The following is a 72089-nucleotide window of genomic DNA, read 5'->3' on the forward strand; positions in this document are numbered from 1 at the left end:
GCACAAAACCCCCACAAATTACCCCATTTTGCATAGAAGACACCCCAAGGCATTTGTTAAGTGGCATGGTGAGTATTTTGCAGATCTCATTTATTTTTGAAAATGAAGAAAGAAAATTGCCTCTCAGCAATTTCCTTGGGGTGTCTACTTTCCAAAATGGGGTCATTTGGGGGGGTTTGTACTGCCCTGCCATTTTAGCACGTCAAGAAATGAGATAGGCAGTCATAAACTAAAAGCTACGTGAATTCCAGAAAATGTACCCTAGATTGTAGATGCTATAACTTTTGCGCAAACCAATAAATATACGCTTATTGACTTTTTTTTACCAAAGACATGTGGTTGAATACATTTTGCCCTAAATGTATGACTAAAATTGAGTTTATTTAATTATTTTTATAACAAAAAGTAGAAAATATCTTTTTTTTTTCAAAATGTTTGGTCTTTTTCTGTTTATATCGCACAAAATAAAAATCGCAGTGGCAATCAAATAACATCAAAAGAAAGCTCTATTTGTGGGAATAAAAGGAAGCAAATTTTGTTTGGGTACAGCATTGCAAGACCGCACAATTACCAGTTAAAGCACCGCATTGCCAAATTGTAAAAAGTGCTCTGGTCATTGAGCATCCAAATCCTCCGGGGCTGAAGTGGTTAAAGATCGAGAGTTCCCCATATTTTTTTACTCCTCTCATTATATTTGGCAATGTTATCCTTGGTTTAGTTACATACCATAAAATATCATCTGCATATGCCTCCACCTTATGTTCCTCCTCTCCTACTCTTGTCCCTCCTATATCAACAGTATTTCGCAAAGTTGCCAAGAGTGGTTCTAATGACAGTACATACAGGAGTGGCGAGAGCGGGCACCCCGTCTTGTTCAGTTGAACATTTCAAAAGGCGGCGACATACTTTCATTAACCCTTACCATCTCAATAGGGCGGCTGTATAAGTTTTTGATCCAATGCATAATTTTTGGTCCCAGTCCTAGATGTTGGAGCGTGTCTGTCATGAATCCCCAGTCTACCCTATCAAACGCTTTCTCAGCATCAATTGACAGGTGTAGCGCTGGGGATCCCGTTTTTTCCCATTTGCAGCATTAACATTGTTCTTATACTATTATCCCTGCCCTCTCTACCAGGTATAAACCCTGTTTGGTCTGTGTTTACCAATTTTGTCATCAATTTTTTTAGTCTCGATGCCAGAATTTTTGCATATAGCTTTGTATCGGCGTTCAGCAACGATATGGGCCTATAGTTAGAACAGATAGTTTTATCCTTTCCCTCTTTGGGTACTATTGTAATGTGGGCTAGTAATGACTCTCTTATTATTTCTTCATTTTCCCCTATTTTATTCAGGTAGTGAATATGGTTCCAGTAATCCATGTCCTTAGTCTGCTTGTCTGGGCAAACTGTTTGCGGGCTTTTTTGTGTATCATCGTTAGAAGAGACTTCCTTCTGGGACAGCAGCCATGCAGACCAATTTGATTCAGTGTGCGGCATATGGTCTGAGCTCTGTCAGGCTGACCCCCAATCCCTTCAACCTCTGCAACAATGCTGGCAGCACTCATACGTCTATTTCCCAACGACAACCTCTGGATATGATGCTGAGCATGTGCACTCAACTTCTGTGGTCGACCATGGCGAGGCCTGTTCTGAGTGGAACCTGTCCTGTTAAATCCCTGTATGGTCTTGGTCACCGTGCTGCAGCTCAGTTTCAGGGTCTTGGCAATCCTCTCATAGCCTAGACCATCTTTATGTAGAGCAACAATTCTTTTTTTCAGATCCTCAGAGAGTTCTTTGCCATGAGGTGCCATGTTGAAATTCCAGTGACCAGTATGAGAGAGTGAGAGCGATAACACCAAATTTAACACGCCTGCTCCCCATTCACACCTGAGACCTTGTAACACTAATGAGTCACATGACACACCTGGGAGGAAAAATGGCTAATTGGGCCCAATTTGGACATTTTCACTTAGGGGTGTACTCACTTTTGTTGCCAGCAGTTTAGCCATTAATGGCTGTATGTTGAGTTATTTTGGGGGGACAGCAAATTTACACTGTAGTACGAGCTGTACACTCACTACTTTACATTGTAGCAAAGTCTAATTTCCTTAGTGTTGTCACATGAAAGATATAATAAAATATTTACAAAAATGTGAGGGGTGTATTCACTTTTGTGAGATACTGTATATGCATAAATTGATGGCTCTATACCTGTAAGAAATAAGTTATAGGAAATAGGCACATGTAGTGGCATCCATATTTAGCTTTGTAATAACAGTTATTTCCATATGAATTATGTATAGTGAAAACTCTGACTACCTTTCCATAATCAAGGTAAAAAGAGTGGGAAACCTAGAGGTTAGCAGGCATGATCATTTGTTTATCGTAAGGGACAATCAACTCCTCTAGTTTCAGAGGATTTTATACTTTCAACAGGATAGCATTCTTAATAGTAAAGTGGATGTAAACCCTCACATATACCTAGTGAAGTGAACAGCCTCAGATGATACACATGGATGAAAAAAATCCTCCTACATAAGTTTTACATAAGTTTAAATATATCTGCTGTCTTTATCTTCATATACTGTTTAGAAAGTCCACGTCCTGTTAGAATTTTCTCTTCCTGATTCACCTGTGGGTGTGGATTCTTACCATACACTGTGAGACAGCTGATTGGGGCAAAGGCACACACCCCCAATCCACATAGGCAAAGACTTGCAGAGCTGTGTTGTGAATAGACCAGCTCTCCGCTAATCTATTTATAGCACCCACCCTGACACAAAATTCAGGCTGGTTTTATTACAGTTGACAGAGAACTTGTCAGAAGTTATCATACTGATAACAGAAGAACAGAGCAGGAGAAAGGGCTTTGAAGAGAGATAAGAAAACACTACAGATATAATCCCATAACTAAACACTTCTTATCTCTCTGGGATAAACTAAAAACCAAATATCAGTTACAATCTCCACACAATCCTCTCCTTTCTTTTATCAGAAATCCGGCCTTTTATCCGGCATGGATCTACCCAAATTCTTTTAAAGCTTGGACAACATCAGGCATTCAGACACTAAATGACTTCATAACATCTAAATCATTCCTTTCATTCCCATCGCTTAGAGAAAAATATGATCTACCAAACTCTGAGATATTTAGATATCTCCAAATCAAAAATTTCTATACACCATTCCTAAAGGGGGATACACCATTATCCCAATTATCCATTTTTGAATCAATCTGTACAAAAGATCCATTTGCTAAAGGTACAATTTCATCACTTTATAATCAATTATATGGAGTAGCAAATCTTAATAGACCCTCTTACGTTCAGAGGTGGGAGGAAGACCTGGGACGAACTTTAGAAGACACGGACTGGTCTAACATATGGCTCACATCTAAGTCATCTTCACCCAACATCTTAGCACTGGAGACAAATTATAAAGTCCTAACTCGCTGGTACCTTGTACCCGCTAGAGTGGCAAAATATTCACCTAATACCTCAGCTCTTTGTTTTCGAGGATGCCCAGAAATAGGCACATATTTACACATATGGTGGACGTGCCCAGTAATCCAACCCTTCTGGAAGGAAGTCTTCGTGATTGCATCTAAAATATTTAAAAAAATAATACAACCAGATCCATATTTAACTTTACTTAATCTAAAACCGGAATGGTTAACACTCTCTCAATTCAAACTTATGATCCAACTAATAACGGCTGCAAAACAAACAGTGGCCAAGGCATGGAAATCTCCTACATTGGTACTAGCAGAAACAATTCACAGAATGAATAATACAATGTCCCATGCTAAGATGGTAGCCATCGATCAAAATCAAATTCCAAAATTTGAAAAACTTTGGCATCCTTGGATAAAACAACAGTTCCTTTCAAACTTCAATGACTCTGTCCTGTTGCCATGGTAACAGATTAAATGACTTACAGAGACACCCATTCTAAGGCTTCAAAGAGAACTAAAAAGAATAATAAACTGACGAGCGGGACAACCTTGTGGACCATACCTCTACCTTTCAACCCTTTTTCTTCTTTTTCTTTCTATTTCTCCACCTTACGATTAAAGCTCATTATCAGAATTTATTTGACCTATATACACTCTACTTGTAAACAATATGTATAGTAGGTATAAATCATTTAAATACCTACAAAAGTAACTAAGGAAATGATATATATCTTTAATTTAGGTTTACGTGAACCCAATGTTTAATATTTGAAATTTCATGATATTTACCTATATAAACCCTACTATAAAACAATGAGCTTACTTTATAGATCCTTGTAAACTTACTTTATGTATCTTTATAACATTGTATACTCAATAAACTTCTTTTGACAAGGAAAACACTACAGATAGATGTGCCCACTGCCCAGCTCAAATTTAATGAATTGGGTTTACATTCACTTTAAATCAATGTTTCTAGTTAAGAATTTTCCAGCTGCATCTTCCCTAGTGTTGTGTTTTAATGGATAGAATGAACGGACAGAGTAACCATCTTGCCAGAAGCAGATACATCTTTTAATCTCTTTGCACTTCTCTACCTTCAAATGAATATTCACATACATATAATTTTTTACATGTATTATTACCATTACAGCTAAACATTTATCATTATTTAGGACCTAGCACCTATTGCTTATTCAACACTCTTCTCTCAAAAATGTAAAACTAATTTTGCTTTACACAGTTATACAGCAACAAACTACACAGTTAATTCCCTATTATGATGCCTTGCTTTGTTCCTTGCTATTAAGGGTTGTTATTGTTCTCTAGATACTAGCTACTTGTTATAGCTTAGGTGTCTTAGGTATTTATTATCATGATTTAGTTGGTTTATTAGTTGAATTAGGTTTTTTCTCTCTACGACTTTTTCTTTTATAACTTTAGATTTCATAGAAAACTAAATAAGCACAGCACTTAAAAGCTATATTCTACAAACAAAACAGAGCATATTAAATTTGGTGTTGAACATCATTTTCAAACCCCAGGATATAAAATAGGAACCTAGAATATGATTGAAAATGTGCAAAATGAAGCCCCAGAGTCAATATAGTTTATATTAACTATAGATCTATTTGTTATGACACCTCTGTTCCATCAAGCTTATAGCAACATTCCATTTACAGGGTAGATTCAATTAGTAGCAAACATTTGCATCTTTTTCCAAGGCTCTAATTTGCTTCTTTTTTTTCCCAAAACAATTTTTGATAATGTATAACGTATACTACTTTTACCAAAATAAACCATTGCGAAATATAAAAAAAAAACTTCCTGCAAAGGACCATTGTCTCTTGGCTAGGCACTTCTGGTGTACAACAATCACTATTAATTATTGCTTATTACTTCATGTGTCAAAGTATTCCCAATCCCTCGCATTAGAGTTTGATTTTTCTTTCTGAAAGACAATGAATGGGCTAACATGCATTGTCCCCACTGTTTTATATACACTTAACCATTCAATTCTGGCTTCTTAATTTTTGACCTCCCCTACTCTGCCCTAGCTACTTCCACTCATATCCTCTGCCCCTGCTTGCTAAGTACTTGTCTAAACACATGGATTGCAAACTAGGCCAGTTATGGTTCCTATTTCAGCTTTCAGACCCAATAATCTATGGGAATGTTAGTAACTCCATTGGTGGGACCATTTTAGATGAGCCATTTTTATCCTTTCAAGTTTTTGCCTGCAACTTTACTCTAACAGCTATGCCCAGTGCTATAGCTGAAACAAAACCTCTACCATAAGTAGCAGGCTGTAATGGTCTTTGATTGCATTGCATTCTTTATATTTTGGGCCTGACAGAAGTAGTGGAGCGAAAATGTAGTGGAAGAGAAAAAAAATGGACATGGCAAAAAGTCACAAGTGTCTACTTTAGTTAACCAGCAAAGTGTATACATGCAGCCAAGACAGGACTTAGACACCACCTGTCTGGTATTATGCATTTGCAAGAGTTTGAAATAGATTAATACATGTATGCTGCTTGTTTAAAAAAAAGTAATTTTGGACTGCAGATATTCAGGGTAACCACTTCAGCTCTCACACCTGTTTACCCCCTATGGACCAGGCCATAATTTCACATTTCATTTATGTGTCCATTCACGAGGGGCTATAACTTTGTAATTACTTATGATACAGAATTGATACACATATCATTTTTTTGGAGACAAACAGGGCTTTCTTGAGATCTTAAGGTCTTCTGGGATTTTTTAAAAAATGTATTTGCATTTTAAGGGGACAAACGAGTAAACATTTGAAAACAATTACATTTTTTGAAGTTTGATAAGCAATATTTTCAACATAAGTACCATTAGTGTGGGGAAACTTATATATTTTATTCTGCTGCTTGTTCTGTTTACTGCAGCACTACAATTAAATTTGGATAACAAGGGGTTAATAGGAAAAACCCCAAGCGAATGAGTGAGCAGGAGATTAAACTGTTATACAGGGCTTATACAGGGTGATTTACTGAAATGAATTGTTTAAATAGTAAAATGAAAGTTAAATAAGGGCATGTACAGGTTAATTAAGGGTTAACTAATTCCCTGTGCGCACAATAAACCCTTATCTGTGTTAGCTGCAGCCCTCTCATCTCACAAATCCTGTTTGTCAAGGAACTGAGATAAGACAGCTACTGTTATTTTGCTAAAGTATACAAATGTTACACGCTGAATGGTCACTGTAATTGCCCGTCACAGTGATTCTTCAATAAGAAAGGCTTCTGACTGGCTCCTGATCATAGCATCAGCAGCTCCTCTTTCTGCACACACTGGGTCTCTCGGAGCTGTGTACGTGAAGAAGCACTGAAGAAGCACAGGAGATAAGCAACAGCAGGCAGTCTCCAGGATGTACAAGACACGCCTTGAGTACAGATGAAGAGATTTATTAGGGGTTTGTAACATGCTGAAGGTAGGCAACTGGATATACTGTAAATACAACATACTGCATGCAGTGAAGGCTAAACTTGTGCATCTGTTCTTACATAATACAACATGATGTAAGAGACAAAAAACTTTGATTTTTTTGTACTCTTCAAACAAATAACCAAGATGATAATACCCCCCTGGTCCCTGTCACTTGCCGAGGCATAGCTTTCCTCCTGTATTAGTCCCTAATAGTTATCTCTGCACTTGGTATAATAATTAAGTGACAAAAGATGGGCAGTAGTATAATCGTTATCCACACAACATCTACACACACACTGTGTTGATGGTCCCTTGATGACGTCAGTTGTGATGAAATGCATTGGACTGAGCAAGCAATGTGACATTGTGATGCACACACACTGTGTGACGTGCGTGTGCTTTCATGTTTCATGCTTGTAAATCTCTATACTTGTGAATATCATTTTATAAATCAAATGGAGGAATTATTTTACAGCAAATAAAGCAGGTGCAACAGTGGAGCCATGGGGTTTTGGGAGTAAGTGGAAGCCATCTTCCGGGTGCTCAGGCTGAGGCGTCCTCTCAACGAAGAGAAAAGCCGTAAACTTCGTAAATCCTTGTATTCTTTATTGTTACAGGTCAACGAGTAAAAAACAGTGGCAGAAAAACCAAACTGGTATATTGGGATCAAGGCTTATCGTCAAAATGTGTTAGTCACTGTTTTGTACTCGCTGATATAAACAATATAAACAATATAACAATAAAGAATATAAGGATTTAGGAAGTTGCCGGCTGTTCCTTTGGTTTGACAGTTTTTACAGTATTGCACTATGTGGGGCCTTTTCATAGTCATGATATTGCAGTCAAGACATTGCAGATTCCTCAGATTTCCATATCCCATGGTTTATTACCATGTTAATTGTCCAAATGAGCTGGGGAAGTGCATTTGACCTCTTATAGTTTAGTGGTCTTGTCATTCGGTAAGAGGCTTGTGGTTTATGTTGCTGCAGAAGAGTGTCACTGTACTATTTACCATATTTCTTGATACTGCACCATATACTACTGTATATCAACTGATGCCAGTTTTGTTATGCTTCACATGAACTTTCATCTTTATGAAGTTGCAAATTTTAAGTTGTATTTATGTTTGCACTTGTCACTTTTTGCACTGGTTTTTGCACAATTGAACTTTATTTTGTAGCAATGCATTTTACAGTTTGTTTGTGATTTAGATTTTTAGAGACATTCAAGGGGCTAGGGTAACACAGTCTTTCTATTTATCAGTCACTAATAGTTATTTGCATCGACAGGATCTTTGTTTGGGCAGGTACACGTAAGTGATTTCTTTTTTAGTTTATAACTTTTTTTTTTACACTGTCCCCTTTTTAAAATTAACTTTATTGCTATCACAAGGGATGAACAACATCCCTTGAGATAGCATCGGCCATGACAGGTCCTCTTTATAGAGAAGTTATCTCTCCACTGGCCTTCAATGCAGTCAATCAAGCGGGCCAGTAAAAAAAGAACCGAAACCGAAAAAGACAAAATTGTCACATCTGGTTTCTGCCAGCACAGAGAAGGAGAAACAATGTCAGTTCCCCTCACTCTGCTCACTCCAAAGAATGCCACCATGTGGAGTGGTCCTGGGCTATAAGAGATAGCCTGGGAAAGGCGACAGCAGGGGCTGCTGCCTGTAGAAGTGATTGAGCGGCTGTATAGCCACTCAATCACTTCTGAATGAAAAAGCATTGCCGGCTGCAGATTTTGATAGTGGGATGATTAATTTAGCTGCAGGCATCCACCCAGGGGGAAGTGGTTAACTTCACTGTTTTGTGCGGAAATTGTAAAAAGGAGATCAAATTTGCATTTAAATTTACAGATCTGCACTCACTTAAGAAGGAAGAATCTTGACTGCACCAAGAAAAAAGAAAAAAAATAGCAGTGTGACTCTTTATGCCACTTGCTTGTGGAACAAGTTTAGGGAACCCTCCAGCCAGCTACCTGGACTATCAGAGACAGTCTTCCTCCTTGTGAGAGAGGCAGTGGTGGAATTACCAGGGTCGCAACAGTCGCACTTGCGACTGGGCCCTGGCATTCCGCCAGCGTGGGGGCACCAAGACCCTGCACCTCCCCCTGTACCTCCGGCTGGCATCTAAATATACAGTGGAGGGGGCGATCGGCAGCTATGTGATATCCGCGGGATGTCCCTCCAGCCAGCACAGTTCACTTCCCAAGTGTCAGTGTATACAATGGTGAGGGGAGGGACCTCTGACCCGAGCAGGCACCAGATTCAGTGCACAAGTTTGTTGCTCTGCTTGTACACTCTTGTCAATACATGCTCGGGTCAGAGGCTCCTCCCCTCTCCATTGTATACACTGACACTCAAGAATTGAACTATGCTCGCTGGAGGGAGATCCCGTGGATATCACAAGGAAGCATGTACAACAGCTGCTGCTTCTTGCATTTAGACTTGTCATGTAAAGTAAGCCTGACACTGGCCCCCACCTGTCATCTGTGACACTGGCCCCCCACCTGTGACACTGGCCCCAACCTGTGACACTGGCCCCCCACCTGTGACACTGGCCCCCCACCTGTCACCTGTGACACTGGCCCCCTACCTGTCACCTGTGACACTGGCCTCCCACCTGTGAAACTGGTCCACCACCCATAACCTGTGACACTGGCTCCCCACCTGTCACTTGTGACACTGGCCCCCCACCTGTCACCTGTGACACTGGCCCACACCTGTCACCTATGACACTGGCCCACACCTGTCACCTCTGACACTGTCCCCCCACCTGTGACACTGGCCCCCACCTGTCACCTGTGACACTGGCCCCCCACCTGTCACCTATGATACTGGCCCCCACCTGTCACCTCTGACACTGGCCCCCACCTGTGACACTGGCCCCCCACCTATCACCTGGGCACTGGCCCCCACCTGTCATCTGTGACACAGGCCCCCCACCTGTCACACTGCCCTCCCCACATGTCACACTGTCCCCTGTCACACTGCCCACTTGACACAATATCCTCCTGTCATACTGCCCCCTTCTGTAACACTGCCCCTCCATCATTCTGCCACCTCATCACACTGCCCCCTTCTGTCATATTTACCCTCCTCCTGTCACACTACCCTGTCATACTGCCCCCTTCTTGATACACAGCCCCCTCCTTTCACAGTGCTTCCTCATTACACTGCCCCCTCTTGTCAAACTTCCCAGGTATCCTTTTCCTTTCACACTGCCCCCCTCTTGTCACAATATCCCCCTGTCATACTGCCCCCTCCTGTCATCCTGCCCCCATCATACTGCCCCTTCTTGTCACACTACCCTCCTTCATTCACAGTGCCCCTGTCACGTACCTTACAGTGGAGCCCGAAATGATGAGGGTGGCCTCTTGCATGGTTCCGGTCCAAGCACCCCTGGTGGTGGGTACAAGGAGTGCGAGGGCAATGAAAGGGTGCAGGTGCCTGCAGGCAGGAGGCTGGAACTTGGAGATACAGGAACCTCTGCTGAGGAGATGTGGAAACTGATCACCAGACTTGTTCAGCGGGAGCCAGATCAGGATCAACTGCAGAATCAGGAACAGGCAGGAGTTGGCAACAGGCTGGCAGCGGCGTACCGAATCAGAAGGCAATACCATAGTCAGAAACAGGCAGAGGTTGGCAACAGTTGGGCAGCGGGGTACAGAATCAGAAGGCAGAGCCATAATCATAAGTCCAAGACAAGGTCAGTATTGCAGGTAGAGGCAGGTTCAGCAGGCAGGGGAGATCCAAAAGAATGGTTAGAAGATAGCCGGGTTTCAGGAGCAAGGTCAGTCAGGCAGAGTAACAACAGGAACACAGGAACAAGCTGAAGACAATCCAGCACTGATGCTAGGCAGACTCTCTGTTTATATAGGGTGCATTAGCACTTTGGCACTTGTGGGTGCACGTTAGCGCGCGTGCGCGTCCGCATGGAGGTGCCATTGTGCATGCCCACCCTGGATCTCATTTGTCTCTGGCTACGGTTCCGTGCATGCACATTGGCATTAGCGGAACGAGGATTGGCAGCTGCTGCACGGAGACGGGTGCTTGCTGTGTGAGTTCTATGACAGCCCCCTCTTATCACACTCCCCCCTCCGGTCACACTTTCCAGATACCCTACTTTTGTCACACTGCTCCCAGTCCTGTCAATATACCCCATCATACTGCCCTCCATCCTTTTACAATACTCCCCCATCATACGTCAGGGGCCCTTCATGGTTTCTTGCACTGGGGCCCTGATGGTTATAGTTACGCCTCTGGAGAGAGGTGTTGCCCCAAGGGAAATATAAGCAGTCAATGCACTACTGGTCTTATAGAGTTTCTAAAAGTGTCTCATGGACTTCACTTGCTGCCACCTTGTGCCCTTATTACTCCTCATCAGCTCCTGCTATTGTAATAGTTGCATTGCTTGTTATTATTTGTTCTGTGCATAATGTGCACCCCCATTACTAATTTGTTTGCATTGTCAATTTATTCTGCATTTATTAAGTAAACCTCAAGTTGACCATTGCTGTTTCTCTGATCATTTGGCTGATACTTCTAACAATACATTGCATTCACAGAAAGCATAACTCTCATTACTTCCAATGAACTTAACACAGTGGGCACAAACAACAAATGTATCTAGGATTACAGTTAGGAGTTCATTTATTTGCATACCTTTCAAATTTAGTACCTTTTTAGAGAAAATGTATAAAAGTTAATATTTAGAGAACTGCAAACTTTTGTCTTTATAAACTATGAATAGTTTTTCTGTGGATTTTTCTTTGAGAGTTTTCTGTTCTAGGTCAATGCAACCTATAGTAAAACATCTATATGAATTCAGTAAGACCAGTAGGACTTAGGCCTTATTTTTACTTCATTATATTTCTCTAGCTATTTTCTTGCCCTCCAAAAGAAAATCATGGTGTTTACTGATGATGCATTGCACGTAGGTGTAAAATGTAGTTATCATGTAATTTGCACCCATTACTACAATATTTAGTGTAAATGCAGTCTAATACTTTTTCTCTTCCGTTGGATTGTAGGCAACTGCCCTAAAACCTTTGTGAACATTAGAGCATTCGATTATTAAGTTACCATTTACAGAAAAAGAAAAAATATAGTGTTATGTATTTGAATTGAAATGCTTCCTGAAAGGAGAAAAAAGAAGCATACAGCAATTTATATGTGCAAAGATGATAGGCATGTAATTTTGACCACGGACATTGTAATAACATTGCATCTTTATTATAGCAGTAAACTGTCAACAGAAACTTTACACTAAAACCATATACCTGCAAACCAAATGCTATGAGATTTCTTCTTTTTATCAATGGAAGACCAAACCTGCCTCAAATGAATTTGAAATGTACATTTTCTACTGCAAAAATCTCTTTTGAATGTATTTGCTAGAAATATGTAAAAACAGCTGTTATAAAAAAAAAAAAGTTAAATAAAAGATCAAATAAGATTCTAATCCACCATGATAAAGGATCATAACTTGTATATATAGGGTATATATTTGTAGAAGGCAAATTTGCATTTGTTTGGTGATAAAAAGGTTGACTATATCACAACTGAACAAATCAATGGAAACTGAATCTGTGAAATTAATTTTCTTAATAGCCAAATGATTAACAACAAAAATGAAAAAAAGGATGCTGGACACTGTCCCAGGAAATATCTATTCTGCAAAAGGTACAGGGATTGGACAACTGAGGAGAAAGCAACTTCTCTCAAACATCGAAGAAATGTTATACATCATAGAGCAACAATAAAACTTGAAAGTTGCTGGGTCAGTAAATACACATACAGAATAAGAAAATAAAATGTACATACATGTGGACAGGGAAGTATAACATTTGTAATAAATCTTTGGATATTTACTTTCATCTGTGTTGTGCACATTGGCTATTATGCTGGGTAACTCACAATCATTGTTGTTGCCGCTCCATTACATAACATTTTGAAATGAATAAATTGATTTTGTCTCAGTGTTCGCTGTGGACATTGGCTAAACCTCTTTCACCTCATCTAAAGTCCAAGGGCTATTTTTCTTGTTTTTTTTTTTTCATTATACCATAGTAACATAGATCTAAAAACACTGAGGCAGCAGACTTTTTGAAAATTTATATTTGTGTAATTCTCAAAACTTTTGGCCACGACTGTAGACTAATGGTTTAATTTTCATTTTTTATTAAAACTATTTAGTTTAGTGCAAAAATGTAAAAGTGTTATTATAAAGAGTAACATGGTTTTAATGGAAAAACTTAAATGATCAGGACATGCATCCCATGTTTCCTCAGGAAAAAAGAGACTCTGCTAACCTCCCTTATTTCATAAACATTTCATGCACCAAAGGATGATATGTATAGTGTCAATGGCAGTAATATGTAATTGTAATACGGGGAACTGATAAGCTTCTGCAATGTCTAGGTTGAAAAATTCCCGTTTTTTGGAGACTCATGGTCTGGTACTACCCTAAGTTATATAAAATATTGTTGGAATAGTCTTACAATGCTAGTTATATGTAAAGGTATTATAGATTTTTTTTAAAACTGATGACATCTAGCCATGATATTTTATATTATTTCTGTGCTTCGAATGTTATTCCATTTGTTTTGCAATATTGTCTATTGTTGACAAGAAGACTTCAAATGAAATGGGAGTTTGTAAGGTTTTGACCAGTTCTGCGGGTCCGTCGGTGCGGCGGGCGTCGTGATTGATGATGGATCTGCATGGGGGGGCATTGTTTTTTAATTTTTTTAATAAAAGACTTGTCAAAAACCATCTACTGTTTTTCTTTATTTTTGACACTTTTTTATGAATGAGTAGGGGTGCAATGTACCCCATACTCGTTCACATGGGGGAGCCAGGATCTGGGGGCCCCCCTTGTCAAAGGGGGCTTCCAGAATCCGATAAGCCCCCTGCCTGCAGACCCCCACAACCACCGCCCAGAGTTGTCGGGAAGAGGCCCTGGTCCCCATCAACATGAAAGCCCCCCGTCCCAAAGCAATCACCCCCCCATGTTGAGGGCATGTGGCCTGGTATGGTTTAAGAAGGGAGGGCCCTCGCTCGTTCGTTTAATTTTGGCATGGGTTTCCTCTTAGAATCCATAGTTCAGGATTGGGAGGGGGCCCCCACGCTGTTTTTTTTCCGGAATTGTCTATTGCCAGCCCTTGTTTTGTTTACATTTCAGCTGCCAGTGGGGAAGCCCGCTGACAGCTGATGAGTTATCGGTTGTTAAGGATGCGGCGGCCTGCGTCCTGGCACAATGCTTAAAAATCAGCTATTCTTCACACAGAATTTGAATCAGTTGATCATTTTTCGACCGATCCAAATTCTACTAGTTCTGAAAATGTGGAATTCGTTAGAAAACAAATAAACAAAATGAATTTTAATAAATTTTAACTAAATTTGTTACTTTTTGTTACTATTTAATTTGGAGATTCAGATACATCCAAAAAAGCAAAAATTTGTCCGAATTTGTATTTGGACTGAAAGGAATTGCACATGTCTAGAGTCCAATGGGACTACCTCAGTGGCCAGTAAAGGTAGTTTTATTAGACATGGCTTTAGCTGTTGGAGCTTAGCTTAAGCTCCAGTAAACTTTATCAGTTGTGGGCACAGAAGGCACTTTTGTGACTAAGAAAGGCAACAGAAGGAGGTAGCTTGTGTTGTCTGTGTTGCGGCAGGAAATGTAATCTTAAAATCCTAATTTTTTTTTTATGATTCAATTAAAAAAAAAAAAAAAAAAAACATATATCAGGTATTTTTTTTAGGTAATTAATAAATGTGTAGTACAATTTTCATCCAGTTAGATTTCTAGGCTTTAGCCTAGGCTCACACTGACTGCGGGAATGAAATTGTGCAATTTCAGCTGAACTCGCACAATTTCATTCCCGCATGTCAGTCCCGACTTCGGGGGCGATTTCAGAGACATCTGTGTGGGTTTCTGCACAGATGTCAATGGAAATCACACCCCAAAATCACCAAAAGTAGTACAGAAACTACTTTTGGGAATCAGTGCGGCGTCGCACCGATTCGGACGCTGCCATTGCCAGAAATTGGTGTTGATTTGGCATGCAATTTGACATTTCAACATTTACAATCGCATCAATGTGAACCAGGGCTTAAACCTATGATTCTTTACCAGCCACATTTCACTAGACTTAAAAATCCTCCCTTTCATCCCGACCTACAGAAATAATATATACTATACTCTTGGCATAGTAACCACAACTTTCTTTAGGAAATGTATAACACTACAGTCTGCGGTTTGTTACATTCTTTTTAAAAATAAGTTCAATATAATTTACAGTGCCTTGCAAAAGTATTCATTTTTCATGTTTTGTTGCCTCACAACCTGGAATTAACATGGATTGTTTGAGGATTTGCATCATTTAATTTACAGAACATGACCACAACTTTGAAGATGATTTTTTTTTTATTGTGAAGTAAACAACAAATAGGATAAAATAATAGAAAAAGTCAATGTGCATAACTATTCACCCCCCCTAAAGTCAATATTTTGTAGTGCCATCTTTTGTAGCTATCACAGCTACAAGTCGCTTTGGATAAGTCTCTATGAGCTTGCCACATCTTACCACTGGGATTTTTGCCCATTCCTCCTTGCAAAACTGCTCCAGATCCTTCAAGTTGGATGGTTTGCGCTTGTGAACAACAATTTTTAAGTCTGACCACAGATTTTCTATTGGATTGAGGTCTGGGCTTTGACTAGGCCATTCCAACACATTTACATGTTTCCCCTTAAACCACTCAAGTGTTGCTTTAGCAGTGTGTTTGGGGTCATTGTCCTGCTGGAAGATGAACCTCCGTCCTAGCCTCAAATCACACACAGAGTGGTACAGGTTTTGCTCAAGAAAATCCCTGTATTTAGCACCATCCATCTTTCCCTCAACTCTGACCAGTTTCCCAGTCCCGACTGCTGAAAAACATCCCCACAGCATGATGCTGCCACCACCATGTTTCACTGTGGGGATGGTGTTCTTTGGGTGATGTGATGTGTTGGGTTTGAGCCAGACATAGCATTTTCTTTGATGACCAAAAAGTTCAATTTTGGTCTCATCTGACCAGAGCACCTTCCTCCATACATTTTGGGAGTCTCCCACATGGCTTTTCACAAACTGAAAACATGCCGTTTTGTTTTTTGCTGAAAGTAATGGCTTTCTTCTGGCCACTCTGCCATAAAGCCCAACTCTATGGAGCTTACGGTTTATTGTTGTCCTATGTACAGATACTCCAGTCTCTGTTGTGGAACTCTGCAGCTCCTCCAGGGTTACCTTGGATCTCTCTGCTGCCTCTCTGATTAATGCCCTCCATGCCCGGTCTGTGAGTTTTGGTGTGCGGCCGTCTCTTGGCGGGTTTGCTGTTGTGCCATGTTCTTTCCATTTGGTTATGATAGCTTTGATGGTGCTCCTAGGGATCATCAAAGATTTGGATATTTTTTTATAACCTAACCCCGACTTGTACTTCTCAACAACATTGTCCCTTACTTGTTTGGAGAGTTCCTTGGTCTTTATGGCAGTGTTTGGTTAGTGGTGCCTCTTGCTTAGGTGTTACAGCCGCTGGGGCCTTTCAAAAAGGTGTGTATATGTAATGACAGATCATGTGACACTTATATTGCACACAGATGGACATCATTTCACTAATTATGTGACTTCTGAAGGTAATTGGTTGCACCAGAGCTTTTTTTGGGCTTCATAACAAAGGGGTGAATACATACGCACATGCCAATTATCCGTTTTTTATTTCTGAAATATAGTTTTATGTATATATTTTTTTTATTTTACTTCACCAACTTAGACTATTGTGTTCTGATCCATCACATATAATTCAGATTAAAAAAAATTGAACTAAAGGCTGTAATGTAACAAAATAGGTAAAAAGCCAAGGGGGTGAATACTTTTGCAAGGCACTGTAGATCTCCAATCGTTTATGCCTGGTTATAGAAGAGCAGGTTATTTCAATAAGAGTCATACTTTATTTGAAAGAAAGACAGTGAGTCAGAGTAAAATAGCAATGTAGTTAAAAGAAGATGTGGGAAGAAAGCTGTATGTAACGAGCCCCTTGCTCGCTCGGTTCCACTCTCCCGACACTCCTCTGCAGCTATTGAATCAGATTGCAACGTCTGATGGTTCAGTCATCCAATGCTCCGGGATTAGAACTTCAGCTATGTGCCGTTCTAACCCAGTTGTGATAGCTCAGAACAAACACCAGGCAGGATGTATGTAAGTTCAAACAGGAATCTCTTTTATTGCAATATACAGGCTCTTTTATACACTAAAAGTGGAGGTGCATACCTCCGACTCATATTACTCTAACAATACAGCTGTAACCTAATTAACCTAATTAACATGAGCTAATTAACTAATCCCTGTAGACAGCCTAGATGACTCAGACATGACCTTTAGGCCAGACTGACCGTCTTGTAGTTCAGAAAATCCAATCAACATTATCACAATAGCAGAGTTAATTAAACACAAACAACAATGGGATCTAATGACTCTTAGATCCCATACTAGAGACTTATTTACAATATACATTTTAGCAGACAACAGACAGGTAGCTGGAATTGATGACATTAGCATTTAACAGTAGGAGTCCCAACGGTATGAATCAGTCACTATTCCAATATGGCAAATCCAGGGTCCCCAGAGTCTGCGTGTCCTGGGGGACCAGGACCCGAATCCACAGTAATACCACCTCAAGGGTCCCCAGGCATACAGCTCACAAAGAGCACCGTTCCCCCAAATGCCAGGGCCCACGATCGATCGGCAAGAGGCTAGCATACAGTCCCCTCCAAAAGTCTCTCTCCCGGGTAGGTCTGTCACACTGTACTACTTGAATGTAGTTATACAGGTGATACTCGAAAAATTAGAATATCATGCAAAAGTTAATTTATTTCACTAATGCAACTTAAAAGGTGAAACTAATATATGAGATAGACTCATTACATGCAAAGCAAGATAGTTCAAGCCGTGATTTGTTATAATTGTGATGATTATGGCTTACAGCTCATAAAAACCCCAAATCCACAATCTCACAAAATTAGAATATTACATGCAATCAATAAAACAAGGATTGTACATAGAACAATATCGGGCCTCTGAAAAGTATAAGCATGCATATGTACTCAGTATTTGATTTGGGTCCCTTTTGCAGAAATTACTGCCTCAATGCGGCGTGGCATGGAAGCTATCAGCCTGTGGCACTGCTGAGGTGTTATGGAAGACCAGGGTGCTTCAATAGCGGCCTTCAGCGCTTCTGCATTGTTCTATCTCATGTCTCTCATCTTTCTCTTGGCAATGCCCCATAGATTCTCTATGGGGTTCAGGTCAGGCGAGTTTGCTGGCCAATCAAGCACAGTAATCCCATGTTCATTGAACCAGGTTTTGGTGCTTTTGGCAGTGTGGGCAGGTGCCAAGTCCTGCTGGAAAATGAAGTCAGCATACCCATAGAGCTCGTCTGTGGAAGGAAGCATGAAGTGCTCCAAAATCTCCTGGTAGACGGCTGCGTTGACCCTGGACTTAATGAAGCACAGTGGACCAACAGATGACATGGCTCCCCAAATCAACACAGACTGTGGAAACTTCACACTGGACTTCAAGCATCTTGCAGTGTGCCTCTCCATTCCTCCTCCATACTCTGGGTCCTTGGTTTCCAAAAGAGATGCAAAATTTGCTCTCATCAGAAAAGAGGACTTTGGACCACTGAGCAACAGACCAGGTCTGTTTTTCTTTAGCCCAGGTAAGACGCTTCTGACGTTGTTTGTTGTTCAGGAGTGGCTTGACAAGAGGAATAAGACATTTGAAGCCCATGTCCAGGATCTGTCTGTGTGTGTGGTGGCTCTTGATGCACTGACTCCAGCCTCAGTCCACTCCTTGTGAAAGTCCCCAACACTTTTGAATGGCCTTTTCCTGACAATCCTCTCCAGGCTGCGGTCATCCCTGCTGCTTGTGCACCTTTTTCTTCCACACTTTTCTCTTCCACATAACTTTCTATTAAAGTGGAGTTCCACCCACTTTTACAACTCTTCAGCATCCCTCACTAAACTGTGCACTGTAAACGAATTGGATATTTTTAAATTTTTTTTCTCAACACCTACTGTATATCTGCTGTATTCATTTTTCACTTCCTCCTCCCTAGCCGTGGCTCATCGCATCATTTCCTGTTTGCAATGCCTTCTGGGAAGGGGCGGCAACTTCCTCTGACACTGCCGTTGCTATGGAAACCTGACCTGAAACCTATTACACTGCTTGTGCTGCATTGAGCATGTGCGATATCTGCAAGTATGAGATCCAGGAAGAAATACAGTCTGGCTTCAGATGCCCACACTTAAGATGGCCACGGCCTGCTGTAAGTTTATAAAATAACAAACTACTGCTATAAACGAAAAAGCAGACCTTAGTTTACAGACTAACTTCACTAGAATACATTAAGCTTGTGTATTATATGGGTATTTTTTATTTAAAAATTATAATTTTGGCTGGAGCACCACTTTAATGTGCTTTGATACAGCATTTTGGGAACATCCAACTTATTTTGCAATTACCTTTTGAGGCTTTCCCTCCTTATGGAGGGTGTCAATGATGGTTTTCTGCACAACTGTCAGGTCAGCAGTCTTTCCCATGATTGTGATTCCTACTGAACCAGACTGAGATACCATTTAAAGGCTCAGGAACCCTTTGCAGGTGTTATGGCTTAATTAGCTGATTAGAGTGGGATATTTTGAGCCTAGAATATTGCACCTTTTCACAATATTCTAATTTTCTGAGATTGTGGATTTGGGGTTTTCATGAGCTGTAAGCCATAATCATCAAAATTTTGACAAGTCATGGCTTGAACTGTCTTTATTGCATGTAATGAGTCTATCTCATATATTAGTTTCACCTTTTAAGTTGCATTAGTGAAATAAATGCACAATATTCTAATTTTTCGAGTATCACCTGTAATTGAGCATGATTTAACAAAAGAGTTAGGTGTCCGTTTATGAAGCAGTGAAATCTATTCACTGCTTCATTCTCCGGCATTCACAGTGAAGATCTTTCTCCTCTGTGTGCCAGTTTATGAAGCGGAGTAGATCGCTTCACCTTCTGAGGAGTGAAGAGATCTACAAACGCTTCCAACAGTGGAGAACGGCCCCTGATACTGGAATCTCATGAGACTTTACAAGATTACAGCACCAGAAATTCACCGAAACACCAAGATGTCAGTTTATTAAGCAGTGATAAATCATCACCGGCGTGGATTAATGTTAATAAAATAATGAGTCCCCCTACATTATATACATATGTATACACACACACACATTATATATACATGTATATACACACACATTATATATATATATACATATACACATTATATGTATATATGTATATATATGTATACACATAAATATGACAGGGGGACATGCTTACAGTGTTGGGGGGTCTGAACGAGGCATAGGGAAGTTAAAAATCTTCCTCCTTCCCCCTCAGATCCCCCGGGATTCTCTCTTCACTCCCTGATTCACCACCTCTGAGCTGGTGAACCTAGGAGTGTGAATTCTGACTCAGATAGCCAGTGAAGCGCTGAGATCACCGCTTCATAAACTGGCCATTACTGTGTCATTCATGAGGATTCTCCATGTGTAGAGATAATCGGCGGGAGAACAAGTTCAAACATGTTCTCCCCCGATTATCACTGTTTCATAAACTGTTTATGGACTGTGATCAGCGGCGATCCTCGGGATCACTGCTGATCACTGCTTCATAAACGGACACCACAAGGTGAAACAGAGATGCTCTTTTTTTTAATTATTTGTAGTCATTGCTTGTGAAATGTAATTTTAAGAGAAAAATCTAGTTAAAATAGTTACGCGATACCCTGTTGACATTTTGACCATCTACGTAACATTTATTTAAGAACTCAAAGGGCAAAATTATTTATTTAACTTAAGGTATTTTGTTAAGGCTCATAGGGGTCATATCACTAACGTGACTCATTTGCATAAATTATCGCATGCGGTAAATAAAGTCTAATTCACAAAAAAATAAAACAATTATGCAGTATTTACTGCAAAATGAAAAATGTTCCGGTAAATATGCTTGTAAAATAACGACTTCAATACAGGGCACTGTCCCCCCTTCCTGTCCAGGCCAATTTTCAGCTTTCAGTGCTGTTGCATTTTAAATGACAATTGCGCTGTCATGCTACACTGCACCCAAACAAAATTTTTATAATTTTGTTCCCACAAATAGAGCTTTTTGGTGGCATTTGATTACCACTGGGGTTTTTATTTTTTGCTAAACAAATAAAAAAAGCAAGAAAATTTTAAAAGTTTTTCTTTGTTTCTGTTATAAAATTTTGTAAATAAGTACATTTTCTCCTTCACTGATGGGCACTGATGAGGCAGCACTGACGGGCACTGATAAGGCAGCACTGATGGTCAAAGATTAGGTGGCACTAATGAGGTGGCACTGATGATGAGGCACTGATATGCAGCACTGATGGGCACTGATAGGTGGCACTGATGGGAACTGATAGGTGGCACTGATATGCAGCACTGATGGGTGGCACTGATGAGGAGGCAGTGATTGGCATCTTTAATGGGCACTGTTTGGCATCCCTTGTGGTCATAGGTGGGCATACCTGGTGGTCATGGGTGGGCATCCCTAGTGGGCAGGGTGGACATCCTCAGTTGGCCTGCCCTGATAACCAATCAGGGCAGACCCCCCCATCAGGAGAGCAGCCGATCGGCTCTCCTTGCACCTGTCAGTCTGATAAACGGCTCTTCCTGTTTGCACTGTGATCAGCTGTGATTGGACACAGCTGATCAGATGGTAAAGAGCCTACATCAGAGGCTCTTTACCGAGATCGGAGATGCGATGTGTCAGACTGACACAATACAGTAACGATTGCCGTGCTGCACTCCCCCACAGGCGCATGAGATAGCGGCTTATCCTGCTGGACATCATATTATGACTAATTGTTACTGGTTGCAATAATATTTTACAGCTTCATTACAGCCTGTCTGTGCATTTGTACTACAGTGATAACTGTCTACATGTGTTTTTTTTTCACAAATCACATAATAGTTGTGGCCAGCGAGTGATTTTTTTTTTCCCAGTTTGTTCATGTCCACATTAAAAACAAGCTGCATCTAATGTTATCATGGTAAAATTTATATCAGATTTTAATGGTGGGGTTTACTTAAATTATGTTTTGGTTCTTTGAATTGCAGTGCCAAGGTACATTTTCTTATGTGATACAAAAAAGACGCCACTTGCTCCCATCTATCACTGGCTATGGCAGTAAAAAACGTTAGAAGGCTAACAACAGGTACAAACAAGGTTAAGGATAAATCCAAGGGAAAAAACAAGCTTAACTTACAACCAGCTCGCAGACAACCAAATAACCTGTCTAACATTATGCATTAAAAGCAGGGGTTTAGTCTGCACACGTTTGCAAATGCATCCGTAAGCCACAGAGCCTCGTCAAGGCACCCTGGTATCTGTGGTACCTAAGGGTCGGTTCACACTGGGGCGACTTGGGATCCGACTTGTACGCCCTCAAGTCGCCCCAAGTCGCCCCAAGTCGCTTTGCATTTAGGTTAACATGGTAGGCAATGGGAGCGTCTTAATTGACACTACTGAAGTCGCTCCGACTTCAGAAAAGACTCCTGTACTACTTCTATCCGACTTGTAGGCGACTTGTACCCATTCAACTCAATGTAAGTCGCCTGCAAGTCGGATCTCTCTGTAAAGTCAAGCGACTTTGCAGAGAAAACCCCTCCCTCCCCCCCTCCCTCCCAGAGAGGTGATTGGCCACAGGCGAAGTCGCCTGTCATGGAGGCGACTTCAAGTCGCCTCGTAATTTGCCGAAGTCGCGCTGAAGTCGCGCTAAAGTCGCGCTGAAGCCGCGTTGAAGTCGCGGTACAAAGTCGCGCTAAAGTCGTGTTGCCCATGTGTGAACCGACCCTAACACTAACTTATAAGTGTCCCCACAGTGGAGGCACATGCATTCTGATGGATAAGTGAGAGCAGGTGGACTGAAGGGGAGCCACCCCTTCTTAAAGGTACAGAGGCACACTGAACACCCAGCATATAGCACAATGGCTGCAAAGGTGTCAGTGCGTTGCCTGACCAAAAAACATTTTCTTATGTGCACTAAGGCTGTGCACATACCAGTACACCCCAAATAAAGGAAAATTAAGGTCTAATATCTGTTTGTAACAAGTGACTGATATCTAGCTCAAAAACCTTACCTACTGGAGTATTTTCCTTTTTTTTGTGTTGTCTGACAGAACAAAAATAAGTACAAGAACAGTGTGCACTTAAACCACCTCAAATTATATCACTCACATTTACTACACCCCCATCCCCATAGATAAAATAAAGGTTGGGCATACAACAGTTAGCCATTATCCCTGAATAAAACTGTCCTGCTGCTGACCACTTTATACTGTTGTATCCTATGCAATATCCTAATTCTTGTAGCAAAGCCCCAGCCTTTGCTCTTTGTCTCTAGTGAACTGTCCCTAGCCTTGCCATTTAAAATTTTCCTGCTGCTGGACAATTTTAAACTGCTGTGTCACCTGCAGTCTCTTAATGTTTGCATTAAAACCCCAGCCGGTGTACTTTGTCATTAATAATTTTGGACCTAAAGTTGTTATTTAATACTGTAATGCTGCTACCTGAGTTTACATCACTGTGCCATCTGCAGTCTTATTCTTGTAGTAAAAACATCTGCCTGAATTCTTTGGCTGTAGTGCATTTGAGGCAATGCCCCCCCCCCCCCCATTAAAACGGTCCTGCTGCTGGTCATTGTTTTTTTACATTATACTTTTTAGTGTTATTAAGGCACATCCAGGCCATAGGATTTCACCCCTCTATTTGCTGCTGCATAGCATTTCCCCCCAATGTTGGTGAAGGGCAGCCAGCCTATGGTTGTGAGTTTTTCCCTGTAGTTAGGCCTCCTTGGAAATATAAATATATGTGAAAAACAAATTTTAATAAAAAAGTAAAAACAAACAAAAAAATAGTGGCTGGAAATCTTCCACTGTGGGTCAAACCAGACCAAGACATCTCTGCTAGATTATATGGGAGGGGTTGCAGCACAAGCAGACTGGACAAAGTAGGGCTCAGACTGCCAGACTTGGGGGGTGGTTATTGTGTAGCTTTTCTTGCAGCTCCAGTTGGCAGCTGATGACTGCTGTTATCTAAAGCTGTACTCTCTAGCCTCATTACAATATTTCTAGCTATTGTTTTGCAAATGATACACCCTCCCAGATAGCAAGCAATTGTGCTGCAAGTTTGAATGACTTGCTAATCTATTGCTAGACTTGCCAGGCTTCACAAGTTTGTTGCACAATTGTAGCAAGTCCACATTGCATGACTCCAGATCAACTTTCTTTGCAAACATTCTGCAAGTTTGCTGCAAAGTTTTGGTTCAGTTATGTTATGCAATAGTCAGGGCCGTTCCTGGACGGGGTGCACAGGGTGCAGTGCACCCAGGCGCCACAGAGGTGGGGGCACTGAAGCGCCAGAGTGCTCCCCTCCCTCCTCCTCTCCTTGTCCGTAGGCGGCTCTCTCCGCCGGTCACCGCCACCGCCGCCGCTGTGCCCAACCCCCTCCCTCCTCCTGTCAGAGGAGGAGAGCGAAACAGCTGGAGACCGGAGCGGCTGTCTCTGTGTGCAGAGAGAGACCAGCCGCGGCCGCGCAGTGACGTCACGGGGGGCAGTCCAAGCCCAAGCCTGAGCCTGACATGTTCCACTTCTCCTCCAGTGTGTAACTCCGAGTCCTGCCTGCTGCCCAACCTGACACGCTCTGTTCTCCAGTAGGGGGGTGATTTGTCCTGGAGGGTCTGTACTAATGTAGGGGGGGTGATTTGTCCTGGGGGGTCTAAACTAATGTAGGGGGGAGGTGATTTGTCCTGGGGGTCTGTACTAATGTGGGGGGGTGGTTTGTCCTTGGGGGTCTATACTAATGTAGGGGGGTGATTTGTCCTGGGGGGTCTAAACTAATGTGGGGGGGTGATTTGTCCTTGGGGGTCTGTACTAATGTGGGGGGCTGGTTTGTCCTGGGGCATCTATACTAATGTGGGGGGGTGATTTTCTGGGAGGTCTGTACTAATGTAGGGGGGTGATTTGTCCGGGGGGTCTGTACTAATGTAGGGGGGATGATTTGTCCTGGGGGGGTCTGTACTAATGTGGGGGGGTGATTTGTCCGGGGGGGTCTAAACTAATGTAGGGGGGGTGATTTGCCCTTGGGGGTCTGTACTAATGTAGGGGGGGTGGTTTGTCCTGGGGGGTCTAAACTAATGTGGGGAGGTGATTTGTAAACAAAAAGAGAGAGGCGCCTCTGGGTGTAGACTTAAAACAATTTATTCATAAAAGATTAGTAGCAGTCACACTCACATTTAGGAAGTCATCAAAGGGCATGTGAATGTGAGCAATCCATCATAAAAACAACATCCATCATGGGAAGTACATCAGATCAGTCTAGGACTCCTAATCGCTGGCTGGAGGCTCTGCCTGTGTGTGGAGACAGACACCGCTATGATGTAAAGCCGGCCACAGCGGTGACAGGACCCAAAACGAGGCTTGGAGCGCAGGTAGGTAACCGGCGAGGAGAAATAACGTCACTGGTCGAGCAACACGTTGCAGGGCGTACGGGCTGCGGTGACGTGACAGCCGTGCCCCTTCATCAGGCTAAGGATGGATGGGATTGGATGCTGTAAGAGTAGGATGTGAAGGGAGGGGCCAGGATGAAAGGTACAGTGATAGGTCTGAATGAGAAGGAAAAGGAGGGGTGGAGGTGGCAAACGGAACTAGGGGGAATGGCCACAACAAATAATGATCAGAAGTGTCAGCAATGGGGTATGAGGCGAGCAATAATCAGAAACACAAGCGAAATGGAAGTAGGCATGAAAAAGGTCAAAGAAACTGGTGTAGGATAAATTAAATTGGAAATAAAAAAATAAAAAGGGGTAAAAAGGATACCTAGAGATATATAATAATATGTCATTCTAATGGGAACAAAAGAGGTATAGCATGTGTCTCTACCACACGCAAAACAGGCCTCATACAAACATGATCGTACGGGAAAATTTATTAATATAATAGGAGCCATATGAACATGTGTGCATGCGTGCGCGCACACGCGCGCACACATACACATGCGTAAGCAAAATTACAGTGACATAACCCAATAAGGGACTTGTAGGTAGACATATAAATCATATATAGATAAAAATATATAGATTAGAAAAAGGGGGGGGGGAGTAATAGTTAAAAACCACTAATGTTTGAAAACAATAGCAAAAAGAGAAAAGGAATAAGGGGGGGGGGGAAGGGGGGGCAGGGAAGGGAGGGGGGGGGAGAATTGAAAGGAGAAGGAAATATATTAAGATGGTCTAAAGACATACCAGCAATCATTAAAAGAAAATACAGAATTGTAAGTGAAGGGTTAGTGCGTGGGTGTGGCGCTGTCCTAATTCATAGAAATACTTGGTAAATCGTGTGTAGCCAGATCCCATATGTAAAGTCGCATACAGAGTATAGACCAAAATTGCAAATAATTTGGCTACACACGATTTACCAGGTAATTTCTATGAATTAGGACAGCGCCACACCCACACACTAACCCTTCACTTACCTTCTGTTTTTTCCACCTTGGTGGAAATTACATCTGTGGAGGCAGCAGTCCTTTATGCGATTTCTTCCATCGTTTCCATTTTTTTCCATTTTCTCCACTTTTTTCTCCACTAGGACAACGTTACACCTACACACTCCAAAGGGGGTCACTTTTATGTTTGGTTTTATTTTCGTTTAATTTTCTATTTGCAATTTTGGTCTATACTTTATATGCGACTTTACATATGGGATTTGGCTACACACGATTTACCAAGTATTTCTATGAATTAGGACAGCGCCACACCCACACACTAACCCTTCACTTAAAATACAGAATTATTACATCTAAAACATGAAAAAACGATCAATCTGGAATAAAAGACATTTTTACAAAATAGTGGAAATCTCAATACTTTCATTAATTCCTCCTGGCGACAAGGCATCTAAAGTGTATATCCAGAAGGTTTCGGGGACTTGGGGATCTGTTCAATCACCCACACCTTGAGACCTACCGTAGAGCTCTGATGGGCCACCGTAAAGTGTCTCGGGACACTGTGCGGATCAGTACCGCCCTCAATAAGCCTTCTGTGCTCACCGAACCTCTGTCTAAGAGCCCTGATGGTACGACCTACATAGATCAGCCCACAAGGGCAACCAAGGCCATAGACAACGAAGTCCCATGAGCAGTTAAAGAAGTCCTTTAACATGTAGGATTTGCCTTTGGTGGTAAAGGACTTTTGTCCGTGATGGACAAAATGGCAAGTTTTACACAAGGCCTTACGGCACTGGTACATACCCACCAAAGGTATTAATATGGGTGCAATAGGAGAAGTTACGATGGATTTGAGCTTACTCTGGGCGATTTTACTCTTTAGATTGGGGGCCCTGCGGTACGTGACTTTCGGATGAGAAGGGAGTACAGCTGAGAGATGGGGATCCTGTTGTAAAATATCCCAATGTTTGAGCAGGATTTTTTCTATGTGCTTATATTTGTAATGAAAAGTGGTTACAAACCTACTAGGGCAGTCCTTTACAGGTTGACTATTTTTGGGAGGTTTACCATGAAGGTAATGTTCGTAAGCTTCTTTGACCAGAGATTCAGGATATTGTTTATCCAGAAATTTTCTTTTTAAATTAGCACTAAGTTCAGTGTAATCAGAGACTTTCGTGCAATTCTGTCGAAGGCGGCAGAACTGCCCTTTTGGGATGTTGGTGATCCATTTCGGAAAATGACAACTCTTATAATGCAAATACGAGTTGCCCGCTGTAGGTTTTGTGTAATTCTTAGAGGTAATAACTGGACCATCATGTCCCAACTCCAAATCCAAGAAAGCTATGGTGGCACAATCTGTAACTGATGTAAATGAGAGCCCATAGGGATTATCATTACAGTGTCTGACAAAGGAAGTGATGAGCTCAAGATCGTCATCCCAAATAATAATCAAGTCATCAATGTACCTGCCGAAAAAGACTATATTGGCTGCAAATACATACATATATATCATTAATGTGGTTCCTTCCCATACACCCATTCACCACATTCCCCAGTTTTAAAGTTTCTATATACTTTTACAGTTTCATATGTGGTGTTGTTGTTTTCTAGAGATACTTTTTTCCTCCGACTATTCATATATCATTTTGGAGGCGGGGGGGTTTTTGTTTTTGTTTTTATTGCTGTCTCCAGTTTATTGCGCCTATACTTGCATACCAGGGAGGTGATTTGTCCTGGGGGGTCTGTACTAATGTAGACGGGGTGGTTTGTCCTGGGGGTCTATACTAATGTGGGGGGGTGATTTGTCCTGGGGGGTCTATGCTAATGTAGGGGGGTGATTTGTCCTGGGGGTCTGTACTAATGTGGGGGGTGGTTTGTTCTGGGGGTCTATACTAAATGTAAGGGGGGTGATTGTCCTGGGGGTCTGTACTAATGTGGGGGGTGGTTTGTCCTGGGGGGTCTAAACTAATGTAGGGGGAGGTGATTTGTCCTGGGGGGTCTGTACTAATGTAGGGGGGTGATTTGTCCTGGGGGTCTAAACTAATATAGGGGGGGTGATTTGTCCTAGGGGGTCTGTACTAATGTAGGGGGGTGGTTTGTCCTGGGGGGTCTATACTAATGTAGGGGGGTAATTTGTCCTGGGGATCTGTACTAATGTAGGGGGGTGGTTTGTCCTGGGGGGTCTATACTAATGTAGGGGGAGGGTGATTTGTCCTGGGAGTCTGTACTAATGTGGGGGGGTGGTTTGTCCTGGGGTCTATACTAATGTAGGGGGGTGGTTTGTCCTGGGGGGTATATACTAATGTAGAGGGGGTGATTTGTCCTGGGGGGGTCTGAACTAATGGAGGGGGGTGATTTGTCCTGGGGGGGTCTAAACTAATGGAGGGGGGTGGTTTGTTCTGGGGGGTCTGTACTAATGGAGGGGGGTGGTTTGTCCTGGGGGGTCTGTACTAATGGAGGGGGTGGTTTGTCCTGGGGGGTCTGTACTAATGGAGGGGGGTGGTTTTTCCAGGGGTGTCTGTATTAATGGAGGGGGTGGTTTGTCCTGGGGGTCTGTACTAAGGGAGGGGGGTTTTGTCCTGGGGGGTCTGTACTAATGTGGGGGGGTGGTTTGTCTGGAGGGGGTATGTACTAATGGAAGGGGGCAGGTGATTTGTCGCGGGGGTCTGTACTTATGGAAGGGGGTAGGTGGTTTGTCCTGGGGGGTCTGTACTAATGGAGGGGGGTGGTTTGTTCTGGGTTGTTCTGTACTAATGGAGGGGGGTGGTTCTGTACTAATGGAGGAGGTTTGTCCTGAGGGGGGTCTGTACTAAAGGAGGGGGGGTGGTTTGTCCTGAGGGAGTCTATTCTGATAAAGGAGGGTGTTTTGTCCTGGGGGGGTCTATACTGAGGGAGGTGTTTGTACTTAGTGGGGGGTCTGTACTGATGGAGGGAGGTCTATACTTAGTGGAGGGGGGTCTGTACTGAGGGGCGACTATAGTTGGTGGAGGGGGTGATACCATGTTTTACCACACCAGGTGACACCAACCCTAGTGACGCCACTGCAGCCGCGGGCTCTTGTTTCCCCTCTCCCTCTCCTCCTCGTGCGCGCTGCTGTACTAGTGAGTGGCGCACTATGTTTCTTCCCCCACCTTCATATTGGCCAGGGAAGAAAAAAAAAGGAGCAAAGATGAGGATTGTGAGACATGTAGTCCCAAGGACTGGCAGCCCCACTGGAACACCATCAGAGAGAGAACCCCGCTGCCCTGCGCCACATGAGGGAAAGCCACACAGCCTGGCGCCATCCCTGGTGGAGAAAGGAATGGAGTCATTGCCAGAATATAGATCTGGGCTCTACCCAGTGGAGTCACCACGGGCAATTCAGAGTGAGCTGACTCCTGATCAGAGGAACCGTTGTTGCTGTATCGCTGGGTCAGGTGAGAGGGCCGATCGGCCATTATTTACTAATGTCCATAGGAACTGCAGTCTCTGACCATTTCTTGTAACATGTCTGCAGTCTCTGACCATCTCTTGTAACATGTCTGCAGTCTCTGACCATCTCTTGTATCATGTCTGCAGCCTCTGACCATCTCTTGTATCATGTCTGCAGTCTCTGACCATCTCTTGTTTCATGTCTGTAGTCTCTGACCATCTCTTGTATCATATCTGCAGTCTCTGACTATTTCCTGTAGTATGTCTGCAGTCTCTGACCATCTTCTGTACTATGTCTGCAGTCTCTGACCGTCTCCTGTAGCATGTCTGCAGTCTCTGACCGTCTCCTGTAGTATGTCTGCAGTCTCTGACCGTCTCCTGTAGTATGTCTGCAGTCTCTGACCGTCTCCTGAACTATGTCTGCAGTCTCTGACCATCTCCTGTAGTATGTCTGCAGTCTCTGACCGTCTCTATATTATATCTCCAGTCTCTGACCATCTCCTGTACTATGTCTGCAGTCTCTGACCATCTCCTGTATTATATCTTCAGTCTCTGACCATCTCCTGTAATATGTCCGCATTCTCTGTCGGCCATTATTTACTAACATCCATAGGAACTGCAGTCTCTGACCATCTCTTGTAACATGTCTGCAGTCTTTGACCATCTCTAGTATCATGTCTGCAGTCTCTGACCATCTCTTGTATCATGTCTGCAGTCTCTGACCATCTCTTGTATCATGTCTGCAGTCTCTGACCATCTCTTGTTTCATGTCTGTAGTCTCTGACCATCTCTTGTATCATGTCTGCATTCTCTGACTATCTCCTGTAGTATGTCTGCAGTCTCTGACCATCTTCTGTACTATGTCTGCAGTCTCTGACCGTCTCCTGTAGTATGTCTGCAGTCTCTGACCGTCTCTTGTTGTATGCCTGCAGTCTCTGACCGTCTCCTGTAGTATGTCTGCAGTCTCTGACCGTCTCCTATATTATATCTCCAGTCTCTGACCATCTCCTGTACTATGTCTGCAGTCTCTGACCATCTCTTGTAACATGTCTGCAGTCTCTGACCATCTCTTGTAACATGTCTGCAGTCTCTGACCATCTCTTGTAACATGTCTGCAGTCTCTGACCATCTCTTGTATCATGTCTGCAGCCTCTGACCATCTCTTGTATCATGTCTGCAGTCTCTGACCATCTCTTGTTTCATGTCTGTAGTCTCTGACCATCTCTTGTATCATATCTGCAGTCTCTGACTATCTCCTGTAGTATCTGCAGTCTCTGACCATCTTCTGTACCATGTCTGCGGTCTCTGACCATCTCCTGTAGTATGTCTGCAGTCTCTGACCATCTCCTGTAGTATGTCTGCAGTCTCTGACCGTCTCCTGAAGTATGTCTGCAGTCTCTGACCGTCTCCTGAAGTATGTCTGCAGTCTCTGACCGTCTCCTGAAGTATGTCTGCAGTCTTTGACCATCTCTTGTATCATGTCTGCAGTCTCTGACCATCTCTTGTATCATGTCTGCAGTCTCTGACCATCTCTTGTATCATGTTTGCAGTCTCTGACCATCTCTTGTTTCATGTCTGTAGTCTCTGACCATCTCTTGTATCATATCTGCAGTCTCTGACTATCTCCTGTAGTATGTCTGCAGTCTCTGACCATCTTCTGTACTATGTCTGCAGTCTCTGACCGTCTCCTGTAGTATGTCTGCAGTCTCTGACCGTCTCCTATATTATATCTCTAGTCTCTGACCATCTCCTGTACTATGTCTGCAGTCTCTGACCATCTCTTGTAACATGTCTGCAGTCTCTGACCATCTCTTGTAACATGTCTGCAGTCTCTGACCATCTCTTGTAACATGTCTGCAGTCTCTGACCATCTCTTGTATCATGTCTGCAGCCTCTGACCATCTCTTGTATCATGTCTGCAGTCTCTGACCATCTCTTGTTTCATGTCTGCAGTCTCTGACCATCTTCTGTACCATGTCTGCAGTCTCTGACCGTCTCTTGTTGTATGTCTGCAGTCTCTGACCGTCTCAGCTCACCAATCATCCCTGACTGTCCCCTGTGTACTTCTCCATGCTCCTCTGGTCCCCCTCTCTGTGCTCCTCCAGTCCTCCTTCAGTCCCCCTCTCTGTGCTCCTCCGTGCTCCTCCGGGTCCCCCTCCATGTCCACTGTGCTGCTCCAGATTCCCCTCCATGTCCTCCATGCTCCTCCTGGTCCCCCTCCATGTCCTCCGTGCTTCTCCGGGTCCCCCTCCATGTCCTCCATGCTCCTCTGGGTCCCCCTCCATGTCCTCCATGCTCCTCTGGGTCCCCTCCATGTCCTCTGTACTCCTGTAGGTCTCCCTCCGTCCTGCTCCGGGTCCCCCTCTATCCTCCGTGCTTCTCCGGGTCCCCCTCCATCCTCTGTGCTCCTCCAGTTCCCCCTCTGTTCTCCATGCTCCTCCGGGTCCCCCCTGTCCTGGATCTGTCAGGATGGAGAGCTGAGGAAGGAACCAGTAAATCTGTCATTTACCGGCTCCTTCCTTTTCTGAATGCACAGAGTCAGTGATCACTGACTGTCGTTCATAACTAAGCATAACCTGGCAGCCGGTGCCGGTGACAGTGAACTCACTCAGACGTAAGAAGCCATAGAAGGCCAGGTAGATGGCTGCTTGAATGATCAGGCTGGGTAGTAACCTGAAAGGGGAACCTGACAGGATGGTAGACATGTCTCTGAAAATGGTGCTAGTGACGGGTAGGCGCTTGTTACTTGTTTGGGGTTGTTGCCTGTGGATATCGCGTAGGATGATTTTGACTGCATGGGAGATGAAATGAAATGACATGCTGGATGCCAGCTAAGTAGAGTCTGATGGTATTGTTTGACAATGCCAGCTGGTGTGTGGCAATATGATATGAAAGCCAAGATGTGCTTGAGATCTACTGATACTACCCCAGGGTTTGAGGCTAGGAACCTGTCGTAGGACTTCCAGGCAGTACAGTCGGCCTTCAGGGTGTTGCGAGATAATGACTGATTAATAGGGCGGGTCTCATCGTGTAGGTGTTGCTTTAATCCAACATTAGCTGTGACCAAGGTGGGATAAGAGATGTGGCCAGGTCGGCTCCAGGTTCCTGCTAGAAGAATGAAAGCAAAGTTATAGCGGGATAGTGTGTCAGCTGAGGTATTGTACTTGCCCGGGATATAGATGCAGTGCACATTAGATTGGTGCTGCAGGGATAGTTGCACCAGCCTGCACAGGAAGGACATGATGGCTATCGATTTGGACCTGACTTTATTTAAGATATTAGCTATGGCCTGATTGTCTGTGGCAAACGTTACTGTTTGCCCTGCCCAGGTGTTTGCCCAGACTTGAGCTGCTGCCACAGTGGGATAGAGTTTGAATAATGAGGAGGACTGACTGAACCCGGGAATCAGGAGGATTTCTGGTGGCCATGGCCCTGCAAACCAATGATGGACAAAAATTGCCACAAAGCCTGTAGAGGCTGCGGCATCTATGCCATTCCAGTTCGTGAGAAATTCATCCCACATTGACAAATCCGCTATTGCTGCAGCGTCTAGTTTAAGAATTTGGTCAGGATCTTGCGCCTGTGAGAGGAAAACTAAGAGGCGCGAGATGAACGACCCGTCCCTGAGGGATGACAATCTTTGCCAAGCAAAGATTGTAGCTGTCTCTTGGTGCACCCTCGAGTAAGGGTAAAGGTGTGAGCGACTGACCTGAGCGACTTTACCATGCAGGTAAACTTGTCGGGAGGCAGGCTGGCTTGCATGAAGCGTGTGTCGAGCGTGACACCCAAGAAGGTGATGGACTGTGCAGGGCCTTCCACTTTCTTTTCTGCTATGGGCACATTAAGATTATTAAATACCTCTCTCAAGCTGTCTAAATCTACTGGGGGCTCACCGGGTTTTTCCATGAGCAGGAAGTCATCGAGATAGTGAACCACTTTCTGACAATGTGCGTGATGCGACAGGATCCAGGAAAGGGACTGGGCAAATGTATCGAACAGCCACGGGCTGCTTTTAGAGCCAAATGTCAACTTGGTGGTGAAATAGTACAGGCCTTTCCACTTGATTCCATGCCACCACCAGAGGTATGGCTCGATGGGCAGTAACTTGAAAGCATCTGAGATGTCCGCTTTGGACAGCCAAGCGCCTGCTCCTATTCAAATGATAGCTTGAATAGCTAGGTTGACTGACGAGTACTTAAGGGAAAACTCCTCTGAGGGTATTAGGGAGTTCAAACTTGGGATGTGAGTACAATGAGGCGCGGACAAATCATACACTACATAAAGTTTATTGGAAAACTTTCCCTTGACAAGTCCAATAGAGCTAACTCTCCAGACAGTGAAAGATGACTTGGAAAGGGGGCCGATCATGTACCTCCGGTCAAGTTCCATTTGCAACAAATTGCCGATGGCTGACTCGTCGGTGGTGGCTGAGAATAGGTTCTTGCATTCGTGGGTCGTGTGGGGAAGCGTGATGAGGCCAGTGTGGAATCCTAAGGTGAACCCCTGCACAAGGAAGGCGGCCAGGGAGGGAGTCGGGTGTGAGGATAGGTAGAACCCGAGCCACCCAACATGCACATGGCCTAGTCATGAGGAATTTAGCTGCTTGAAGCCGCACAAGACTTTGGGATGTACTTTATGGCAGGGGTCGTCAACCCCCGGCCCACCACTGGGCCGTGGCCCTTCTGCAGCCGGGCCGGTGGTGGGTGCGGGCGGCCGGCCAAAGACATGCTGGGCTGTCGGTATGAGAGCACTGGGTGGATGGAAGAAGCAAGCGGGCGGGCAAGCAGAGATGATATCATCTCTCTCCGCCCCCGCATCACCGATCTTCCGCCCTCAAAGCCAGTGCTCTGTCTCAGTGTCGGAGGTGCGGAGGGGAGCAGAGAGATGACATCATCTAATACTGCCTGCCCCGCATCACCGCTCTCCTGCGGCTCCTTGTTGTGTGAAAACTTAGATTCCTTGTTCAGCAGCGCAGATTGCTTACCCCCCACCCCTGGACAGTTAATCAGGAGTGGCAGAAGGATGGAGCCAGAGAGTGACAGCCGAAGGAGTCCCAGACCCTCCCTCTGCCAGGTGAGACTGGCTGCAGCATGAGGAGGGAGACACCCTGCAACATCCAGAGGGGCAATCCCACAGAAATGTGACGTCATCAGTGACAGGTGAGCTGTGTGTGGGAGTACAGGTGAGGTGTGCTGGGACTTGTAGTTCACCCCCTCATCTGTCTGCCTGACATACCACAAGGGGCGCTCCACTCACTCCGCATCTGGTGACAGGCAACGTGGCAGGTGGCAATCCACATCTTGTGGCAGTAAGCGTAGCAGGTGATGTGGCAAGTGACATTCTGCATCTGGTAGCAGGCGACAGTGGCAAGTGACACACTCAGGGCTCCCACTGATTCTACATTATGGTGAGTTGAACTATTTCATTGATTACTACAGTGTAATAATAGAAATAATGTGCTTCAATCACCCTGACACCATATCAAGCCATTGCCCCCGAAAAATTGTGACCCCCCTCGGTCCTCGGCACAATTTTCTTCCACACAGCCGGTCCCCGGTGCCAAAAAGCTTACAGTATAGCTGCAAGTCCTGAAAATGAAATTATTGCAGATGGATGCGCCCCCCACTGCCCGGATTGGTCATCCTAACTTGTCCACCTGGGATGGCTGTGTGAATGCTGGCAAGTTTTGAGCGGCACTAAAGGTGGAGGGATAGCTGGGGAGGCGTCTACCACCTGCCTCAGAGCACCAGTTTGCAGTATGGGTGGAAGACTGGCAGTTAGCTCAGAGTGGGGAGCGTAGGCCGGCAAAGTGATGGCAGAATAGTTCTGTCTCAGTGGTGCTCCAGTTGATAGTAATCTGGAACTGAGAGAGTCTAGCTGCTGCCTTAGCCGAGAATGACCAGTGGTAGTCATAGAATGAAACCCCCCCGTACTTGTGATCCAAATCCACTACTGCATGCAGATACAGGTCCAGTTCTTCTCTCCTGTTGGTGTTGGCCATGCAAAGAACGTCTCTGACCATCCCAAAGGCTAGCACAAACTCCATGACAGTAGGCTTGCAGTTAAGCCTAGGGTCTTTAGCCTTCAGGACGACGGAGACGTCCCCCCAGGAATATGACTTGTTGTCAGCCATGTCGTGAACTGATATTAGGATGGATGCTAGGTTAAAATCCTTGCAATTCAAAATGTCCTTCCTGATGCCAGCTGGAACGAGGTGCTCAGGGAAGACAGTCGTGCAGGCGTACCTGTAAGTAAAGGCTTAGGGATGGTGATGGTGACCGGGTCTGGTAGGGGAGCAGCTGGGCGTACCTCCAGGGCTCCCACTCTGGCCTGAATGTCGGTGACTGCTGTGGTCAACAAGGAGTGAAGCTGAGTAATAGCTGAGGATATAGACTGCAGTGATGCTCTGCTATCCCCCACCATTACAGCCATGGTTGATAGAGTTGTGGCTGCAGGCATAACACAATTATGAAAAGAGCTGGGGGAACAATCGCAAAGATTAACAGAGGCTGAACAGCGTATCTCTTCCCTAGAAGATGACCAATATAATATGAGTGCAGCTATGGAAAAGTACACCCAGGCCCAGCAACATTTACACGATCGAATGGAGGACTTAGAAAATCGTTCCAGGAGGAATAAGCTAAGGATAATCGGCCTCCCTGAAACCCACAAGCATGGCTCACTTCTAGACATCTGCACCTTCACCCTTACAGAGGCTCTAGGTCTAAATCGCCGCTGTACAGTTGAAAGGGCTCACCTGAGTCGGGGCTCCAACAAATGATCGCAAGCATCCAAGACCGATCATTGCCAAATATCTCAGCTATGCTGACTGCACAGACATATTACAGAGCTTTCGGAAAGCCCACTCCGTAGTGGTAGATGGTCACAAGCTACTCATCTTTGCGGACTATTCGGTAGAGGTCTCCCGCAATCGTAAGGTTTTCCAGACCGTGTGCATAGAGCTCTACAAAAGTGGCATTCGATTCACTTTATCCTACTCTGCAATTCTTCGCCTACAAACTCCCGATGGGGAATAGCTAACCTTTCAAACACCGGAGAAGCCAAACTAGTTCCTTCGCTCCCTTTTACCCAGACAAACCCCATCTGAAACCTACTCAGACGAAGTGAAACACGGGCCTAGAGAGCAAAGGAACCCCAGGAAAGACCCCCCAAATGTCTAAAGACTATTTTCCCAAGTAATTCATCTGACTTCTGCTGAACTCGCCGCCTTGCGGGTGCCTCACATTTACTAAAATGCGAGTAAATATCCCTCCTGTGTTCTTGGATATCAGGGACCCTCAGTCCTTAGGTCAGATAAAATGTCAGATCCTAGATCTATCCGACTTTAATTGACAGTTGGGTTACAATAAGTGTTTGTTACATGGGTTGTCCCATCATTGTGTGATTTGTTCTCATTTTACTATTTTTGTTCCCTAACTTCACAATGTTCTTTTTACTAGATAGTTTATATGCACCTCCACCACTAGACACGTCCCTTAATGGAAACCATAAGCTATGGCAATGCGGGCAGCCACTCGCTAAGCTGTCACTCTATAGGAGGAGCAGCGCCCAAGCTCACTCTTATCTGGCCTGCAGGCTAGCAGTTCAACTGGTGGTGAAGTTGCATGTGGAAAAAAGTGAAGTCCTGCAGTTTTTTGGTTCTCATTGTTAATCCTTTTTCTCCACACTTTCTTCCTTCTCTATGTTTCTACCTCTCTTAGGAAGGAATTGTTCCTCCAGCCACAAAACCGTAAACTCAAGCCAGACCTCCCAAAATTAACCCTCGGTGATCTAAAACAGGTGGTATCCAAATGCAAATCCACATAATATCTCCTCTTACTTGATCCATGAATAATCTGAGAATAAAATTCTAGAATGTTAAGGGGCTGCGATCCCCAGCGAAAAGAATGAAGGTTCTTAGGCACCTAAAAAGAATATAACTGAGACATAGCTCTGCTCCAGGAGACACACCTGGTGGAAAGCGACTTCTTCCGAATGCAGAAGCTATGTGTAGGAAAGGTGGTAGGTTCGGCATCCAAGGGTCGTAAGGCAGGTGTAATAGTACTTCTCCACAAAAACTTGACATATGATTTGGTGTCCACTGACAAAGACGAGAATGGTAGGTTAGTTTCAATTCACCAAGAGAAGTGACGATTACCAATATTTATGCACCTAATTCCCCGGACAAATCCTATTTTAATGACCTAACATCAAAACTGGTGAACGACCCCCATATCCCCCACCTCATAGGTGGTTACTTCAATACAGTTATTAACAATAGTGAGGACACACGAGACTGCTTCACTAATTTTTACCACATGGTGAACGCCCTTCAATTGTTAGATACATGGAGGATACATCATCCTCTGGAGAAAGAGTTTACCTTCTTCTCTCAAGCCTATAACTCCTTTGCCAGACTCGATTACTTTTTATATACCCCCTCCCTCCTTCCAAATATCAGAGAATGAAGTATCCACGACATGGTCATATCTGATCATTCCCCTATCCCGGTCTTACTTGACAACCTCCATACCGCCCAGATTTTAGACAATGGCGCTTCCCAGCACACTTAAACCAAAACAACAGTTTTAAAAGAATGCTACAGGACGCCTGGTCAGAATATGCCCAAAACAATAGCCCACATGAAGATAATCCCAATCTCTTCTGGGAGGCTGGCAAATCTTTCTTGCATGGAAGGATCATTTCCTTCGTATTGGCTTATAGGAAAAACACACAAAAACAATACCTAGAGGCCAGCGACCGAGTGCGAACTGCTCAAGTAAGACTCAATGAGCAGCACTCCTCAGATAACCTGAAGTCCTGGCAGGAAGTCAAAAATCTCTTTGATACATGGGCAAATAACCTAGAACAAATGAAAATGACACGCACCCAACTACAAGAAGCTACTGAGGGGGGGCGTCCCTACTCGGCTTTCCTTCTCTCCCTTTAAATCCCTCCTGAATCCTTCTCGCCTCTCCATCTTTCGCTTTCCCTCCTTTCTTCGGTCTCCTCTTCTCTTCTGATGTCATGTTTATTATCAACAATACATGTGATGTACATTTATCTCAATTACGTATGTACTCTATTCCTTGTTAAAAATTAATAAAATATATTAAATAAATAAATAAATCATTCCATTAGGGTCGTTGTCCGGCTGGAAGGTTAATCTCTGCCCCAGTCTCAAATCTTTTACAGACAGGTTTTCTTCTAAAATTGCCCTGTATTTGCTTCCATCCATCTTCCCAGCAACTCTGAATAGCTTCCCTGTCCCTGCTGAAGAAAAGCACCCCACAACATAATGCTGCCACCACCATGTTTCATGGTGGGGATGGTGTGTTCAGTGTGATGTACAGTGTTAGTTTTCCGCCACACATAGCATTTTGCTTTTAGGACAAAAAGTTCCGTTTTGGTCTCATCTGACCAGAACACCTTCTTCCACATGTTTGCTGTGTCCCCCATTTGGCTTCTTGCAAACTGCAAACAGGTCTTCTTATGGGTTTCTTTCAACAATGATTTTCTTCTTGCCACTCTTCCATAATAGCCAGGTTTGTGGAGTGCACGGCTAATAGTTGTCCTGTGGACAGATTCTCCCACCTGAGCTGTGGATCTCTGCAGCTCCTCCATAGTTGCCATGGGCCTTTTGGCTGCTTCTGTGATTAATGCTCTCCCTGCCCGGCCTGTCAGTTTAGGTGGACGCCATGTCTTGGTAGGTTTGCAGTTGTGCTATACTCTTCATTTTCGGATGATGGATTGAACAGTGCTCCATGAGATGTTCAAAGCTTGGGATATTTTTTTATAACCTAACCCTGCTTTAAACTTCTCCACAACTTTATCCCTGACCTGTCTAGTGTGTTCCTTCATGATGCTGTTTATTCACTAAGGTTCTCTAACAAACCTCTGAGGGCTTCACAGAACAGCTGTATTTGTAGTGAAATCACACGCAGGTGGACTCTATTTACTAATTAGGTGACTTCTGAAGGCAATTGGTTCCACTAGATTTTAGTTAGGGGTATCAGAATAAAGGAGGGCTGAATACAAATGCCCGCCACACTTTTCAGATATTTATTTGTAAAAAAAAATCTGAAAACAATTTATCATTTTCCTTAAACTTCACAATTATGTGCAACTCTGTGTTGGTCTATAACATAAAATCCCAATAAAATACATTTACGTTTTTGGTTGTAACATGACAAAATGTGGAAAATTTTGGGGTATTTATTCCTTTTTCAAGGCACTGTAAGCACCTGTAATAAATAAATAAATATTTGTTCTTTGCATAATCTGCTCTGCCTTGTTCATGCTGTTATTGTTTTCTCATTATTTGAGAACAGTTACACCCCTAGCCTATTAAACTCATATGCCAGTTCTTTGAAAACGTTGTGTACTTATACTTAATAGATGCATAATGACCAGGGGAAAATTATGTTTTAATTGAAGGGAAAAATATATTATGCAGGTGATCAGATAGCTTTACAATTTATAGAGGTAAATGTCCCTCTCAATGATATCACGGAATATAGATGAGCAAAAATATCAAAGTTCCTTTACTGAACATTTTTCAATATCTGGTACCTTTTTTAATTATGTTAACATCATTGCTGGAACAAATTAATTGTGGTGCATCTTTTTCATGTCATAATATATCATGCAGTTATTAATCTAAGAATGCTTAAAATATACTTGTTATTTATATGCAGTCTTTTTCGTAAGTAAAGCAAAGTACTTTTCACCAGCTTGCAATCTTAGGCGGGCCATGCACGGTTCGAATCTCGACCAGTTGAGCAGGAACTGGCTCAAATTCAAACCCTGTATGGGCAGGTTGAATTTACCAAGTTGATCGATCAATCAACCTGGGTACAACCAGCATACCAGGTTTTTACCTGCAATTATTGCTAGTGGCTCCTATAGCTGCTAGCAATAATCACTGCCTTCTCCCAGCTGAGACTGCTTCCCCCACCCTCCGCCAGGAAAGAAATTTGCTCCGTGTATGGCCGGCCTTAATGTAAAGGCCTTAATTCATGTAAACCCTGTGGGTACACAATTAAATTATGTTAGTCTGCAGAATATAATTGAAAGTTTACTTACATCTGTTTGATAAATAAAAAAAAGCTTGATTCCTGCTAGAAATCCAATGAGCTCCTAACTTCCAGCAGTGAGCTGACAATATTGCACTGAAATTTTAGAAAATTGTTATCAGCTCTGTTTTAATTCTATGAGCTAGAGAACAATCCCCACCATTTTCACAGTGATAACAGCTGACTTCCAGATTTGGACCTGAAACCATTCAAAGCCAACACAGGTTCATCCTTAGTTTAGATACACTTTAGGCTTTGTCTTTGTCTTGATGTTAGACTCTGGAACCAAGTTTTCTACAAGCCCATCAACAGTAATAGGCTTTTAGAATATATTTTAAATTCTTTAAAGTGGCTGTAAACTCTCACATATACCCAGTGAAGTGACTGACTGCAGGTAATACCCAGAGATGAAACAAGTGGCTCACCTCTGAAGTAGTCCAATCAGGATGCAACACATCAGTGGGAGTGGCCCTGATGTCACCACACTGTTTGGAGCTTGCTTTGACTGTGTAGGCTGGACCCCAGGCTGCAGGCAGATCAAAACAGGAGGCAGCTCCTGGGACCGGAAGTGTCTGGCTGAGGTTTCTGGTTTTATTTGTTTAGTAACGTAATCGCTATAGAATGCACTATGGAGTCCTGTCTTTGTATTTAAGATCATATATACCTGGAGGGGATGAGCGCTGAAGGGATCGTGGATCTTCCCCATATATCTGGATATTATTTCATGTGCTTATGACCTCCTTATAATATATGGGTCCAACTGTGAAGGTGGGGGTTCATCAGTCCGAGTAATTGCTAGTGGAGGTGATCACTGTGACGAGTGTATTACACATTGTAAGAATTTTTGGGCCATTTTTTGGAAGTGAGCACTTGTCACATCATGAGGTTAATTTACTAAAACTGGAGAGCGCAAAATCTAGTGCAGTTCTGCATATAAAACAATCAACTTCTATATTATGACAGGAAGCCAGGAAAAACTATGGGTTGTGTCCAGGGTGGGAGATATACGTGTCCCAGATTCATGCTGCATACAAACTCTTTTCCTTTTTGTACCGGGTAGTGTGCCTGGCTCACTGAGGGGTTAACAAGCTCAGCTCAAATAGCTCTATAGGGCTCTATGAGGCCTGGTTCACATCTATGCATTTTCAGTTTTGCAGATCCACACTACAGTCCATTTAAAATGGTTTTCTATGGATGCAGTTAACATCTGTGCATTTTATGGAAAGGGCCAGGGTTTTTTTCTCTGGTTTTTGGTTCCATAGAATTCAATGGATCAAAAAACGTGTATTTAAAAACGCAAAATGCACCTGCAATATGCAAACTGCAACCTGCACAAGTGTGAATCAGGCCTAAAACTCCCAGGCTGCTTAGGGAGGATGCTCCACCCTGGAACGAGGTTTCTGTGCAGGACAGACTGGGGAGCAGCCATTTGTTTGTATGGTGAAATGATTTCATTATACGTTATACTTTTCATTTATTTTGTGTGAAAGTCAAGTGTGTGGGCAGCAGTAGGCTGTTCCAGGACAAGCAGTTAGGTTCCTGTGTTTATAGTTGGTCGCCCCACATTGGCAAGGGTTTATTTTCTGTTTTTGTTTTGCTGTTTTGATACCTGCACTTTGTGAACACAGACTTTGAAAATAAACCACACTTGTGTTTCACCAAGATCCCGCTGTTTTGCTGTGCCTTTTTCACCATGCTGTGACTTATCAAGTCAGGCACAACCCACCACTGAGCTAATTCCTCACAGTATGTTTTATATGTAAATCTACAGTAAGGTTATATTATTTACTTTTTTATTGGTCAAAGATATAGCATTACTTATCCACGGACAATGTTAATTGTTTTTTTTGCCTATAACAACTACCACTTTTTTAATTACAATAATTTTCATAACTGGACATTTGAAGGACAATTCTTTTCTGTGTGGTGGGAAATCTCAATATACTGGGATTTTCTCCTTTTATATTGGTGTCACCTGGTGCAAGCTGTTTCTTCTTCTTTTTTATATTTTCAAGTTTATTGGTCAGCATTCACAACAGAGATGTATTTACTGCTTTCTTCGTGAGAAAAAATGGGCGGTTGTCCCGTGTAACTCGTAGAACAAGCTATAAGCAATCAATACTCCATATATTTAATACAATTGGCGATAACAGTATGCATTATACTTCTCCTTGATAGCTGTACCATGTAACATTTGCATTTGTATGCTGTAAAGTTGTGCCTTTACATGCCCGATATGTAGGGAATTTTAATGTTTGTATGACAGGTTTTTTAATTGTATTAATAATAAGAGCTTACTAATGTTTAAACTATTTTGAGGTGTGGTACCTGAACAATCCCATTCGTTTTTTCATGGTAGGGTTTTCTTTTTTCTATCATGATTGCTATTATATGTCATTTTGTTACTGACATACTGATTACATGACCAAAAACCATTCTAAGTGGCTCCTGATCTTTAGTGGAGACCAAAAATATCAGTGGCAGTGGGGTTTAACAGCTAGCAGCCATACATCTTTGACAGCATGCAGCTGTCAAAGGGATGACATAGATAAAATACACCCTTAGCTTAGGGAATCATGCAGACAAAACATTTGTTTACTGATTGTGGGCTGAAAACCATTAATACATATAATGATAATTCAGTATATAAGTTATTTTTCTTTTATTTAATAGTAATATTTTTCTCCATTTTTGCCTGCAGTCCAAGCTGTTTAGCAAAATTTCAGTTACAGGGGTATAACACTGTTGGGGGTGGTTACCACAGTGAAATTTTGTTTATATGGCTTGAACCTTTTTCAATAATAATAAAAAAAAATTTAGTTGTAACAGCGTGAACATGCTATCTAGAGTTAGGTTTTAATTTGTGTGTTGCTTTTTAAAGTGGGTGTAAAGGCAGAAGGTTTTTTATCTTAATGCATTCTATGCATTACGATAAAAAGCCTTCTGTGTACAGCAGCGGCCCCCAGCCCCCCTAATACTTATCTGAGCCCCCTTTCAATCCAGCGATGTCCACGAATGCCTCGGCTGTCCAGGACTCTCCTTCCTGATTGGCTGAGACACAGCAGCGGTGACATTGGCTCCCACTGTTGTCATTTAAATTCAGTTAGCCAATAAGGAGAGAGAGGGGGCAGGGCCGAACTACGGCTCCATATCTGAATGGATACATGGAGCTGCAGATCGGCTCACTTGCCCCCATAGCAAGCTGCTTGCTTGGGGGGCACTCAACAGGAGGGAGGGGCCAGGAACGCCAAAGAGGGACCCAAGAAGAGAAGAATCTGGGCAGCCCTGGGCAAAACCACTGCACAGAGCAGGTAAGTATAACATGTTTGTTATTTTTATGGGGTAAAAACAAGACTGTACAATCACTTTAAGTCTATGTAACACTATTTGCAAACAGCGTTGGTAACAAGATCAACAGGTAAAAAAATCTATGTTATGGGGGGACTCAGAAAAACACATTCTCTGGTAATAATAATGACAGACTACATTGTATCCAGTATGTTATTTTTTATGTTTTGTCTACAACTCCACTTTGAGCACTGTTGCTGCTTGACGAATCAGAGGCAATGCCTGTAATAAAGGCAATAAAGATAAAGTACACAAAGCGTTTGTTAAACCCCCCCAAAAAAAAGAAGCTGATCCTGTTCCCTTAAAGCATGTTATACAGCATAGCACTCTTGCTGTGTCATTTGGCCCCCTGTATACCCTAAAAGTTCTGGCTGATCCTGCCTGGCTATGCCCTCCCCTCTGCAAACAGACCACATAACATTGCCCTAACATTGTGGTCCATTTACCTGTTTCCATCAGCCCCAGCCCTGCTATCTGTAGAGCTTCTGAGTCTGTATCGCGTCTGTGTCCTCCTCTCCCTCTCCTCCCTGCCTGTACCAGTATAGATAGATGAATCCGCGCTTATGACAGTGTGAGAGCTGCTGCCTATCCCTAATTAGTACCCCTAGGGGTCTAATTGCATAAATAGATAAGTGATATGAGAATGAAAACGGCGCTGCCCTCTAATTTATTAAATAACGTCATAAAATGCAAACTAAATATAGATGGCTACAATATATAAAAACTCCACCAATAGCTATCATAATACGGTCTTAACCAAAAGAAAACCATATATTCGGAGATGACCGAAAATACTCAAAAACACCAGTGATTTAAAAAATAAAATAAGTCCCTCCAGTGGGATAAATGTGTCTGCCGAGGTAAAATATATGATAAATGAATGAAAAAATAATAATATGGTGATCGGTGCAGTTAATTGATAAATTGACCCCAGAGTTCAAAAATTTTGGGACAAAATGGCGCCAGAGAAAAACATTATATAGTGAGAAATTCGGTGTGCGTAGTAGTGTCAGTGTGATAACCGTGTTACCTCTTCCATATGTGTATACAAAAAATTAAGTTGGGTTGTGATTTAACCCAATGTTCAAAAATATTAGGACAGTATGGCGCTTATAAGCCGTGAAATGTCCTTATGTGTGACACACTAAAATTCAAATCAAAACGCTCTCTGTGCATTAGATACAGTAAAAAAAAAGTATAAAGATAACATGCATAAATGATTAATTCCAGTTTCTCTTGTTTATACCAGATGATATTTAACTTCTAAAAAGTTTTCTATATATAGTCCGTGCAAAAAAGAATGTTTTTAACCAGATGGAAAAACAGAGTTCAAATGTGAATGCTGATTATTTCACCCATGAGGGCTCACCACAGTGACTTCTGTGCGTTTAATTCAAATGGTGACTTGAAGTGCTCGCCCCCCAATGATACCCCACTCACCATAAATAATCACCCCTACAGGGGTACCGAGCGACAGAGTGGGTGTCTCAGGGTGGATAATGTTGACTCCAGTTATACTGCCGTTCTTCTGCTGTATGCAATCCTTACGGCTGTTCCAGGGAAGATATGTGCTATAATGTAACCATGCTACTCCATCGATATACCACCTTAATCTGTTAAACTCGGAATCGTAAACAAAGCCAGGCCAAGGTCATACACAGGGAGGTCAGCAGATGGGTAAGGACGGGAATCCAGCAGGACAGGGAGAGGATGGATGGATAGGCTGCAGGGCAGGGATCCAAGGGAATCAGGAGGGACAAGTACAGGATGGACTAGGGATAGGGATCGGATCAGATCAGGACAGAAACAGGTTCACGGACAGGATACAGGCAGCAAGGTCAGGGTACAGGGAGGGCCTTGGTATCTTTCTCCCTGTCATAAGCCATCTCTTCCAAGCAAAGGCTCGTCGCCACCTCGCGGTTCTTGGCGACGGGGAGAAGTCTCCAGGACCTGAAGTTCACGACTGGGATCTCCCCCAGGCTCTGGGAATCATTATTCCAGAGACCTGTTCTGCCATAATTCAAGTCCTGAAGAAGGACTATATTGAGGTAAGTTGTATCCTTTAACATCACATTCTATGTATTTAATGTTTGCTAATATATTGTATTAATTTCATCATTACAAAATTACCATGATTGTAATATGCTGTGAATGTCCTCTTTGTCCTCATGCATGCTGTAAGCTTTTGATTGTCCTTCATGCATATTTGCTTTCACTAACCTCCCCAGCATGCTATCCTGGGCCCATACAAACCTAGCCTAGTTACTTAGCAATGTATTATGTCAGCTCCATTGTAGTGCTTACTCTAAACACCCCCTAAAATGTGTCCAAATGTTATTCTTGTCCTTGAATTCTAGCAGAGTGCAAGAGGCTTTTTTGGGGGGGGGCCAAACTAATTTTTAACCCCCCCCCCCCCAACCGCTAAGTCAACCGATACCAATCCTCTATCTGCTGACTTTGCCAAACCCATACACACTATACCTACCTCTTTTGTGTTCATATACATGGATGAATTCACCAAAGCATGTAGTGCAAGTGCCTGCCTGAATACTTTCAAATGGTACTGTTTAAAGTTGTGTTCTCCTATTATCTTGATAGGTAATTGTAGAATGTAAAAATGTGCTTCAGTTTGGACAGTGTGTATTCATATTTTTGGATTATGACACTTCTTACCTGTCCAGTGGGCTGTCAATAGTGTAAGTAAGGAGGGGCTGGCCAGATTATTTATGCATTCAGCTCTCAATGAAGTGGAGAGGGTTACCTGTCCAAAACATCTACCCACCCCCCACCATAAAATTTTTCCAATGGGCCACCAGAGGGGGTGAGGTATCTGATAAGTTGACGTTATACTTTTGTCTTTAAATACTCATTTCAATAAATGTTATACTTATGTTGGCCAAGAATATTTGTGTCTAATCTGCTTGCAATGTTATGTGCAAAAGTAGTAATTTTTTTTCTTGTTTGACTCCACAGTTTACTTCCAACCCACAGGAATGACAGACTGTGGATTCCCAGTTTCTCCACCAGTGGCAATTTCCCAATTGTGGTGGTGCTATCGACGGGAAGCATGTCAGGATCTTCTCACTATCCAACTTTAACTATAAGGGGTTCGGTAGTATAGTGATGTTGGCGGTGATGACGGGCAATTATGTATTCATCTACCTGGACGTAGGGAAGAACGGCCGTAACTCTGATGGAGGAGTGATTGCCCAGAAGGAGTTTTACCGGTGTCTCCAAAAGGCCCCAGATAGGGCAACTCCACTTTGCACTACAAGTGCACTGCAAGTGCACTTGTAGTACAAAGTGGAGTTGCCTTTAGTAAATAACCCCCATTGTCACTGTAACTACACCAACGTAAAAAAGAAACTGGTATTGAGCATTGAAATAAGAAGCCACACATTGTTGAGTATAAAACATTTTACTCCAAGCACATTCACATGTGCGTTATAAACGGTTTTGAAACAAACCAACATCTTGGTGTATAACATGTATATTTGACATAAATTTGCCTTTTTGGGGGCTAAACAGGCATGTTTAAAAACATAACATACACATCCCCAACTCAGGAACTTACAAAGTTTGACTTTGCTAAAGTGAAGGCCATATGAGACATTAGTATGTCAAAACTGTGTTGATTTTGCCTTCATCAGATGGGGTGATCTCACCCCTCTAAAAGACAAATTTTGAAGATGCACACTAATTGGGACTCAACATTTGGATTTCCCAAATGATCCCATGCCTAAAATGTGTGTATTTTCCCTACATCTATTTTTCTAAAGCCACAAAACAGACAGTGGTTCAACATGTGCTATCTCCCATCATGGGATATCAATGTATGCGTTTTGTGGGTGCAACCCCTTCCTCCAAACTAAAGTAGGTGAGAGGAAGGGGTTGCACCCCCGAAACACGTCCATTGATCCCCCATGATGGGAGCTAGCACATGTTAACACACTGGGGCTTATTTCAGAAAGGACAAACCACTTTGCCCTACAAGTACATTTGCCACAGCAAATAAATTAAAACAGATGGAGGAGGCCCAGTGCACTATAAGCAAGGAGATAATTCTGCAGGCCCTAAACAAGGGGACGAGGGGAGAACTCACCCATCAAACACACCTCTGTGAATTGGACCATGCTCCTCCACCACCTCCACCAACAACACAGCCACCCCACCGACCACAGCAGCATGGAAGGAAGTCTGGAAAGGAAGTATTGAGAGTGACGGCCTGGGTATGGTGTGGTCTGGCAAAAAATGCAGGCTGTTGTAAGACCACAGCCTCGGGACATTATATGTCATCTGCTGCTGCTCCCGATCTCTCAGGGTCCTGGACCATATTGTGCTCCCTATTAAATAGACTCCTCAGGTTACCAATTTTAACAGTCAAATAATTGATGTCTGCCCTGGGGTACAAAGGCTTCAAGAATTCCAACTGTTTCTCCATTGTTGCCTTCCTCTTTATTTTGATCTGACCTCGTTCTCCCAATTAATTTTAAAATTTTTGTTTTGAAAAATACTTGGCTATGTGTTTTACTTCAAAAAGGACAGTTTGTTTGTGAGTAGGCAGGTACATTTAAAAAAATACAATGTCAAGTTAACAAGGGACACCAACATAGTTGTATCTTTGAGATTAAAAAATACAAGATAATAATGGTGTTGTGGTAACTTGACACACAAAACTTAAAAGAAATATTATTCTGGAGATCACTAGAAAAAAACACAAAAAAATATTATTCTGGACATCACTAGAAAAAAAAACAAAAAAAATGATTATTCAGAAGATCACTAGGGGACCCCCCCCTCAAAAAAAAAATTATTCTGTAGATCACTAGAAAATAAATACGTTTGTCAGAACTCTGTGAATATCAGCAGCAAAGCAGCTTCATTATTATACCATTATAAAGAAGAGAATGCACCGCATTGAGAGATTTCATAATTTTCCACGTCATGAATGTTAATTCTCCATTATGAACACTAGTTTTACAAGACCGAGTGCTTCCATCTCGTCCTTGATCCTGAGCATGCTTGTTTGTACTTTGGACTTTTGTCCGACGGACTTGTGTACACACGATCGGAAAGTCCGACAATAAACATTTGCTGGCGGAAAATTTGAGAACATGCTAGCCAACATTTGTTGGCGGAAAGTCTGACAACAAATGTCCGATGGAGCATACACATGGTTGGACTTACCACCAACAAGCTCACATCCAACATTTCCCATCGGAAAATCCGATCGTGTGTACGCGGCATAAGAGATGGCATCATCCTGCCCTGCCTTGCTGCTAGGGCATTGCTAAGACACCCCCAGCCATTGCTGTTCCCATCACCATCACAGGTGTAAGCTTTCAAACCTTCTCACGTGTGTGATCTGACATCTCCTCCACTGCAGCATCGCTGAGCTCAGAGGTACTGTGATAGAGCAGAGGGAGTGCCTGTGAGAGGGAGTGTCTTAGCAATATCCTAGCTACAGGGCAGGATGGGATGATGCCATTTCTTGGAGCTTTTCAGTCAGGTTTTGGGAAGTATGGAAAAAGCCTAAACCTATTGCAAGGGCATTATTTAACTTTGGTCAAATCTGCACATTTTATTTTATGTACAACTGCATAGGCAGTTTTGTGGGTAAACTGTGGGTGAAGGCATAGTTGCCAACATTGTAAAAAAGAATTTAGGGACATTTTTTTGGCTGTAGGCAGAGTCTTATTATAATTAGGGGGTGGGCATGCATTTGTAGGCGTGGGTGTGGTTTACGTGAAATAGTGATAGTGGCTTATATGGGTGTGGTTCAAATGGGCGAGTGGTTAGAGTCTGAGATGAATGAGAGATGGAGAAAGAAAGGGAAAAAGAGGGAGGGAGGGAGAAAGAAAGAAGGAAAGAAAGAAAGAAGGAAAGAAGGAAAGAAGGAGGGAAGGAGAGAGAAGGAAGGAAAGAGGGATGGAGGGACAGCAGGCCCAGATCCTACACCAAACTAGAAATGTGTATTCTAGAGTTTAACAAATCAGCAGATAAAGATACTCCAAACACCTGGTGTTAGCGCTTCATTCATCCCAGCACCATGGTTGTTGTGGTGTCAAGGTGATTGAAGCGCATTATTACTATTATTACATTGTAATATAGAATGAAATCATTCAACTCACCATAATCCAGAATCAGTGGGACCCCTGAGCGTGTCACAGGCCAAGTCACCTGCCACCAGATGCCATCAGGTGCCCCCAGCAGAGTACATCCTTGCATCAGGTGCCCCCAGCAGAGTTTGTCCTTACAACAGGCAAGCCCAGCGCAGTTCCTCCTTACACCAGGCAATCCCAGCGCAGTCCCTACTTACACCAGGCAATCCCAGCGCAGTCCCTACTTACACCAGGCAATCCCAGCGGAGTCCCTCCTTACACCAGGCAATCCCAGCGGAGTCCCTCCTTACATCAGGCATTCCCAGCGCAGTCCCTCCTTACACTAGGCATTCCCAGCGGAGTCCATCCTTACACCAGGCATTCCCAGCGGAGTCCCTCCTTACACCAGGCATTCCCAGTGGAGTCCCTCCTTACACCAGGCAATCCCAGCGCAGTCCCTCCTTACACCAGGCAATCCCAGCGAAGTCCCTCCTTACACCAGGCATTCCCAGCGGAGTCCCTCCTTAGGCCAGGCATTCCCAGCGGAGTTCCTCCATGCATCAGGTGTCCCCCAGTGGAGTCCCCCTCTCATCCGGTGTCCCTCAGTGGAGCCCCCCTCTCATCAGGTGTCCCCCAGTGGAGCCCCCCTCTCATCAGGTGCCCCCCCAGTGGAGCCCCCCTCTCATCAGGTTTCCCCCAGTGAAGCCCCCCTCTCAGGTGTCCCCCAGTGAAGACCCCCTCATCAGGTGTCCCGCCGTGGCGCCTCCCTCTCATTAGGTGTCCCCCAGCAGTGGAGATTCTCTCCGCCGCCATTACATAAAAAGAGATCGCACAGGCATTCAGTGGAACAAAATAGGTGGGGTGGCTGCCAATAGAAATTGAGCTGTGGTGCTGCCCACCCCCGCCCCTTCCCACATCAGGTCACAGACAGACTGGCAGCGGGATGGAAGGTGGACGGTGCCACAGCTCAATTTCTATTGGCAGCCACCAGGCCTCTTGTTCTAGTCTTCTAGTGTTCAGGAAAATGGCGGCCGGTGGAGACATTGTCTCCGCTAGCCACGGACCTATAGAGGCGCCGATGAAAATTCGGGAATACAAGAATTTCCCAGGACATTTCCCGGGAATCGCAAAATCCGGCAAAAGGGTCTAAATCCCGGGAATGTCCCGGGAAATTCGGGACAGTTGGTAAGTATGGGTTAAGGTATACTAACCATTGTCAGGATCTGAGGGTCCGAGGGGATAACAGGTAGCTATGAGACAGTTTAGTCAACTTAAAAGGCTTTATGCAGCAAAAAGCAACACAAAAATGACAAACTTTGTCTTTGTGGGCAGTTCAAACAATACAAAAACTCTTCTTATCAGTATAACCCAGTCTTTTTAATAATGCTCAGTGTCCCAGCCACAGCATATAACATAGCAAAGTCTCAGTTCAGGCAAGCTCACCCAGCAGTTTCGAGTCAGAGGCAACAGGTGTGCTTCCAGCATCAAGCTCTCTTCAGCGTTAGGGATGAGCCGAACACCCCCCTGTTCCGTTCGCACCAGAACATGCAAGCAGGCAAAAAATTTGTTTGAACACGCGAACACCGTTAAAGTCTATGGGACACGAACATGAATAATCAAAAGTGCTCATTTTAAAGGCTAATATGCAAGTTATTGTCATAAAAAGTATTTGGGGACCTGGGTCCTGCCCCAGGGGACATGGATCAATGCAAAAAAAAACGACCTGACCTGAAGGGCCTGGTATGGAATTTAGGGGGACCCCCCCACGTCATTTTTTTTTTTTTAATTTTGGTTCGGGGTTCCCCTGTGGAGAATTCCCATGCCGTTTTTATCAATGAACTTTTATGTGTATTGTCGGACCGGCATTTCATTAATAGCCGCGAGTAGTTTTAAATGACTTTTTTCCTTTGAAATGTCATTTTGCTGTCAGACCATTCTAAACAGGGGAAACATGCTCCCCTTTACAGGCATACTATAGACACCCCCCAGGTACGAAATTTAAAGGAATATTACACTTTTATTGTTTCACTTTAAGCATTATTAAAATCACTGCTCCTGAAAAAACAAAACTTTTTTTTCCATTGATCCATGTCCCCTGGGGCAGGACCCAAGTCCCCAAACACTTTTTATGACAATAACTTGCATATAAGCCTTTAAAATTAGCACTTTTGATTTCTCCCATAGACTTTTAAAGGGTGTTCTGCGGCTTTCAAATTTGCCGCGGAATACCCAAAATGTTTACTGTTCAGCGAACTGCCAAACAGCTGATGTTCGAGTCGAACATGAGTTGGACTCGAACTCGAAGCTCATCCCTATTTAGCGCTGATAGCAAAACAGCCGTTCCCCACAGCCTCTCTGACCAGCTGCCTAATAAGTAAGCGTGAAAGGGAAGTACTTGCCCTCTTTATTAACCTTCTCTTAACCTACTCCAGGCTGATTCTTTACACCCTTTAAAGTGAATTTATGGTCTTATCAATTACTTTTTAAATATGGGTTAAAAAGAAATCAACTTTAACTGAACCAAATAATAAAAATGTTTGAAATTGCAGCTTACCAGTCTTTAGATGCAGTGGCTATATTAGTTATCATTTTGAGAGCTAAGAACATTTCCAATTATATTACGCAAACCAGGTGCACTTGTCCCTTTAAATCAATAGTGTAGATACATAATTATAATATAAAATTTTAACAGTGTACATAAAAAATAAAAATGCAATCACAAAATCATACAGTAGGTGACCGCGATATTGTGTCAATCTTCTCGGCGAGATTTGACACCTACGAGCCCCGTCGCAGGAGCCAGCGCCGAGATGGCTCACTCATCGGGAAAGGAAAACGGGAAAGGAAAAGACCTAAGGGCCTGGTATGCCCCCGAGGGGGGAACCCACGCCAGTTTTTTCATTTAAAATTTGGCGCGGTGTTCCCACCTCAGGATTCATACTAGACAGCTGTCAGCACTGCCTGTCACTCATCGCGGAAGGAAAACAAAGCTGGAAACACAATCTCGCGGTCAGGTACTGTATATATACAATCTACATAAAAAGTCCCACTACAGGTGCAGTGTGTACTTATTGATTATGTTAAGGGTGTACAAACCCTTTTAAATTCATAGTGCTGAAAGCTGCTGGGAAACTGCACAACTACTCTGAGAGACTGAGCTTTTGGGTCTTTTCCTGGGTCTTTTCCAGACTGGAGGGCTGCTGTCCTCCAAGGCAGTGCTGCCATGTGCTTGCTGTTGTGAGGCCTCAGGTAAGCGACCCAAGGGCCTGGATGCTGAAGCTATAGAGAGCTGACTGAGGGGCTGTCTCCTGAAGGTCTAATCTGGTATCATTGGAGAAAGGTGTTGATTGGAAGTTGGAAGGAGGCAACTAGGGATGAGCCCAATCTTCGAGTCGAACGTAAGTTTGACTCGAACATAGGGGTTTCGCCCCTTTGCCGCATTTAGAACATTATGGGGCATTCGCGGTAAATTTGAGTGCTGCGGAACGCCCTATAATGCACTGCGAGATCGCAGATTGACCAAGGCATTTACCTGACCTGTATGCTTTGGCCAATCACAGTGTGCTCTGCTGAGAGAGCCATAATTGGCCAAAGGCACACTATATAAGGCCCCACACTATATAAGGCTGCTGCTTACACGGCGGCTGTATATAGTGTAACGAATGAAGAGAGATTAGGCAGCTTAGTTAGTGGCATGCAGGCAGTGTATCTGATATATATTTATATACAGTATCTCACAAAAGTGAGTACACCCCTCACATTTTTGTAAATATTTTACTATATCTTTTCATGTGACAACACTGAAGAAATGACACTTTGCTACAGTGTAAAGTAGTGATTGTACAGCTTGTATAACAGTGTAAATTTGCTGTTCCCTCAAAATAACTCAACACACAGCCATTAATGTCTAAACCGCTGGCAACAAAAGTGAGTGCACCCCTAAGTGAAAATGTCAAAATTGGGCCCACTTAGCCATTTTCCCTCCCTGGTGTCATGTGACTCGTTAGTGTTACAAGGTCTGAGGTGTGAATTGGGAGCAGGTGTGTTAAATTTGGTTTTATCACTCTCACTCTCTCATACTGGTCACTGGAAGTTCAACATGGCACCTCATGGCAAAGAATTCTCTCAGGATCTGAAAAAAGATTTGTTGCTCTACATAAAGATGGCCTAGGCTATAAGAAGATTGTCAAGACCCTGAAACTGAGCTGCAGCACGGTGGCCAAGACCATACAGAAGTTTAACAGGACAGGTTTCACTCAGAACATGCCATGCCATGGTAGACCAAAGAAGTTGAGTGCACGTGCTCAGCATCATATCCAGAGGTTGTCTTTGGGAAATAGACATATGAGTCCTGCCAGCATTGCTGCAGAGGTTGAAGGGGTGGGGGGGTCAGCCTGTCATTGCTCGATGCACGCTGCATCAAATTTGTCTGCATGGCTGTCATCCCAGAAGGAAGCCTCTTCTAAAGATGAAGCACAAGAAAGCCCGCAAACAGTTTGCTGAAGACAAGCAGACTAAAGACATGGTTTACTGGAACCATGTCCTATGGTCTGATGAGACCAAGATACACTTATTTGGTTAAGATGGTGTCAAGCATGTGTGGTGGCAACAAGGTGAGGAGTACATAGACAAGTGTGTCTTGCCTACAGTCAAGCATGGTGGTGGGAGTGTCATGACCTGGGGATGCATGAGTGCTGTCAGCACTGGGGAGCTACAGTTCATTGAGGGAACCATGAATGCCAACATGTACTGTGACATACTGAAGCAAATCATTACCCCCTCCTTTCGGAGACTGGGCCGCAGGGCAGTATTCCAACATGATAACAACCCCAAACACACCTCCAAGATGACCATTGCCTTGCTAAAGAAGTTGGGGGTAAAGGTGATGGACTGGCCAAGCACGTCTCCAGACCTAAACCCTATTGAGCATGTGAGTGGAAGAGGACCCCAGTGGCAACCTGTGAAGCTCTGGTGAACTCCATGCCCAAGAGGGTTAAGACAGTGCTGGAAAATAATGGTGGCCACACAAAATATTGACACTTTGGGCCCAATTTGGACATTTTCACTTGGGGGTGTACTCAATTTTGTTGTATATATATATATACTCTGCATTTAGTGTAGATTAGATATTCAGCGTATAGAATCTATATTCAGGCAGTACAGTGTATTTGATATATATATATACACAGCCTAGTATATACTCTGCATTTAGTGTAGATTAGATATTCAGTGTAGAATCTATATTCAGGAAGTGTAGTATATATAATATAGTGTATTGAAATGGTTAAGGGGAACCCTGTGCCAACATTTAAAGAAAAAATGACATGCCCCCCCCCCCCAAATCCATACCAGGCCCTTCAGGTCTGGTATGGATTTTAACAGGAACTCTGTGCCAAAATGTAAAAAAAAAAAAAAAAAGCATGGGAATTTCCCAAAAATCCATACCAGACCCTTATCCGAGCACACAACCCGAGAGAGCGCCCCCCCCCCCCGAACCATACCAGCCACATGCCCTCAACATAGAGAGGGTGATTTGGGGTCCCTGCAAAACAACTTGTCTCCATGTTGATGGGGACAAGGGCCTCATCCCCACAACCCTTGCCTGGTGTTTGTGGGGGTCTGCGGGCAGGGGGCTTATCGGAATCTTGAAGCCACCTTTAACAAGCAGTTTCCAAAGCGAGCAAAGTCCTTTTTTGTATTAAGAGAGGTATGGACTCCAGAGAGAGATATATCATTTTGCCCCTGTACAAATCATTAGTAAGACCTCATCTGGAATATGCAGTTCAGTTTTGGGCACCAGTTCTCAAAAAGGATATCGGGCAACTGAAGAAAGTGCAGAGAAGGGCAACCAAACAGATAAGAGGCATGGAAAAGATCAGCTATGAGGAAAGACCATAGGAACTGAATCTATTACCTCGTGAGAAGAGGTGATTGGGGGGGGGGGGGGTGGTATGATCAACATGTACAAATACATAAGCGGTCCATATAGTGAACTTGGTGTTGAGTTATTCACTTTAAGGTCATTACAGAGGACAAGGGGGCACTCTGTACTCCTAGAGTAAAAAAGATATCATCTCCAAATACGGAAAGGTTTCTTCACAGTAAGAGCTGTGAAAATGTGATATAGACTCCCTCCAGAGGGAGTTCTGGCAAGCTCAGTAGATTTCTTTAAAAAAGGCCTAGATCCTTTCCTAAAAGTACATAATATAACTGGGTACTAACATTTATAGTTAAAGTTGATCCAGGGAAAATGCCTCTCGGGGGATCAGGAAGGGATTTTTTCCCCTGTTATAGCAAATTGGATCATGCTTTGCTGGGGTTTTTCGCCTTCTTCGGGATCAACTGTGGGTATAGGATTGTGTATATGGGATTGTATTTTTTATTTATTTTTTTAACTAGATGGACTTGTGTCTTTTTTCAACCTGACTATGTAACTATGTAACTGCCCCTGGACATATTGTGAGTATAGACTGCTGCAAGAGATCCTAGAAACTTATGGGCTGCTGCCAACCCTCTTTCGCTAGAGAGTCAGCTATGTGTTCATCTAATGGGAACATCAGATGGTGTTCTGAAGAGCTAAGTCTATCTGGTTGTCTGTGAAGGGACTAAAGGAAGAAGCTTGTGTGCTGTTAACTGCTTCAATTACAAAGCCAAGTCCACTTTTTCTAAATGCAAGGACTTTTTCTTCAGCTCTTCATTTAACTTTTTCCACCACAAAGTGATGTCCACAGTTTGCTGCAATCAAGGACTTCTGCTTCAGCTTTTCAGAAAGCAGTTAATTGTCCTCAATTTGTACATAGTTTCTGTTTTTGGAGTATGCCACTCAATTCCCACAACCTTATCAAAGTTCTCCAAAAATAAAAACAACAAAAACAACACCCCTGGCCTAGTTATTAAGGAAAATTGTGGTTGAGATTATGTGCCCAGCTGCAGAGCAAGCCACTGGGGAAGAACCTGAACAAAATTTGAATGGCTCCTATGGGAGTAAGATCTTCGAAATTGGTATTCTTTTATTCCCATTAACTCTTTGATCTAAGTCAGTTGTTGGCCGGTTTTATAATTTCTACATGTTTCTTATTCTAGTTGCAGTGCACAAAACTTTATTAAAAATGCAATTAATTAACACAGATTGTGCAAATATCTATACATACATACAGGGGAAAAATAATATAATTTCCTCTATACTTAATAATGTACTGGTTAGGCTGCTATGCTTAACAGATTCCCTTGTAGGGATGAGCCGAACACCCCCCGGTTTGGTTTGCGGCAGAACATGTGAACAGGCACAAAATTCGTTTGAACACGCGAACACCGTTAAAGTCTATGGTACACGAACATGAATAATCAAAAGTGCTAATTTTAAAGGCTTATTTGCAAGTTATTGTCATAAAAAGTGTTTGGGGACCTGGGTCCTGCCCCAGGGGACATGTATCAATGCAAAAAAAGTCTTTAAAACTGTCGTTTTTTCAGGAGCAGTGATTTTAATAATGCTTAAAGTGAAACAATAAAAGTGAAATATTCCTTTAAATTTCATACCGGGGGGGGGGGGTGTCTATAGTATGCCTGTAAAGTGGTGCATGTTTCCAAGAACAGTCCGAGAGCAAAATGACATTTCTAAAGGAAAAAAAGTCATTTCAAACTACTTGCGGCTATAATGAATTGTCGGTTCCGGCAATACAGATAAAAGAAGTCATTGAAAAAAATGGCATGGGATCCCCCCAGTCCATTACCAGTCCCTTTGGGTCTGGTATGAATATCAAGGGGAACCCCGAACCAAAATTAAAAAAAAAAATTGCGTGGGGGTCCCCCCAAATTCCACACCAGGCCCTTCAGGTTTGATATGGATATTAAAAGCACCACGTCCCCATGTTGATGGGGACAAGGGCCTCATCCCCACAACCCTTGCCCAGTGGTTGTGGGGGACTGTGGGTGGGGGGGTTTATCAGAATCTGGAAGCCCCCTTTAACAAGATCCCGGCCTCCTCCTCTGTGTGAAATGGTAACGGGGTACAAATGTACCCCTACCATTTCACAAAAAAAGTGTCAAAATGGTAAAAATGACAAGACATGGCTTGGGACAAGTCCTTTATTAAAAAATATAAAAATAAAAATGTCCCACGAAGTCTTCTACTTCTTCTCTTGCTCTGCCGATGGACCAAAAAAGAAAAAAAAAAACACCTCCATGGGAGGCTCCCGCCGTGTGACGCGTCTTCGCTTTGACATTTCTTTTATAATTGAGGGTGGGGCCACACTGTGACGTTCCCGGGTGACCCCGCCCCTCTCTGATGCACGGAGACATCCCTATGGCTTTCTAACACGTACCTGGTAGAAGAGCCTGAATGGACGAGCAAGACCTCCCTTACCACTCTGACTTAGGGCCCCTGATACGGCAACCAGAAGGAACCAAAGTACAGAATCACACGAGTGCCAGAAAGTCCTTGGTGGCAGCAGGGCGGCTGGTCTCGATCGTGCTGGAGATGACACAGGAAAGCTTCAACAGAAGACCAGCAGGTGGCAGCAGGTGCAGATGACAGCAGCAAGTAGCGAGGTCAGGCAGGCAAGGTCATACACGGCAGGCCAAATCGGGTACTGGGTGCAGGCAGGATCGTAGTCAGGAAACAAGCCAGGTCAAGCCAGATCAGCAGTGCAGGTGCCAGGGAGAAGATAGAAGGTTGGTCACTGGACAAGCCGAGGTTGGTACAGGCAGAGTTCAAGGGGAGGTTAAGATGGGCCAGGTAGACAGGCAGGAATCAGGATACAGGTTCACAGGAGACTGGATACTCAGGAGCGGAAGACAAAGCAGCACCGGGCCAGGTACTGGCTGGACTTAAATAGATTTGTTTGGCGCCAACGTGGGTGTGCACTAGTGCACACGTGGGTGCGCGCAAGTGCCGATCGCACACGAGGTTGCGCGACGGCTTCTATTTGCGCTCCCGTTCGCGCATGCGCACATCTATACGCCATAGCCCGGTTTCTGTGTGCAACAGGAATGTGCATTCTTCTGTACCTTAGGAGTCTTCTGGGAGAACGAGGCTGTCTGCTGATGTATGCATCCTGACACTTTCCCAGGTCATCAGAGGGGGCGCGGCCCCGGTAAAGCCATAGGGATGTCCCCGTGCGTCAGAGGGGGGTGGGGTCACCTGGGAACGTCACAGTGTGGCCCTGCCCTTAGTTATAAAAGAAATGTCAAAGCGAAGACGCGTCATACGGCGGGAGACTCCCATGGAGGCGGGTCGGTCGCATTTTTTTTTCTTTTTCGGTCCTTCGGCGGAGCAAGAGAAGAAGAAGAAGACTTTGTGGGACCTCATTACCATTTCACACAGGGAAGGAGGCTGGGATCTGGGGGTCCCCTTGTTAAAGGGGGCTTCCAGATTCTGATAAGCCCCCCGCCCGCAGAACCCCACAACCACCATGGCAAGGGTTGTGGGGATGAGGCCCTTTGGGCTACCCCAAAGCACCCTCCCCATGTTGAGGGCATGTGGCCTAGTACGGTTCAGGAGGGGGGCACTCTCTCGTCCCCTCCTCTTTTCCCGCAGCCTGCCAGGTTGCATGCTCCGATAAGGGTCTGGTATGGATTTTTGTGGGGACCCCACGCCATTTTTTTTTTCAATTTTGGCGTGGGGTTCCCCTTAAAATCCATACCAGACCTGAAGGGCCTGGAATGGACTGGGGGGATCCCATGCCGTTTTTTTCAATGACTTCTTTTATCTGTATTGCCCGGACTGACAATTCATTATAGCCACGAGTAGTTTTAAATTACTTTTTTTCCTTTAGAAATGTCATTTTGCTCTCGCACTGTTCTAAACATGGGAAACATGCTCCACTTTACAGGCATACTATAGACACCCCCCATGTACGAAACTTAAAGGAATATTTCACTTTTATTGTTTCACTTTAAGCATTATTAAAATCACTGCTCCCGAAAAAATGGCCGTTTTTAAAACTTTTTTTGCATTGATACATGTCCCCTGGGACAGGACCCAGGTCCCCAAACACTTTTTATGACAATACCATGCATATAAGCCTTTAAAATTAGCATTTTTGATTTCTCCCATAGACTTTTAAAGGGTGTTCCGCAGCTTTCGAATTTGCTGCAAACACCCAAAATTGTTCGCTATTCGGCGAACGGGCTAACAGCCGATGTTCGAGTTGAACTTACGCTCGACTCAAACATCAGGCTCATCTCTATTCCCTTGTGACAGGTGTGTTACATAGTTACATAGTTACATAGTTGGTAGATATGTGCACACTGAAATATTTCGTTTCGGAATTTCGTTTTCGTCCGAAAAATAAATTTATTTAGTTACTCCTGAAATTCGTTTTTACTTATTTTGCTTCGTTACAAAATGCATTCATCCGAAAATCCGAAATAATTAAGGTCGAATCGGTCATTGAAGGCTTATGGTGTCTGTCGAATGTTCTAAGAAGATTCGACGGAGCAGCTAAACTGTACGACGCCGCAATCGTACATTTCCGGTCGAATGTTCCGCCTACAAGCTATAGTAGAATTCTAATGTTGTATGACACTAGTAATAATTATATTTATTAATTACTATTACTAGTCAACCAACATTAGAATTCTTCTATAGCCTATGGGCGGAGCATTTGACCATAAATGTCCGCTCGTGGTGACTGCTTCATCGAATCTTCATGTTGACTCTTTTCTCTCTGTGACAGACCTAGCCGGGAGAGAGACTTTTGGAGGGGACTGAATGCTAGCCTCTTGCCGATCGATCGTGGGCCCTGGCATTTGGGGGAACGGTGCTCTTTGTGAGCTGTATGCCTGGGGACCCAACAGTTGGCCAGGGTGGAGGAAGCGGCCTTTCCTCCCCAGCAAAGATCCGTGCACCTGGGAGACAGTACCACAGACATATCGTCCCAGCAGCCAGATGAGGGAATGGAACAGGAAGCAGCTGGCTCACCTCCCCAATGGCAGCTGCACAGTTTGGGAGTGGAGGAATCCAGCCTCCCGTCCCAACGGTTAGCTGGAGCGGAGGATGCGGAGTCTCCAGCAGAAGTTCTGGCAACAGGGCAGAGTGCTACCAACCTCTGCCCAGCACCAGCAACAACTGAGTTCCAGGGAGGCGGGGCAGTCGGCCTCCCTCCCCAACAGTTAGCCGGAGCAGATGGTGTGGGGTTTCCAGCAGAAGGGCTGGCACCAGGGCAAAGTACTGCTGGACTCTGCCCTCAACTAACAGAGGATGGATTTCCTGTGAAGGTGGATGGGACTTCAGTCTCCACCTGTATACCCCAGGGATGCTGGGCAGTCGGCCCAGATCCCCAAAAGCATGACGGAGTGAGCCCAGACACCCTGTCTTCTCTCCAGCGGCAGAAAGGACTCCAGGGAGAAGGGCCAGTCCAGGCCTCTCCCCAGTGGCAGATATGTTCTCTGAGAGAGGCAGAGGTTGTCTGGGTAAGTAATGCTTTGTTTGGAATAATTTGTTTGGGGTACTGTGTGGGTACAGGCATTAGAAGACTGGAACTACTGACTAACTTCGGAGTCAACCTATCTGGGGTCTCCTCCTGTGTTAGTCTCCTGCCAAAAGGGGAGAAATGTGACAGACCTAGCAGGGAGAGAGACTTTTGGAGGGGACTGAATGCTAGCCTCTTGGCCCTGGCATTTGGGGGAACAGGGCTCTTTGTGAGCTTTATGCCTGGGGACCCTTGAGGTGGTATTACTGTGGATCCGGGTCCTGGTCCCCCAGGACACACAGACTCTGGGGACCCTGTGTATGCCATATGGGAAATGGTGACTTGGAGGGTATGTCTTGGATTGCTTAAAATGGGACAGTAATATTTATCCCCAATATCTCCCAGGATATATAGGTAAAGACTATTATTGGTTTGTTTGATTGTGAACTCAACATGTTAATTGAGCGAGCTGATCACGTTAGCCTGCAGTACTGGCTAGGAGATGAACAGTCTACTCCTACTATAAGTGTTGATGACTAGGCTGAGGAGGGGGAGAACACTGTTTGTATTGTTAATTGTAATTAGCTCCTGCTATTGTGAAAATGTCCTGTGGTTGTACTTTTGATAATGTATAATGTACTGTGTGAAGCTCGGTACCACAAGTCTGGGCAAAAGGTCATGTTAGTAAACTAGCTCATGTTAATTAGATTAATTAGGTTACAGGTGTATTGTTAGAGTAATATGAGCAGGAGGTATACACCTCCTCTTCTACTGTATAAAAGAGCCTGTATTCCTGTCACTAAAGGAGATTCCTGGATGAACTTACATACAGCCTGCCTGGTGTTTGTTCTGAGCTACACAACTGGATTAGAACGGCACATAGCTGTAGTTATAGTCCCGGAGCATCGGATGACCGAACCATCAGATGTTGCGATCTGCAATCTGATTCTATAGCAGCAGAGGAGTGTCGGGAGAGTGGAACCGAGCGAGCAGGGGCTCGTTACACTCTCTATGTCGAATAATCTTGGACTAATAGAGTTAGGTTAGGCACATTCGACCTTTTTTGCTTTTGTCTCTATAATGTCGAATCTTTTCTCACTATGTCGAATCTTTTCTCTCTATGTATAATAATCTTGGACTAATAGAGCTAAGGTTAGGCACATTCGACCACAGGTTCGATGGACACAGATCGCCATTGTCAGCATCATGTCGAATCTCCTAACTATATCAAACTGTTGTCGCAACGAAAGTGAAAATAAAGCATTTGTTTATGTCGGATCTTTCGGTTTTTGGATTCTGCACGTTCGTTATCATTTGTTAAAACGATAACGAAAATACCCAAAATTCGGACGAAAATGCATTCGGACGAAAACGAATGCACATGTATAATAGTTGGTGAAGTTGAAAAAGTCCATCATGTGTGCTTTTATGTCAATATTACATTATATACCACTGTATGTTGTGGTCGTTTAGGTGCCTATCTAATAGTTTTTTTAAATTATCTATGCTCCCTGCTGAAACCACTGCTTGTGGAAGAGAATTCCACATCCTTACTGCTCTTACTATAAAGAACCCTCTACACAGTTTAAAGTTAAACCGCTTTATGGTATACCCATATTTGGGAAGAGTGGAAGAATGTGTTTTGGGATGTAATTGTAAGTATGCTCATTCTGTGTATGTGAAAAAACTTGTCAAAATGACAACTTTGTGATATAAAATCACATTTTATTTACTTTCTTCATAATGTGGAAAAAATTACAACTTCAAAAAACTCATGCTTCTTACTATATACCTGAAGGTATACAGTACTTTTCAAAAATGGGTAATTTGGGGGGCAGTTGTACTGTCCTGGCATTTTTTCACCTTCATTCTTAAATTTATGAAGAAAGATTATTTATTTGCAAAGTTTTCTAACAGAAACTAATTACATAGTAGGTGAGGTTGAAAGAGGAGTGGAAGAGGACTCCAGTGGCAACCTGTGAAGCTCTGGTGAACTTCATGCCCAGGAGGGTTAAAGCAGTGCTGGAAAATAATGGTGGTCACACAAAATATTGACACTTTGGGCCCAATTTGGACATTTTCACTTAGGGGTGTACTCACTTTTGTTGCCAGCAGTTTAGACGTTAATGGCTGTGTGTTGAGTTATTTTGAGGGGACAGCAAATTTACACTGTTATACAAGCTGTACACTCACTACCTTACATTGTAGCAAAGTATAATTTCTTCAGTGTTACATAAAAAGATATAATAAAATATTTACAAAAATGTGAGGGTTGTACTCACTTTTGTGAGATACTGTGTGCATGTATATATATACAGTATATATATATAAACCCCACAGAATCCTGCACAGCTGTGCATGGTAGCCAACCAGCTTCTTTCTTCAGCTTGTTCAATTAATGTTTGACAATAAGCTGACTGTCCTCTGTGCAGAGCTGCACCACTCACAGTTTTAGCCTGTTGGCTAAAGAGACTTAAGTTTTCCTATATCTGCATCTGTATAACAAGACAAGCTTGTCATTTCTTCTGTTTGTTTTGCTGAATAAAGCCATTTTTATTTTACTGAACTGTCTGAGCTCCTCTGATCCCCTACAAGTTGGTGGAGGGTGCATCGGGCTGTTTTGATCGGTCTGGTCCAATCTAGGGTGACCACATTTCCAAACTGCCATTCAGGGACACCCCCCCCCCCCGGGGGTTAGGTTGGGGGATGGGAGAATGTAGGTTGACGGGAAATTTGGCGGCGGGTGATTTGTCGGGCGAATGGCTGGTGTTGGCACTTTCATCACATCATGCTTGATATGATGTCAGGATGACTGAAGCACATTTTTTCTATTACTACATTATAATATATAATGAAATAGTTCAACTCACCATAATACAGAATCAGTGGGTACCCTAAGCTTGTCACTTGCCACCAGATGCAGCTTGCCACTTGCCACCATCACTTGCCACTTGCCACTGTCGCCTGCTGCCAGATGTAGTGTGTCACTTGTCACCGTCACATGCCACCCACAGCCTGCCCACTGTGCAGGGTCACTTGAACCTGCAAAATGCCCACTGTGCAGTATCGCTTGCCACAGCAGCCTGCCCACCTTAGAGTGTCGCTTTCCACTGCAGCCTGCCAACAGTCTAACACACCAGTGCCCCGCCTCCCAGGGAAGGTGAACATCCCCCGCTGCTGTGGCTCCTCCCAGTGGCAGTGTGGCAAAGGGGTTGGGGTGTATCCTGCTTTAAAGCATGCTGGAGCCTGGAGCCCGGAGATGATAGAGGAGGTTTGTGCCGGCAGACGTCCATGGTGAAGGTGGAGCCGGCCCAGAGATGATAGAAGAGGTGGGTGGAGTTGACATCCGTGATGAAGGTGGAGGTGGGTGGGTGCCACTGTGACAGTAGAGGGGGGGCATTACAGGACCACATTATATTAGCTAGTCCTCTTTGCCTAGCCCTCCCTGCTGGCAGCACATGGTTAGGTATGTAAGGGTCATGGCAAAGGAGTGGGCTCCCTGGCAGGGCATTAGAAGAGAAAAGCAGGCAGAAGTATGGGTTTTCAGTGTATGATTGCTCTCCTTGCAGGCAGCACATGGTGGGATGTGTAAGGGGCAATCATGGCACAGGAGGGGGCACCATGGTAGGGCATTAGAAGAGAGAAGCAGCAGGCAGAAGTATGGGTGTTCATGTTCAGTGTATGATTGCTCTCCCTGCAGGCAGCACATAGTGGGGTGTGTATGGAGCAGTCAAGGCACATAGGGGGGAGCTCCCTGGCAGGGCAGGAGAGGAGGTGCCATAGGTGGGGTGACAGAAGAAGAGGGGGACCTAGAGAAAGAGGTCTGTGAGTTCTCTGTAGGTGGTGGGCTGGTGGAAAGGGTGGGAGGGGAGAAGTTAAAGCAACCTGCTGATGGAGGGGGGAGTGAGGCAGGGAGAGGTGAGTGCAGTGTGGATTGAAATGCATGCAGGAAGACACATGCAATGCTGAGTGAATGGAATCCCGGCACTGGAAGGAGAGATGATCCCTGGAGAAGGAGCTTCCAGTGATCTGATGGTGCAGTGATCTGACATGGCGAGTCTTGGACTGCGGGCGGTGCTGCATGCAGATCTGAGGATCACTCTACAGATCCTAGGGAATACCATGCACTGACCCCCCCCCACTGGGTGGGTGCCAGATGTTTGTGGTGGAGGAGGAGCCGGCCCGGAGATAATAGAGGAGGTGGGTGGAGTGGGCATCTGTGATGGTGGTGGTGCCGGCCGTGCGGAGAGCACTAGAGACGGAGGAGGAGGAAGTTAACTCCTCCTCCGCTTTGAATGCTGGGCAGGGAGTCCCGGCCGTGTTGTCACTGGTTGTTAAACGCTAGGCGGCTGTAGCAACCAGTGGCCTGGCCATTAGAAGAGCCCTTTTAGATGATGGTGGAGGCGGAGCAAGCGCCAGCGCTATGGTGGGGTTTGCTCCTCTGTCAGCTTCATTCCGGGACACTGTATTGTCCTGGAATGAAGGTGCCCAGGACCTGGGACAGACCTGCCGATTGCGGTACTGTCCCGGGCAGTCTGGGACATGTGGTCACCAATCCCATGTCCTGGGTTAAAGCTGCACAGGCGGTGAAGTCTTCTGAACAAGCCATGAAGGACGTGATTAAACAGCTGGTACTGGCTAATACACAAGCGCACGCCCACCATCAGGAGGCCCAGGCCCATCAGGAGCAGGCCCGCTATGAGGAGGCCCTGGCCTGGCAGGAGCATAGCCTGGTGCAGGTAGTCGCTGTACAACAGGAAACAAACTGCTTACTGAGCGAACAGATAGTGGAATTACAAAAGGCGGTGACCCAGCAGACTGAAATAAAAGGTGACCCCACTATAAAGAGTGACCCCCGGTAGGCAGTGTAGCAGACCCTGCAAAAGATGACAGCCTCAGACAACATGGAAGCATACCTGGCAATGTTTGAGCAGGTTGCAGCAAGGGAAGGTCTAAAGACTGGGTAGATGTAATGGCTCTTTTTCTGACCGTAGACCCCCCAACAAACGTACTGTGACTTGGCCCCTAAATCCGCACGGGACTATAAATGCCCCAAAGCAGAAATCCTAGCCAGGCTGGGAGTGACTGTTGCTTAAAGCGCGAACCGAGTCCATGGCTGGCGCTTTGACAAGGCTAAGTCTGCCCGTGCGTAGCTGTACCACCTAATGCACTTGTTCCAGGACTGGCTAAACCTGAGGAAAAGACACACACTCAGATTGTGGAAAGAGTCGCATTGGACCGTTTCCTGCAGGGGTTTCCTAGGGAGCTCCACTGATGTGTGGCTCAGTCCGAGCCTCAGTCCCTGGATGAGAAGGCTGCTGCTGTCGAGCGCTATGGCTGTGCGGAAAGTTTCCCCAGAGAGCTGGCCTGATTCAAGTGCTTTCCAACACCAGGATGGCACCCACTGATTGCATAATGTCTGCTCAGGGGCATAGTACAACTGCCAGGATCACCCCAGGACTAAAGTTTCCAGAGAACCGATAGGGGAACCCCATGAGTTTTGCTGTTGGTCCTGCCATCAACTGGGTCATCTGGTCAGCCTGTGCCCAAGACAGGAAGAACCAATGGAGTGTGACATGGGTCACCGTTGCTCCATGTATGCCCATGCGTTATGTGCTACAAGCAGCCTGAATCAGCATGAGTGTGTGGTACGGGTCAATGGACAGGAGGTAGTAGCGCTCCTTGACTCTGGGAGTGTTGTCACCCTGCTCCGAGCGGACGGGTTGCAAAGAAAGCTGGTACCAAGGGAACAGGTCGGGGTCATCTGTGTGCATGTAGATGTTAAAAACTATTGGGTGGCTTGTGTGACCCTGTGTACACCAGTAGGAGCTGCTACACTAAAAGTTGGGGTGGTTTCGGGATTACCTCATGACTTACTAATCGGGCGAGACTGCCAAATGTTTTGGGACTTGTATGAGCAGTAGCTCAAAGGTTCGGGGGTTTCCTCCAAAAAAGCAAGAACCCACAGATGTGGTAAATAATACTGTGTTGCAGGAGGTTATTACTGAGGGTCAGTACCAGGTTGCTGAACCTGCAGGAAGTGAGCCCGGTCCCCTGGAGGTGTTTGTGGGATTGGAAGCGGAAAGTACCTCCTCTGAGCCAGATATGTCAGATCTCAGGGGCTCCTGGGTAGATTTCCTTAGTGCTCAGATGAGGGACCCCACTTTGATCCCTTCCAGGGAACAGGCCAAAATCTTAAACGGTGAACCACAGCACACTGGGGTGGTTGTGCAGTTCCCCCATTTTGATGTGAGTCACAACTTATTGTACCTAGTATCTAAGGTCAATGATGAAGTGTTATAACAACTGGTGGTACCCAAACCTTTTAGGTCTAAGGTCTTACATTTGGCTCATAGTCATGTACTTGGGGGTCACTTTGAAGTGGCCAAAACTCAGGAATGGGTTTTACAGTGTTTTTATTTGGCCCAGTGAATTTCGGGAAATTAAGGACTATTGTGAGTCCGGCCCCACCTGTCAAATAACCGCTTCAACACCCCATTTTCGCAGTCCGCTTCCAATTATCAGGTACCCTTTGATCGCATAGCCATGGACTTGGTGAGCCCCTTACCCAAGTCAGCTAGGGGACACCAATACATTTTAGTTTTCCTTGACTATGCCACCAGGTATCCGGAAGCGGTTCCTTTATGAAATTGCGCCTGTTGTTCCTTCTGTTTGTTTTGCTGAATAAAGCCATTTTTATTTTACTGAACTGTCTGGTCCAGCTTTTCACCCCTCTGATCCCCTACACTATCTAAAAAAAAAAAAAATGACATAAAATGCATTTGGGTACAGTGTTGCATGTCTGGTTAATTGCTAGTAAAAGTATTATAGTGGTCATTTTCATGAGAATTAATACTTAGCCATTAAAAAGCTTATTCCTTATAAGTAGGGATGAGGTTCGTGTTCGAGTCGAACCCATGTTCGACTCGAACATCGTCTGTTCACCCGTTCGCCGAATTGCGAACGATATGGGCCTTTCGCGCCAAATTCGTGTGGCGCGTCACAGCCCATAATTCACTGCAGCATTGCAGTGCATTGCTGGCTGATGATTGGCCAAGCATGCACTATGACCTGCATGCTTGGCCAATCACAGCGCCGTCAGTAGAGAGAGCTGTATTGGGTGGCTTTGGCCAATTATGGCTCAGGGGGTTTAGAACACGCCCCACACTATATAAGGCTGCCTGCACGGTGGCCCTGTGTAGTGTGTTCCGGCGTGCTTAGAGAGAGAGAGAGAGACAGTGTCATTTCATTTGAGTTAGCTAGATTAGACAGGACAGTCAGTGAGTTAGCTGCACTTACAGTGTATTGTGTATATATATATGCATCACAGGTGTTGTGTGTATATATGTATATATATATATATATATATATATATATATATATATATATACACTGTATTCAGTTTAGCTAGATCCGTTCCTGTTATCTTCCTACTGACAGGCAGGCTTGACTTGTTACAGTATTTACAGCTACCTGAAGAAAATTGCTGGTGTTCTGTTGATCCTATTAGTACCACAGTCAGGCAGCTAGACTATTTACAGTTAGTGTAGTGTGTCCTCCTCACAGTGTTCAGTTAAAGCTACAAGTTAGTTTAGTGTGACCTCTGCACAGTGTTCAGCTAAAACTACAAGTTAGTGTAGTGCGTCCTCCTCACAGTGTTCAGTTAAAGCTACAAGTTAGTTTAGTGTGACCTCTGCACGGTGTTCAGCTAAAGCTACAAGTTAGGGTAATGTGTCCTCCTCACAGTGTTCAGCTAAAGCTACAAGTTAGTGTAGTGCGTCCTCTGCACAGTGTTCAGCTAAAGCTACAAGTTAGTGTAGTGCGACCTCTGCACAGTGTTCAGCTAAAGCTACAAGTTAGTGTAGTGCGTCCTCTGCACAGTGTTCAGCTAAAACTACAAGTTAGTGTAGTGCGACCTCTGAACAGTGTTCAGCTAAAACTACAAGTTAGTGTAATGCGTCCTCCTCACAGTGTTCAGCTAAAACTACAAGTTAGTGTAGTGCGACCTCTGCACAGTGTTCAGCTAAAGCTACAATTTAGTGTAGTGCGTCCTCTGCACAGTGTTCAGCTAAAACTACAAGTTAGTGTAGTGCGACCTCTGAACAGTGTTCAGCTAAAGCTACAAGTTAGTGTAGTGCGCCCTCCTCACAGTGTTCAGCTAAAACTACAAGTTAGTGTAGTGCAACCTCTGCACAGTGTTCAGCTAAAGCTACAAGTTAGTGTAGTGCGTCCTCCTCACAGTGTTAAGCTAAAACTACAAGTTAGTGTAGTGCGACCTCTGCACAGTGTTCAGCTAAAGCTACAAGTTAGTGTAGTGCGTCCTCTGCACAGTGTTCAGCTAAAACTACAAGTTAGTGTAGTGCGACCTCTGAACAGTGTTCAGCTAAAGCTACAAGTTAGTGTAGTGCGTCCTCCTCACAGTGTTCAGCTAAAACTACAAGTTAGTGTAGTGCGACCTCTGCACAGTGTTCAGCTAAAGCTACAAGTTAGTGTAGTGCGTCCTCCTCACAGTGTTCAGCTAAAACTACAAGTTAGTGTAGTGCGTCCTCTGAACAGTGTTCAGCTAAAACTACAAGTTAGTGTAGTGCGAGCTCTGCACAGTGTTCAGCTAAAGCTACCTGTCGAAGGTTGGTTGTGTTTTCCTGATCCTATCACTACCGCAGGCAGCTAAATAAGCTACAAGTTATTTTTTTGCGAGCTCTGCACAGTGTTCACCTAAAGCTACCTGTAGAATGTTGGTGGTGTTTTCCTGATCCTATCACTACCGCAGGCAGCTAAATAAGCTACAAGTTCGTTTTTTGCAAGCTCTGCACAGTGTTCAGCTAAAACTACAAGTTAGTGTAGTGCGAGCTCTCCACAGTGTTCAGCTAAAGCTACCTGTAGAAGGTTGGTGGTGTTTTCCTGATCCTATCACTACCGCAGGCAGCTAAATAAGCTACAAGTTATTTTTTTGCGAGCTCTGCACAGTGTTCACCAAAAGCTACCTGTAGAAGGTTGGTGGTGTTTACCTGATCCTATCACTACCGCAGGCAGCTAAATAAGCTACAAGTTATTTTTTTGCGAGCTCTGCACAGTGTTCACCTAAAGCTACCTGTAGAAGGTTGGTGGTGTTTTCCTGATCCTATCACTACCGCAGGCAGCTAAATAAGCTACAAGTTCGTTTTTTGCAAGCTCTGCACAGTGTTCAGCTAAAACTACAAGTTAGTGTAGTGCAAGCTCTGCACAGTGTTCAGCTAAAGCTACCTGTAGAAGGTTGGTGGTGTTTTCCTGATCCTATCACTACCGCAGGCAGCTAAATAAGCTACAAGTTAGTTTTTTGTGAGCTCTGCACACTGTTCACCTAAAGCTACCTGTAGAAGGTTGGTGGTGTTTTCCTGATCCTATCACTACCACAGGCAGCTAAATAAGCTACAAGTTAGTTTTTTGCGAGCTCTGCACAGTGTTCAGCTAAAACTACAAGTTAGTGTAGTGCGAGCTCTGCACAGTGTTCACCTAAAGCTACCTGTAAAAGGTTGGTGGTGTTTTCCTGATCCTATCACTACCGCAGGCAGCTAAATAAGCTACAAGTTAGTTTTTTGCAAGCTCTGCACAGTGTTTACCTAAAGCTACCTGTAGAAGATTGGTGGTGTTTTCCTGATCCTATCACTACCGCAGGCAGCTAAATAAGCTACAAGTTAGTTTTTTGCGAGTTCTGCACAGTGTTTACCTAAAGCTACCTGTAGAAGATTGGTGGTGTTTTCCTGATCCTATCACTACCGCAGGCAGCTAAATAAGCTACAAGTTAGTTTTTTGCAAGCTCTGCACAGTGTTTACCTAAAGCTACCTGTAGAAGGCAGTTGATTTTGCTAGCTGCAGTATCAATATATATATATATATATATATATATATATATATATATATATATATATAAAATCCCAGCTTAGTGCAGCTACAGGCCATTAGTATGTCTGGAAGGCCAACAAGGAGAGGCAGACAGTTACAAGCCAATAAAAGAGGGCAAGCAGGCTCTGTGTCTCGAGGCAACAGTGCTGGTCATGGAGACGTGCATCCTCATCAGCACGTGGCTGTGGGACACGGTTGGCCTTTTTTTCGGCAGCTGGCTATGTTGAGCCGCAACATGTGGAAGACTTGGTCGAGTGGAGGACCAAGCCGTCCTCATCCTCCTCATCCTCTCTCACCCATGCTCAGGGTACTTTGTCTGGCAAAGCAGCTGC

The 72089-nt window shown here is 44.0% G+C and overlaps 1 long non-coding RNA gene across 1 annotated transcript; it reads left to right on the forward strand.

Annotated features, from left to right (window-relative positions):
- The first annotated feature begins 6730 nt into the window (after nucleotides 1-6730).
- LOC141145857 (uncharacterized) lies at nucleotides 6731-48874 on the forward strand. Its single transcript, XR_012244675.1, has 2 exons — nucleotides 6731-6913; nucleotides 47337-48874. It is a non-coding gene; the product is annotated as an uncharacterized lncRNA (long non-coding RNA).
- Nucleotides 48875-72089: the final 23215 nt, after the last annotated feature.

The sequence above is a fragment of the Aquarana catesbeiana genome, linkage group LG05 (assembly GCF_042186555.1).
Source record: "Aquarana catesbeiana isolate 2022-GZ linkage group LG05, ASM4218655v1, whole genome shotgun sequence".
In the NCBI taxonomy this organism is placed as follows: Eukaryota; Metazoa; Chordata; class Amphibia; order Anura; family Ranidae; genus Aquarana; species Aquarana catesbeiana.